The sequence below is a fragment of the Amblyomma maculatum genome, chromosome 11, assembly GCF_055883805.1.
Source record: "Amblyomma maculatum isolate TAMU_Amacu chromosome 11, ASM5588380v1, whole genome shotgun sequence".
NCBI lineage: Eukaryota > Metazoa > Arthropoda > Arachnida > Ixodida > Ixodidae > Amblyomma > Amblyomma maculatum.
Window position 1 is genome coordinate 150814794 of NC_139354.1, and position 72089 is coordinate 150886882.

Here is a 72089-nt window from a genome sequence, read left to right on the forward strand (position 1 = left end):
ACTTAAAACATATTTCAAACCTACGAATGCAGTCACTCGTCGTTCAGACAGCGGCCGGTCTTGGCGGTCGGGTAGAGGCAGGCACTTCTGCGGTACTCTTAAAATTTTTCAGTGACTCTTGTCTTTCTGGCTACGATGATATCCGGGCATGCGCATAACTGCTCATCCGTGTGGCGTCACGGGCTGCTGCGATGGTGGAGTGGGCGAGCGGCCAATGCTACGGCGAAGCGCACGTCGCACCTCCGGTTGTCATGGTAACGGCGGATGCGCACAACTGGCTTCTCCCGGCCACCAAGAAATTAGTGACTAGAATCTACTGGCTAGTATGCCGTCTGCGGCAGTTTCCCTAGAAAGGTTTGGCGCCGTTTGCAATGACTGCAACCAGTTGCCAATTGGGGATGCTGCGCATAGTAGGTGTGCCGAGGCATCATCGCCATCATTATAAATCAACGCATATTTGCAATAAAAGGTTTGATATTCGTTTTTATATTTTTTTCGGGCCTTAAACTTAGAACTCATGATTTGTTGATATAAAGAGGAACGACCATATCAGCCCCCGCTCTCAGCAGACGGTCTCGTTTACAGACAATTTCTCTTAGCGAACGGTATTGCTTGTGCTGCTAGTATTGCCGTGCTCATGAGTGCGTAACTTCGCTGGTGCATGTAATTTCTCTGGCGCGTGCCTTATGTAATATGCGTTCATTTTTGAAACCGGTAATTCATCAAAATGCCGCATGGCAAGTATGTCCAGGTAAAGTAGCCTTGCGAAGAATCGGCACGTTTAATATTAATGCACCGGAGCGGATCTCTGTCATGCAGTGGAAATGTGTTTGTTTACGGCCCAGGTTGACAGTACATGACTTGTATATTTGATAAAAGTAATAAGCGGGCAGATCTAAGACGCATAAATGCCGAAGGGGTCTCTTGCAATTCGATTGTGAGCATCTTGGCCGACTTCTTGGCGGAGACGCACACTCAAGCCTTTGTAAAGCCTTCAGCAAAGCTGATATCTGTGCGAGGGGGTATGCATTCAGACAAGGGAACAGCCCAGCAAAGGCGGGACAAGGACGAGACAAGTGCTATCACCTGGGTTTATTAATGGACACTAATGAAAATATATAGAGAGACCGAGCAATGAAATATAAAAATGCATTGAAATAAGTAGCCATAAAATCAAATCAATATCGCATGGGAGGTAATATATGCTATTTCCTTGTCATTTAGGATCAGAGGGATATTGCTTATGCATTGGTCACAATTATTGTGGTTGTAATGCGATTTCATTATTACGCGTGCCACGTTGTCTTTATGGCGTAAAAAAAACTTTCGTGTTCTTGTACTCACGTGCGCATTTTCATTTCTTGCAACGAAACTTTGTGGTCGGAAGCCCTGCATTTTTTGTAATTGCCTTTCATGCCCCCATTCATGCTTACATTTGCGTTTGGCACAAATAGCAGCAACATGGCAAAGAGGACATTTTTTTTTTCTTGCATGATTATGCTCCATTAGTCGCCTGTGCAGGCATCTCCCTGCCTGTCTGACGCTACTGGCATCGTATGTGAAGGGCATTTGGTGTACCATGTTTGTGCGGAGGAGGAAACATGGCGTACCTGGCAACTGTTCTTCTTTGCTCCCTGTGCCTGCTCAACCTGTCTGCACATGAAGCTGATTTCGCTGGGAGCATAAAATACAACGTCGACGTCATACTTGCCGGCAACCTTCTTGATGCCGTGTGACATGCCGTGTGTATAAGTAACCACAGCTGGTCTTTTTATCCTCTTGCCCCTATTGGTTTGGCCATTCTTCACAAATTAGACCAACTTTTTCGAAACCTTTGAAAAACATTTCATCCAGATAACCATTTGCACGTAACCTGCAGATTACCAGTGTAACGCAATCAGCAATCTTCTCAGGATCCTTTTTGAGAGTGGATTTCAGGCACGATAATTTTATGCCTTGTTTGATAAGCTTCGAATGATGCGGGGAAAATTTAACAACGGTTTCGCAGACCTCAGCAAATAGCACCAACAAACCAGCATTCATGAAAAAAAGCCAAATCTAAAAAGTGAAGCCCATTGCCGCTTGAACTTCGATTGTAAACTTGATGATATTTTAATTTATTGAAAATCTTCAAGACATCAACGAGCTTTCTTGGAAAACCACCTTCACATCCAGTAAAGCCAATGTGCAACTGCCTTCATGTCCGTACATAGAAATACAACTGACCATGCCTTCTGACGCTTTACTATTCAAAACTTATATTGCTAATCTAAATATATCCGCGAGGATAGGAGCAACCTTGCATCCCATGCAAGCATCCGCCGCTTACACAAACGACTGTCCTTGTCATTCAACCACGGTTAGCGACAAGTAAAACAAGGGAATTTTTAAACGTTTCCACAGGCACTCCGCATTTGTTCATAAAGGCACTTTCATCGATCCTTGGCAATGCATCTTTTCACAACAATCATCAAATCACGGTGTGGCAAGGAAAGAATACTCGTCTACCACATCAATACTAACCATCTTGCAAGACCATGGATTTTTGATCTTTAAATAGTTAACCAGTACTTCAGAGGTCCGCACTAAGGATGGGTCGTGCGCATTCAACGATGAAAGGTGATTTTTTAGGTATCCCGACGCAGCATGCTGTCATTATCTACGTTCAGAAATGATAGCACAGAAGGGAGTATCTGCCTTGTGCATTTTGGCGATAAAAATACTTCCAGGTGCAGCCCGTTTTACTTATTAATAGAATCAACCAAGTTCTTCAGGTTGGTAGTGAGTAAAAGGTTAACAGCCTGCTCCTTTACCTTGGCTTCTTTAAGTCCTTTTTCGATGCTTCGGACACATTCACCTCAAAAGAACTCTTCTGAAGGTCGACAAAGCAGCCGTCCTTATCCGCCGTGACTAACTTGAGACCACGTTTCACCAGGAACTGCAGTCTAATTTGGGTTGCCTCTGTTTCCTTGCGTCTTGTCAGTTCCCGTCAGGACATCGACGCATTCTGCGGTGCATCGCTGGCGCATTCCCTCGGGAATCAGGCGAGCAATGCTTCCCGAAAATACCACCTTCTCTGCCGGTTTTAAACGAGACTCAAGGGCGAACATAAGGCGAGGGTGTTGGTGGTGAAAACGCTTAATAAAATATGGAGTTACATGAAGGCTGCTCTGGGGTCAGGCTAAGTGCCCTTCCCCTCACACACACTAGGTGGAGTCCCTAGTACGGGACCCCAGTGGCTTCCGCTGACGCCATTGCTCTTTTGACCAAGGCCTTTCGGGCTTTCAGGTCGGAGCAGGCGAGTAGGGTCGCCTCCCAGTCCTCCCGGGTGGTGTTTTGGTTAGGTGCAAAAGCAGGGTTGGAGGGGCACGCCCACACCATGTGGAAAAGGTCCGAGGACATTTCTCCGCAGTGCGGGCACTGCCCGGAGAAGGCACTGTCAAAGTGTATAAGTGGCGCCGGGCACATCATGGTATTCGTAAGGAGGCGAAGAAACACGCGTTCCTCCGCTCTTGCTAACCCTTTACACGGGTGGGTGTAAACATTGTGTCTGTTTTGGTACAGCTGCGTAATTTCTCTGAAAGCGTAGGCTGGTGTAAATTCTTCTGAGAAGGGCGCTTTCTAACCGCCCGGTTAGAAAGCGCGCGGGCGGCGGCATCTGCTGCCTCATTTCCTTCTAGCCCAGAATGGGCGGAGCCCAGACTATGAAGCGGCGGGATGGACTTTCCACGTACAAGCTGTTTTTCAGTAGTCGGTAGGCCAGGTCCGAGCTGTTTTTTAGCAGCCGGCAGGCTAGGTACGGGACCCAGCCCTGTTGAAAGTTCCTACACGCCCCTCGCGAGTCCGTTATGATTGTTTTGGAATCATAGTGTGTTGCTGCTAACGCGATGGCGACCTCCTTTGCCTGTGTTACGCTTCGGGCTTTAAATGTGAGCCCGTTTGCCGTTTTGGACTCGTGGATCACTGCCGCCGTGTACCACCCGCCTTGGTGCGGGCCGGACGCGTCCACATAGTACGCTCCTGGTTTCCCTTCGTAGTGATGAACTGAGGCCTCTGCCGTGGCCATGCGCCTACCCTCGTGGTCGTCCTTGGACATATTAGTGGGGAGTGGTTTTACGTGCAGGGCGTATCTCCACTCCTGGGGAAGCCTTACTCTTTCCTCGGTTACAGTCGTGTGTTGTATGTGTGGACGGGTTAATAGGTGACGCCCCGACGGTGTCTGCGATAGTCGCGTGTATTGACTCGTGAGGTGGGCTTCTCTCAGCTCCTCGAACGAGTTCGTCATACCCAGACCTTGGAGTCTCAGGTTCGGCGTGGTTATAGGGAGGTCGAGGGCCTTCTTCGCTATTTTGCTCGTGATCACCTCGAGGATGTTCTCGTCGTGTTTCTTGAGGTGGAGATAGGGAGTCGAGTACAGGATTCTGCTTGTTACAAAGGCATTCGCCAGCCGTAGAGCATTTTGCTTCTCAGTCCCCCTTTTTTGTTTGAGACTCTGCGGACCATTCGGCCCACCTGGTCTCCCACCTCTTTTAGCTTATCGAGCGTGGTCGTCGCCAGCTTACGCTGGTGAATGAAAAGGCCCAGTACTCTAATTTCCTCTTTTTCGGGTATCGGTTCTGATCCAACTCGCAATTCTATCCTGTCTGTGCATTTTTTGGAGGGACGAATATGGACGCATTCGGATTTTTTTTTGGTGAGCACTGAAGGCTGCATTTTTTCGCGTACTCATATACAGCGGTGACTGCCTCCTGCAAGCCGGCCTCTATTTCTGCGAGAGAGCCCTCCGTGGCCCATATGGAGATGTCGTCCGCGTACAGCGCGTACTGCACACCCGAGACTTTCTCCAAATGGACCGGGAGATTTTTCATTGCCATGTTTAAAAGAAGCGGGAATAGCACCGCTCCCTGTGGTGTACCTCTCGTGCCTAATAGAAGGGGACCATGGTCTGCGTTCTGGATCCTCACGTAGGCTTGTCTGTCTGAGAGGAAGCGTTTTATACACTCGAACGCGTTCTTTCCACACCCAGTCTCCGAAAGGTGTGTCAGGATGGCCTCGTGCGTCACATTATCGAAGGCTCCCTTCAGATCTAGGGCCAGTACTATCTTATCCCGGTTCGGATGTTCTATTGGATTTAATATTTCTCTGCTGAGCTGTAGCAGGACGTCCTGAGCCGATTTACTTGGCCTGAAGCCATACATCGAGTCGGCGAAGACTCGCTTATTTTCAGGATACTCGGAAAGTCTGTCTCTGACCATTGTTTCCATCAATTTGCCTACGCACGACTTGAGAGAAATGGGCCTGAGGTTGTCCGTATCTATGGCTTTGCCTGCCTTTGGGATGAAAGTTGTGAGTGCCGTCTTCCATTCGGTGGGAAGAGGAACTTAGACCGTCCAGATCGAATTGAAGTGTTCTAGCAGGGATTGGTACGCGTGGTCTGGTAGGTTTTCTAGGAGTTTTACCGTGATCCCATCCCTTCCTGGCGCGGTCCCGCGTTTCATTCTCGCTAGGGCTGCCTTGAGCTCGTATGGTTTGAAAGGTTCATCTAGCTCAACATTTTCGTCTCCACTGTACCTGTAAGCTTCTCCCTTTGGGTCTTGGGTCGTGCTCAAGTACTGGAATCGGAGCTTCAGCGCTAACTGGGCCGTATTTCCTTGAAACACGTGTATTGGTTGGTTGGTTGGTTGGTTGGTTCATAGGAAGGGAAAGGCGCAGTATCTGTCACACTTGCTCTGTGGACACCTGAACCGCGCCGTAAGGGAAGGGATGAAGGTGGGAGTGAAAGTGGATAGAGAGAAAGGGGGGCCGTAGTGGAGGGCTACGGAGTAATTTCGACCCCCTGGGGATCTCTAACGTGCGCTGACATCGCACAGCACACGGACGCCACTTCGTTTCGCCTCCACCGAAACGCAGCCGCCGAGGCCGGGATTCGATCCCGGGAACTCCGGCACAGTAGTCGGGCGTCTTACCACTGCACCACCCCGGCGGGGCAATCTGCAGGTGTTTCTGCGACTCGGTGCGCGTCTGGTTTGGATCTATGAGAGCTCGGAAGAGATGCCATGTGTTTATGCCAGACATCTGCCTAGCTGCCGCGTTGCACCTCTCTACCCAGTTTGCGTCCGCCAGTTGCGCCGCGTATTCTGCCGCCTCTTTTTTTATCGCCGCGATCCGGGTTTTTAGCTTTCGGGTATGTTTCTGCCTGCGCCATCTTTAACCATGCTGCGTCTGGCTTCCCAGAGGTGGAGGAGGTGGGTGTCCACATCCGTCACCGCCTCAGAGAGCTTTACCCGCTTTTCCGTCGAACGGAGACTGGTCAGCAGCTGTTTGGTCCAGGCTTGGTGTCCCTGCTCCTGGATAGGACTAACATTATATTCTTTTCTAAATTTTGCCCAGTCCGGCATCCTAGTCTGCCCCGTCGGTCTGTAAGGGGTTTAGTGCGGATCGTTAGGTTGATCAGACAGTGGTCACTACCTAATGTTTCCTCCGTATTCGTCCACTCCACTCGCCTCGCGTTTTTTGAAAAAGTTAAGTCCGGACAAGTGTCCCTCTGCGCCGAGTTCCCAATTCGCGTGGGGTGAGCCGGGTCGGTGTGTAGGGTTAGGCCTAATGTGGACGCTGCCTCCGCTAGCTTCCGTCCTCGCATGTCCTCTCGGTTGTAGCCCCATGAGAGGCTCTGCGCATTGAAATCTCCTAACAGTAGTAACGGATCTTGTCCCGCTTCCCTGACAGCCCTACTCAGGAGTGTGGAGAAGCTTGCATTTTTTGCTTTAGGTGGGCAGTACACGTTCAGGATGTGGAGCGGCGGATCATCCTTTTTTATGGACAGGAGAGTCACCATCACGTATGAAAAGCTGGCTTGTAATTCCAGATCTATGAGATTTGCTATGAAATTTTTGTGCACGAAGATGCATGTGGGGGGGTCGAGTTGGAACGTTTTGTAGTTTGTGAGGCTCGCGTTCCCGCCTGGCTCCTGTACGGCCACCACTGCCGGAGTATGCTCGTACGTGGAAAGGTGCATCCTGAGGTCCGCTCTATTAGTCTTTGATTTAAAGCCTCGACTATTCCACTGTGTTAAAATTATAGGACTCTCCTTAGTTCGTCCCGCCATGTTTTCCCTGAAGATTGTTATTCTGGAGGGGGAGCTGCTGCAGCTTCTCACCCTTACTGATCACCCTACGCATCTTATGAGTTACGGGATTCGTGGGTCTTCTTGTGTTAGCATACTTGCGAATCGTCATCGCTTTCGCTATCTGTCGTGACACTATGGAGGGAATGGATTCCTGTATCTTTCTCATCATAGCTTCTAGTTTGTTTTCCATGCTAGGCTCTTTCCATCGCCTCCTCTTGCTGAGGCGGCTGAGATTTAACTAGTGCAGTTTCTAGTTTGCTGGCTAGTAGCTCTATTTGAGCTTTTAGGGCTGCTATCTGTTTTCTTAATTCAATTTCTACCAAATTTGGTGTAGGTGGAGAGGTAGTGTTGGGAGGAGGAGGGGAGACCCCACTCACCGGCTGCTTCCCGTTCTTGACCATGCTGGCCCAGTTCCTCTCTTGATTGCTTTGTTTAGAATTTGGCTCCATATTAATCGAAGGGGGCGGGAGGTTCTCGCTCCTTCTTGTCTTTTTCTTGTTCTTGTTACTGTATTGTTGCTGCTCGTTCCTTCGGAATTTCGCAGTGCAGTCTTTAGAATTCGTGGCGTGTTCGCCGCCACATACCGCACATTTTTGATTGCACTCGTGAGGGGCCCGCATCCCCTCCACAAACGGAGGTTGCGTTCCGCAGAGTCCGCAGCTTTCTTGCCTCGGTGTCGGGCAGGCGTCTGCCCTATGTCCCACCGTGCCACACAGGTTACACGCTGGTACGGTGCGACGGTAAGTGGCTACCGGTATAACTTCCGCGTTATACAGCACAGCTCTGGGCTTGTACTTCCCTTCGAAGGTGACCCTTGCTTTGTTCGAAGTGCCGAACTTTCTGTTTTCAAGGATTTTTCTCGCTCCGCGAAAGCTTCTAACCTTCCCTCGCAGGGATTCGGTGGTCTCCAGATTGGCCACAGTGATGACTCCGTGTACCACGTTGTCCTCACTTTGCTTTACGTGTCCATGCAGATAGAGGTCTTGCCCTTTCTTTCGGATTGCAAAGTCGCCGACCAGTCTGTCTGCCGCATGGATGCTTGACGTGCCCACAATGATCAGGTTTTGGTCCGGAGACACTGTGAAGTAAAAATTGTCTGCTTCGGCCTCCCCGACTCGCTGTCGTAGAGCTAGGCCCAACTCACCGTGTTGCAAGTTCTTCCAGTTTGTGGCCGTTAGTGGTTTGATGATTAGCACCACGTCGTCTGGTCTGAATCTGCACAGAAACTTGGGCTTCCATGCAGCTCTGACTTGCGTTGGGCCTCCGGTTGCGAGCTCACCGGGTTCTGATTCGGGTTGCGCGTGGCGGCCTCCGTGTGCTGACGTGGCCTTCCTTTGCGTGCTGGCTTGGAGTTTCTTGGCTCGCTTTTCAAAAGCCCGGATCACATTTTCACTGCAGGCTTGCTCTCGGCTGGTCTGTGGCAAGGTTGTCCACGTCATGCCTTCCGGGTCGTAGCCGCGTTGCTGGTTGGCGTTTGCCATGTTCGCCAGGAGCGGCCTTCCCGCCGTTTGACGCCGGCATTCAGCCGATAGGCTGAGCCACGCCTCCACAACGGATTTATTTATTTATTTTTTTATTTATTTATTGAACCCTCAGGGCCGGAGGCATTAAAGAGGGGAGTGGTTACAAACTATAACATAGAAAAAATACAGAAACAAGAACAATGAGTGTTACAAAATTATTCTGCTATTCATACAGTGTTAGCTAAAGCATTGCGGAAGTGTTGGTTATCAGTGATGTCGGTGATTTCAGCGGGAAGGTTGTTCCATCCGCGTGAAGTACGAGGCACGAAAGACTGAAATACAGACACAGTGTTAAATGTTTCAATTTCAACCTTGTAGCGATGATCGGTGCGGTGTGATATGTAGTGGGGAGGAGAAATGAGCGCGTTTCGTAGAGCGGAATGATGGTACAGTTTATGAAAAAGACTGAGACGAATAATTTTTTGGCGGCATGCTAAAGGTTGTAAAGAGAGGAACGATTTCATGCTGGTTACGCTTGCACCACGGTTAAAGTTAGACAAAATAAAACGAGCGGCATTATTTTGGACCAATTCAAGCGAAGTAATTAATTTATCGTGATGGGGATTCCATATAGCAGCTGCATATTCCAGTTTAGAACGAATTAGTGTTTTGTAAAGCAATAATTTAAGAGATGATGGAGTTTTCATGAAGTTTCGGCGTACGTAGCCCAACATGCGGTTAGCGTTGTTAATAACGTACTCGATATGGTGTGACCAGGTGAGGTCTGCTGAAATGTGGACACCCAAGTATTTGTATGTGGTAACAGACTCTAGGGGTACGTTATTTAGGTAGTATCTGAAGGGGGTGTTAGTGTGTCGGGATACTCTCATAACTTTACATTTGCCAATGTTTAGGTCCATGTGCCAAGCGTTGCACCAAGAAGAAATGTTAGAAAGATCGCTCTGAAGAAGGTTAGCATCGTCAGGGGATTTTATTTCACAAAAAACAACGCAATCGTCAGCGAACAGATGGATGTTAGATTGCACTTTGGAAGGAAGATCATTAATGTAGATGAGAAACAAAAGCGGTCCAATAACTGAGCCTTGAGGCACTCCCGAATAAACATCACTGAAAGGTGAATTATAATTGTTAGCGCAAACAAACTGAGATCTGTTAAGAAGGAAGTATTCAATCCATTTAAGAATATTAGGATCAATGTTCAACTGATTTGGTTTAAAAAGTAATAAGCGGTGACATACCTTGTCGAATGCTTTAGAGAAATCAAGGAAAATGCAATCAACCTGTGATGCTTTGTCTAAGATAACATGAAGTTTGTTAGTGAAGCAGGCAAGTTGCGTATCACATGAATATGATTTTCGGAAACCGTGTTGTGCGGGTGTGAAGAAGGAATTGGACTCGAGAAAATTAACAAGGTGTGTGAATATTATGTGTTCCAGTAAGTTGCAGGAGCATAGGAGCAAAAGTGCTCCAAAAAGTCGAAAACTCCGTCCACCGCGTTGAGAGTGGTCTCCCTGCGTTCCGGATGACTTGATGGCTCTTCAAGGTCCAATAGTTTTGGGATTCCAAGGCTAGGGAGAAACATAAGGCAGTGCAGATGGATAAACACAGAAACATAAGGCAGTGCAGTCTCATCACATGCGGTCATGACGTCACAACTTGTCATGGCGTCACCATGTTATGATGTCATAGTCACTGTCATCTTTGCTATTATAATCATCAATGCCACTATACCTATAGCTATCATTGTGGTCACTATATACCACAAACTGGGGGCAGCTGTCTCTATCGCAACCGCACTGACATGACTAGGCAAGGAGAACTAAGATAAGTTTCTCGCGTGCCCGACGGGGCTACCAGGAGGATTGACAGCTATAGTGGGACAGGACGCCAGACACCGTATGAGGCCTTAAAGGCTTTCGCCTTAAATCAGCAACCGCATTTTGGTTGTTACATTATTAAAAGCGCTTGAGAGCAGCCAACTTGTCTAACTCAGAACACGATGATGGCGGCTCTTTTTGAGCTTTTCATGTCACACTTGTTGCGTGTGACAGAGAAGAGGTGACAGAGAGAAAAAGGTGTCGTAGGGGAGGCCTGCGGGACAATCTTGACCACCTGGGGTCTTTAATGTGCACTCACATCGCACAGCAAACGAATCCTTCTCCGCTTCGCCTACACCCAAACGCAACCGTTGGCGGTTGGGATCGAGCATCGGAACTCTGGCACAGTAGTCGGACATCTTGACCACTGCACCACCGTGGCGGGGCAGGATACCTGAACCGCACAGTATACTTTAGGGCTGACAGAGCGGAATGGTGTACACCGAGACCTAATCAGGTGAAGGTCTGGTTTTTGTTGAAGCTGTAGGAAGAAGGAAAAGAAAATGGACGGCCCTGCTACCGGCTCTGCAGCTGAGCCAGGGAGGTGGTGAAGAGTGGCAGTTCCTGGCCTTACGGGGCTTGGACGGTAGGTCAACGCCGCTTGCTGCGGGGGCTAGCCAGCCACCAAATTTTATCTGTTGTAGGCCGTGATTGCACCCGCCACTGCTTCGGTGGTGGACGACGGCTGTTGTTGCGGCGTTCGTCTTTCTCATCCTATTCTTTTACTTTCTTGTCCCTTTTCTCTTCTGTCCGCACGAGGCAGCGGAGGTGGCTCAGCTATAGAGCCAGTAAGTAGCAGGCCCGTGCATTTTCCTTTCCTTTTTCCCACAGTCGCAACAACAACCCGCGCTGTCTACTGATTTATTTATAGGAAGGGAAAGGCGCGGTAATTGTCTCACTTGTTTTTTTGTGGACACCGCAACCGCGCCGTAATGGAAGGGAGGAAGGTGGGAGTGAAAGTGGAAAGAGAGAAAGAGGAGCCGTAGTGGAGGGCTACGGAGTAATTCGACCACCTAGGGATCTTTAACGTGCGCTGACATCGCACAGCACACGACGCCTCTTCGTTTCGCCTCCATCGAAACGCAGCCGCCGAGGTGGGGTTCGAACCCGGGTACTCCGGCACAGTAGTCGGGCGTCTTACCACTGCACCACCCCGGCGGGGCCCTCCGCTGTCTTTTGCGGACATAAGAGAAAATAGAGAAGAAAAAGAAGAGGGAGAAAACAACGCGCGCCTGAACAGCCATCGTCCACCACATGAGCGGTGCCGGGTGCAATGACGACATACAACAGATAAAAATTCGGTGGCTGGTTACCCACGCCGCAAGCGGCGGTGACCTACCTGTCCCAGCCCCATCAGGACCAGGAGCAGCCACCCTCCGTTCTCTCCTCTCGAAGGTCTGGTTTTCATTTTGTAGCTGTTAAGTTTTGGGGAAAGAAGGCGCAGTATACTTTGAGTGGAGATCACGCAGTGATGGACACCTAAACCTAACAGGTTAGGGTAGCACCTTTTGTTAGAGGTGAACACTTAATTAGGTAAAGGTCACATTTTGATATTGTTAGGAGGTTTATTTACACAGATGTTAGGATGCGCTGGAGATTGGTAGCACACCACAGCGGACAGACTCAGCTTCCTCGTCCTCTTCTGCTTATTCCGCCAAACCTCATCTTTCTTCAATAAGGACCGAAGTGCGTGACACTGCCCCCTTCGCAGACGATGCCCGCAGGGCGAGTCAAGGTTCGTCACGTTGATAGAAGGGCTTCATGCGGGCCACATGGACTACTTGAGTCTTCCGAGAACGACGCCCTTGGGTGGTCACTCGAGAGACTACAAAGTTTACTGCGCTGAGGCGTTCCAGTACAACGAAAGGGTCCGTATAGTTGTGGAACAGTTTCTGGGACAAGCCGAGCTTACGCAACGGCGTTCAAAGCCACACCAAGTCACCAGGGGCATAATTAACATCTTGATGACGCTTTTCGTAGCGTTACTTGTAGCGTTCCTGGGAGGCTAGAGTGCGAAGTCTAGCGAGTCGACGAGCTTCTTCAGCCAGAGAGTATGCGCTAGTGAAGTTTCAGCAGGCAGTGAGAAAGGCAGAAACGTGTCCAAAATGCTGCGTGGAGGTCGTGCATAAAGAAGAAAAACGTACTGTAGCCCGTCGTTTCGTGCTTAGCAGTGTTAAATGCATATATTATAAACAAAAGGACTTCATCCCAGTTTTTGTGGCGGGAGTCGACATACATTGCGAGCATATTGATAAGCGTCCGATTGGTGCGTTCGGTGAGACCGTTTGTTTGTGGGTGGTAAGGAGTTGAATGGCGAATATGGGATTGGTTGGTTGGTTGGTTCATAGGAAGGGAAAGGCGCAGTATCTGTCACACTTGCTCTGTGGACACCTGAACCGCGCCGTAAGGGAAGGGATGAAGGTGGGCGTGAAAGTGGATAGAGAGAAAGGGGAGCCGTAGTGGAGGGCTACGGAGTAATTTCGACCACCTGGGTATCTTTAACTTGCGCTGACATCGCACAGCACACGGACGCCACTTCGTTTCGCCTCCATCGAAACGCAGCCGCCGTGGTCGGGTTCGAACCCGGGAACTCCGGCACAGTAGTCGGGCGTCTTACCACTGCACCACCCCGGCGGGGCAACGAATATGGGATGAGCAGAGGCGAAGAAGTTCTTCTACAACTTCTGCCGTAAATCGTCGGCCACGATCGCTTATCAACACACGAGGAGGCCCATGTCGAAGAATGATGGACCGTAGGAGGAACGCCGAGACTTCAGAAGAAGTGGCTGACGGTATAGAAGCAGTTTCACAGTACCGCGTAAGGTAGTCTACGCACACTATGACCCAGCGGTTTCCGTTAGAGGAATGGGGAAATGATCCTAGGAGGTCAATTCCCGCCTGTTCGAATGGGGCTCGTAGTGGCGTTATAGGCTGAAGATGACCCGGCGGTGAGAAGGTTGGGTGCTTGAAACGCTGGCACTGGAGGCAGCTGGCCACATAACGTTGCGTAGTTTGACGCATCTTCGGTCAATAAAAACGTTCCTTAGTCCTGTGCAATGTCCTCGCGAAACCCAAGTGTCCAGCTGTAGCATCGTCGTGCATTACCCAAAGAACCTGACACCTAAGACTTGTAGGAACTACCAGAAGAAGCCGCGCACCTACTGATGAGTAGTTCTTCCTGTATAGTACACCGTCACGAATGCAGAATGAGGTCTTAGGGTTTCGGGAACTTGCTGCATCAAAAAGCAGCGCCAACTCGTTGTCGTTCCGCTGCGCAATCTTATTCACCAACATCGGGGAAACGTGTAGAGAAAGCAGCTCTATATTCATCCAATACCTCGTTGTCGCAATCAGTAGTTTCAAGTGGCAACCGTGACAGGCAGTCAGCATCACCGTGCTTACCACTACTCTTAAAGGCACAGTAAAATTGAATTCTTGAAGGTGCGAAGCCCACCGCATAAGGCTTCCACAGGGGTCACGAAGGGTTACAAGCCAACATAAGGAGTGATGGTCCACCACAATTTTAAATGCACATCCATAAAGATATGACCTAAACCGTTGTACACCGAATACAACGGCTAAGCATTCCTGTTCAGTTACTGTGTATTTACGCTCAGCCTTGCTCAAAGAACAGCTTGCATATGCAATAACATGTTCATCGCCATTGTGGTGCTGTATGAGCACAGCACCAACTACAACTGCGCTGGCGTCGATGTGAAGTTCTGTTGGAGCTGATGGACTGAAGTGGCGTAGTAGTGGTCACAATGTCAAAATAAATTTTAACTGACGAAAGGCGGAGTCACAATCGGCAGCCCACTTGAAAGGCGCATCTTTTTGCAGAAGACAAGTAAGGGGATATGCTAGGTTAGCAAACTTCGGAACAAAACGTCGAAAATAGGAGCAAAGCCCCAAAAAACGTCTGAGCTGTTTTAACGATTTCGGCGGTTTAAACAAGTGACAGCTTCGATCTTTTTCGGATCAGGCCTGATTCCATCCTTCTCTGTGAGATGTCCAAGTACCACAGTCTGGCGTTCTCCAAAACGACATTTCTTGGAATTAAGTACCAGACCAGCTTTCTCAATACACTCCAAGACAATCTCTAATCGATTGTTGTGTTCATGTAAAGTAGTCCCGAATATCACTACATCGTCCAAATAACCCATACAAATGTGCCACTTCAGTCCGCGCAAAACTGTATCCATGAATCTTTCGAACGTGGCTGGAGCGTTATATAATCCAAACGTCATCACTATAACTTCATACAGCCCGTCTGGGGTGATGAATGCCGTCTTTTCTTTATCTTCCGGGTGCATGGGGATCTGCCAATAGCCTGATCGCAGGTCGACTGAGGAAAAATAGGAGGCGGAATATAACAATCAATGGCGTCATCAATACATGGCAGGGGATACACGTCCTTCTTGGTAACAGTATTCAGCCGTCGGTAATCAACACAAAATCGCCATGTGCCATCTTTCTTTTTGAATAGAATCACAGGGGCACCCCACGGACTAGACGATTCCTGAATGATGCCCTTATGCAGCATATCACGAACTTGTTCTTCGATTGTTTGGCGCTCTGATGGGGATGCACGATAAGGCTTCTGGCGGATTGGATCAGCAGTCCCAGTATTGATTCGGTGCTGAGTAAGGGAAACGGGAATCAATGGTGGTGAGTCCCGAGAGAAATCGAAAGTCGCAGTATGTTTCGCCAGAACTTCCACTAAACTGTGACGGTCACTTGTTGGCAGGGGTTTGTTAATCATGGCGATAAATGTTGTCTCATCTACTTCTGAGCATGCGGTAGGCTGGGAATTGTCTGTGCTGAGCACGGCCACTGATTTAAAACTGTCGTCGTCAACATTGGCAAGTTTTAGACCACGTGGTAATACAACAGGTTCGTTAGAGCAATTATAGTAGTCGTCCACAAAGAATAGCCATTCATGACTGAGATGACGCAGCGGGGAATCAGAATACTTTTCTTCGCGCAGTTGAGGGTGAGTGGTTCAACCACAGCGTCGAACGCATCACTGACACAGCTTGAACTAACAACTTGTATAAACTCTGCTGACATTGCAGGAATGACTATGTCGTCCGAAACCGAAAGCGTGCTAGGATTGGTCGGCGAATTTTCACGCAAAGCAGATTCAATTCGAGTGCTCACAGAAAGGTCTCCGTTGCGAAAGTCAAGAGTGGCCCCACATTGTTTTAGGAAATCGAGTCCAAGAATTACGTCATGTGTTGATCGAGCAAGTACAGCCAATTCAGTTCGGAATGTGTGGCCGGCGATAACAAGATTCAAGCAACAGACTCCAAGTGGGTTAATCGGTTCGCCACCAACACCACACAATGTTGTCGCACTATCCCAAGCAAACATAATTTTACGACCAAGGCAGTTTTTAAAAGCGAGACTTATAATAGAAATGGTAGCACCTGTGTCCAACAACGCCATAGCACGTACACCGTCCAAAAACATTCAATTCGGTTCTTTAACATCGAAACGGGCAGAGGCATGGGTAAGCTAGAATCAATTGCGATCTCACCTCCATCGGCCGCGCTCACTAGTTCCCCGGAGGTGGCAACCGTCGTCGGAGAGAAGGGGAGCGTCGTAGGCGCCGAGATGGCGGTGTCAGGCTACTTTCAGAGGCCGGTGATTCGTTTCGGTTAAGCGCCATTCTGCGTTGTTGTCGGCTAGCTGTTGCTTTGTACTCATTCCGGCCAGGTGTTCTTCTATATGAATCATCACTATCAGCAGGAAACCTTGTACGGGAGTTCACCCACTGTCGGCGATACTGCTGGTATGGACGACGGTTGCGGCAAAAACGCGAAATGTGGCCGATCATTCCACAGGCATAACACACTGGCGGCTCACGTTCATTCGATGAATAAGGCTCATCGTCGCTTGAATTAAACGCTTCATGTTCTGGATGCAGTCGACGAGGATGACGAGAGTGCTCGCGGTTGTAGGCGTTGATGGTGAGAGGTTGGATGTTCGGGCGATGAGCAGCATAGCATCGGGTGTCCGAAGGAGACGTAACAGAGGGAGCATAACCGGTAGACGATGGGCTATTGTCTGCCGAAGAGGTGCTACTGTAGGGTCTGACGTCGCCCCCTATATCTTGATGCCTCCGAAGCTCCTCGCGGGCGATTTGTCGTATTGTATCTGCTATGCTTGTCGTTTCCGACACATCCACACTGGCGACAGTTGTTACATTAGGCAACTGACCGAACTTCGGAATGATACGGCGTCGCTTCAAACATTCAAACGTGCGGCAGTGTCGTGTTACATCAGCGGTGGTATTCAAATCGTCATTGCAGATAAGAAAGTTGTACACGTCTTGCGCGATTCTTTTGAGGAGGTGACCCATTCTGTCTTCCTCAGTCTTGCGAGATCAACTATTTTGCATAGCTTGATGACTTCTTCTATATAAGTTGTGCAGGTCTCCCCCGGTACTTGCGCTCGCTGAGCCAGAGTCTGTTCGGCGCTTTTTTTTCGAGCATCGGCATCGCCAAACCCCACTCGCATTTCTTCTATGAAGCGATCACAGGTGGTAAGAGATGCTTCATGATTGTCAAACCATGTTAGCACAGTTTCTTCAAGAAAAAATACCGCATTCGCCAACTTGGTATTCGCATCCCAGCGGTTGTATTTGCTCACCCGATTGTAGTGGGTGAGCCAGTCAGCCACGTCTTCCCCGGACTTGCCATAGAAGTGCCGGGGTTCCCGATAAGGCTGTCCGGTGGTCGGTTGAGCTGCTGGCGTGGGCTGTATTGAACCATCTGCTTGCGCCATCTCCGTCCGTAGGGGGGGTAGCCCAGCAGTTCTGCTTCGGTGAAGTAGGAGAGGTTCCGTGGTGATCTGTAGCCCGCAAACTCCACCACACTTGTTACGAGGTTTATATACACAGATGTTAGGATGCGCTGGAGATTGGTAGCACACCACAGCGGACATCATCTTCCTTCAATAGGACCGCGGGAAGTGCGTGACAATATACTTTCTTTAAGCCAGGGCTTGGGGAAGCAACGCGCTGTATACATTTTGGTGGACACCGAAGATTGATGGACAGCTATATAGTTACTTGGATGGTGTCACGAAATCGGCGCACATTTTTACTAAGCCGGCGCGGCCGATGCCCGCGCGTCACCGCATCGAAACTTCCACAAGGTTCTAGACAAACCTACTTTCCCGCGCAAGAGAGCGCGAAGCTTTGTACGCGTCGCCGTCACCCTCTTTCTCGTCACTCGGCGATGACGGTGATTCATCAGTCCGGAGCATGCCAGACGTCTCCAGAAAATTCTATGGGATCTAGCCAATGACGACGCGCCGCTCGACGGGAGGGAAAAGGAGCACTCTTAACTAGCGAAGCAAAGTGTGTGTGCGCGCTAGCCTTAGCGCGCCTTAACAGACAGAAGCGGCGCGCCCTATTTATGGAGGCCGCGCCGCTTGTGTAGTCAGTCAGTTAGTCGGGGATTGCGGCGTTTTCGCTAGTGCTTAGACTGGACTCCCGGGGATCACCCGCTGCTGGCAAGCCCACGGACTTGCGAGGGAGCGGCGCTCGTCTTGCATGGCGGCTACATCGTGACTCTTGGGGCGTCGGACTGCAAAAGTGCCAGTGAACAATTTGATGTTTATTTATGTGACTCTCCCGTGTTTGATCTGTGTTGTAAAGCCTCTGTGTTATTGAATACCTGTGTAGTTGCATGCTTAACGTTTGCTATTCTGTGAACCTCTCGTCTGTGCAATTTTAGTGTTTGTGTGTTCCTCTGTATCGTCTCTTGATGTGTATAAAGTTTGTTTTGCTTGTTACTTGTGACTCCGACCCTTCATCTGGCATTAACCGGCGAAAGCTGGGCATCAAACGGCCAACCCCTTCTGTCAATACAAGGTAGTTGAATTCCGGCTGAGCTTGCCACGCTGGTCGAGGGCATTTAATTTGCGACTGGAACAGCTACTCCCACTCACTCTAAGGGTGTCTGGGAGTGTGCGCACCATTAAGGGCGCATTGTTAATAATCGTCATAATTATTAACGGGTGACAGGTGGTCACAGTGCACTTCCAGACGTAATTATGAATTGGTTCACATTAAAGAAAAGACTATTTATCTGTCCTCCCAAGTGTGCTGTGCACACAAGATCTGCGACATAAGGACATAATATGGGGGAGCGCCGCCGGCGCCAGCCGCCATACTTACGAAGAAGGCCTGCGTCACGTGGTTATATAACACGCCTCATAAGCTACGGAAGGGAGTGGTAAAACTTTCGATTCAAAAACAGGATTTAATCCCATGGCTCCTGTAACTTCACATTTAAGCCACGCTACATATTCTACGTCGTTAAAGTGGAGCTAGCTAATGGGGAGCTAGCTGGTGGATGGTGTAATAAAAAACGATGGGCAAAGAAGATATCATAGAAGGATCTTTAAAAGAGACGCGCAAAACAGACATCACATAAATGTAACATGTAACGATGGAGCCTCCTGTTCGCCCCTGGGTACCGTCACGTTGCATGGTGGCTCTTTGTCGTGCTGACGCGACCCAAGTAATCCGTTAATGTCATTCTACATTCACATAACGCCTGGGTAGCACTAGCGATGCATATAAGCTCACCAGGCCCTGCCTCGGCTATGTTCAAAGCAGCTTTCTCCAGATTGCGGTTACGAGGAGCGGCACTTTGAGCTACTCTAGCCACTTCACCGTGGTGTATTTTCTGGTTATTCCATGCTTGCGACTAAGGCCATAGTTCGTCGTAACGCTATATAGCGTGAAGCTCTCAGCCGAAGCTTTGACGTTTACGGATACCTACCTTCTTGCCAGCGGCACTTTCTGTGGCGTTCAGCCTCTTACCATACCGAGCCTCTTACCAGCCTCTTACCAATCGGAACCGCAATACACGTATAATCTAGCCTGCTGTGCATTACAGAGTCTGGCTCGATCAGTCACCGACTACAGTGCTCATTGCACTTCAGTGGCGCAGCAGCCCTTTTTGCCTGGCGTCCAGAAAGCTAGGATATAAAATCAAGCAGCGTAGTTTGTTGGTTTTATGGAGCTTATTATAGGATTCCAAGGGAAGGAAAGCGTAGCAGGGGGCGGCAGAAAGTTAGTTGGGCGAATGAGGTTAAGAAGTTCGCAGGGGTCAAGTGGATGCAGCTAGCACAGAACCGGGTTAAGTGGAGAAATATGGGAGAGGCCTTCGCCCTGCAGTGGGTATAGTCAGGCTGATGATGATGATGAGCTTGTTGGTGCAAGGTTGAAGGTGAAAACCAGCGAAAAGAGGACGCGTTAACAAGGAAGGAGTGCACAAGGACGACGCTGGAACACAACTGAATTTTACTACCTAGAAATGGTCAAACAGAGCAGGGCGCACACCTGCGTTTTATGAATGGGACATAGTTTTGCCAAGTGCAAGATAGCAGCAGCTGCACTATCATTGAATTGTGTTTTATTTTTCCTTTGTTGCGTTGGTGCTGACGAACGTGTTTGCCCTGCTCTGTTTGACCACTTCCATGCAGTAAAAGTTAGTTGCGTTCCAGTGTCGTCCTTGTGCAATACTTCTTTGCTAACGCGTCCTCTTTTCGCTGCTTTTCACCTTCAGCTAGGAAACGAATATTGATTTTCACAGAAGAGGCTAAAATGTTTTCGACCCGCAAAGCTCTTATCAATATCTCGCTGCGCACTCAACATCCGTGCCGACAGCGGCTCAAGCGCCACGACGGTGAAGTGGGGCGAGTTGAGTGGTGACAAGTTTCTAATCGTACGAAGGTAAGCTTTCGAGAAAGCTACTCATTGCTTATCGCAGGAACACCGATGCCTGTGTAGGCTTTCAAGAAGACGTTCGGCGTTTATTTGGCCCCGTGAGTTTGTTACAGCTTCATATTTCTCACCGCCATGCATCGGATGCACATATTTCTGCTGGCTACCCTTCTCAGCCTTGCTCTGCTGTGCGTGGAGGTGGGCGTCGCTGACGGTAAGATTCTCGTGTTTTTTCCCTGGAATTGCTCAACAGAGGACTCACTAGAGCGGATGATTTGTTAAATACTCAGGACTATTTCTAGACTGGGAGAAAATGTCCGAGAAAGTTTCTCCATGACTGCATAAGCTACCAGCAAAATTTGACCGTGTAATTCTTGAGGTTGGATTTGAAATAGCAGTCACTTCGTCAATTACTGCTATAGGTGACATAGTCTAGACCTTTCAACGTCTTTCGTAGACAGCCTTTGACAGGTTAATGTTCAAACGATACATGATATAACGTCGCTAGCTTCTTCAAGCAAGGTTGTTTATTAAAAATATAATGTTCAATTCATGTGTAAAAACGACAGCACTCGAAACATGAATGGAGCTGGGTGAAGCACAAATACTATCGGAGACAAAAGCATCTGGACTGCACGTCTGGCCAAACTGGACTGAATCCATGGTGTAAACAATTTATCGCCTTATTTCTTTAGTACGAATGAAAGAACCTAGGTCCAACTGTCACACCAACAAATATGGTCTGAGACTACTGGCCGATTCGAAGGTTATGTACTTTTGGTCGGAGTTTGCGTTGTCCACATAGTGTTGTCACCAATAGTACATATGGGTCAGCCTGTCTTTGAATGCGCTTTTGTAGCGCACTACAGCAGTTCCAGCTCCTTACTTTGCGTCGAAAGCCGGCAACCTAAATCCGGTGCTAGTTGACACTAGCAAGTGGTGTAATATAAAAGTTTATGAACGTATAATACGCTCTCTCAATTGGAGCTTAATAGAGGTTGTTAAGAAGCCAAAATATTGTGCCTTCTGACTGGCAGCAGCAGCTGTTTCTCAATGCTGTTCAAAAACGAACACGAGAAAGAAATTAGTCTTTTTTGTCGTTTGTCCTCAATTTTTCAACAACGTCGTGTGTGCCTTTTGTGCATCGGTTTAGACTCTGTCGTTAATGCGGCGAGGTTCGTCTTAGCAGGGCTAAAAGTAAAAGAAATAAGACAAAACTGCTGTTTGTTGAAGTAGCACCGGCTGCCTTTATCAGACTGTCTGCGCTATGTGCCACCGCGTTCTCTATAAACGAGGAAACGCAGTAGGCAACGTGAAGGACCGGCTTGTCCTTTGTCGATGAAAGCGTTTTGGTGCAGAGATAGCGGTGTTACGGTGCTCCTCAAGTAGGCCCCCTCAACGTGTAGAAAATTGTTCGCCTATTTTGTTCACTAAGAATTTCGTTATTTGTAGAAAAGAACACTCCGGGATGGTTTCAGACCGTACTCTAAAGTGAACGATTTGTTGCGTCACCAATCCGCACTGCAAGTAAGCTAGGTTGCGATGAAACTCAAGTACCATTGTATGTAAATATTCGTTCAGCATTGTATACTGGCGCTGAGGGATAGCAATAATACTAAACTGACCTGATTCGATAAGAGCAACAAGGTAGGTTGCCGTCACTCACCGTGAGAGCCTTTTTTGCTTCCCCCAGCGTTAAGTACAGGCCTACAGGTTGATACCTCTGGCCGAAGCCTCTGTCAATCACAGGAACCCATTTGTCACTTTAAGCAAGAGGCGTTCTAATATCTTTATGACACTAGTTTCAGACTTATATTAAGAACAACTTCTCTGTTTCATTAGTTCTTCCAAATTATGGAGACTCCTGAATGGTGAGGCATGTTAGGTGCCGTTGATCTCGAGAAAAATGCAACGGCGGCCACGTGTTTACTTTGGCCCGTGGCGTTAGTGGCAAAATAGAAGAGTTTGTGGGTTTATTTTTGGAGGTGTCCTAAACATTCTTGCTAGAATATAAATGGACTGGATTATATTTCACATGATTTAGCGACACAGTTACACAGTCGTTTTAAGCTCTTCGGTGCCTTTAATTTGAATAAGGGGTTTAGAATATGTGTTTAAATTAAATTGCGCCTCGCATCGCGTAGGAGTGTTTTCTGTTAGATGGTATGTAAACATTCTTTGTACATAGCAGACGAAAAAAATTTGTTGCGGTTTAACTCTGGTGTACTTTGGTTGAATTGCGATAACAAAGACGGAAGTTTTTTTTGCCTGCTACATTATTCCCTTATCACGCTCTATCAGTGTTAGGTGCTCCATTATTGGGGACACACAAGCTCGTCCTTTCTTTTAGAGCGCAGTTATTCGGCACCCGTTCCTGAAAATAATAATTGGCTCACAGGAAGGGAAAGGCGCAGTATCTGTCACACGTTCTCTGTGGACACCTGGACCGCGCCGTAAGGGAAGAGATGAAGGTGGGAGTGAAGGTGGAAAGAGAGAAAGGGGAGCCGTAGTGTAGGGCTACGGAGTAATTTCGACCACCTGGGGATCTTTTAACGTGGGGTTTCGCGGCGTCGATGTTGTCCCTCGTAACAAGCTCCACTTCCCCTCCCACCTTCATTCCTTCCCTTATTGCGCGATTCAGGTGTCCACAGAAAGAAGTGTGACAGATACGGCGCCTTTTCATACATGTGAACCAATTATGAAAGGCATGCTTCAGAGCTCGAGTGGACTTTCACACCCACCTTCCTTTGTGGCTGAATGAATGAATGAATGAAAAACTTTATTTACACAAAGGGAATTATCCCGGCGTTGGTGGGGCCCTCAGTCCGGGGCCCCAGTGGCCTTTGCCGTCTTGCACGCTCTGTCAATCAGCTTGAGCTGGTCGTCAGGTGTCGAGCAGGACAGCGCAGCTTCCCACTGCTCCGGTGTTGGTGTGGTGTTTATTGGTGCTACCTGTGTTTCTTGACAGGCCCATGTAACATGGTAGAGTGTAGGGGGTTCTCCGCATAGTGGGCATTTATTTTCATATGTAGTGGGGTGGATTTTACTGAGTAGACTCAGATTGGGGTATGTGTTAGTCTGTAGCTGTCTCCAGGCAACCGACTGCTCTCTATTGAGGTCTTCGTGGGGAGGTGGATAGATCCTCCTTAAGGCTCTTTGATGTTCAAGGATGGCTCCATAGCGTCTAGTGACTGCGTCCGGTTCCCCGTCGTTGTGCGCCCCCCGGTTGGCGTATGCTCGGGCATTGGCGTCGGCACGTTGGTTACCATTGACAGTCTCATGGCCTGGTTTCCACGTTATGAAGTATCTCGAAAAGCTGATTTTTCGTGCCTTGAGTATGCGGATGGCCACAGTGGACATGCGTCCGCTGCTATACCTTCTCCATGCTTCTTGCGAGTCCGTAATTATTTTTGTGGTAGCCTCCTCATCCTGGTGGGTGATAGCGAGAGCGATTGCCGCTTCCTCAGCCTCGAGAATGTTGTTGCTCTTGATCGAGGCGCAGTTGACTTCTTTAAGCTGGTGATCAACCACACTGGCTACCGCTCCGCGTTGTTCTTTGTATGTGGTCTCGTCGACGTACAATATGTCTTTTTCCCTGCGAGGCTTCTTTCGTGTGCCTCGGATCTTGCCTCTCTTCTGGCCTTGTGTATTTTCGGATGCATGTTTTTCGGAATCGGGTTTTTTTTTTCAAGGAACTTTATTGACAAAACCAAGTAAAAAGCACAAACACTGTTTGGACCGATAGCTCAGTAGGCTAATGGCCGGTCCAAATGCAAATATTACTCTCAGGTTCAGCCATAAAGGATCAATGATTGAAAGGAACAATAATGATATAAACGCAACATTACTGCTAGAGTTGCGTACATAGGCAAGAATACAGCAAACTGCAAGTAAAATAAAATACCCACATAATTATGAGTACCAAATAAAATCGATAAGCATAATAGTACTACAATGAAAAAAAGGAAAATTCGAAAGAATATAGTTACAAAGTACAATAAAGTGCAAGCGAAGTACACGATACACTCACAAAAATTATTGACCTTAATGATCTCTCTTATTTCTTTCGGTATGCTGCCCGTGCTGTTTATTTCTCTGCAAGCATCTCTCATGCCCAGTATATCTAGCGTGTTCCTTCCCGTTTGCGTCTGCATGAGTCATTTTCTGCGCGAGAAGGTGGGCCTCTATGTGCTTTTGCACTGTGTTGTTTATGCCCAGTTTATTGAATTTTTCAGTCGAGGTGTTGACCGGTAGTCCAAGAGCGCATTGTAGGCTTTCCTCAGGATTGCCTCCAGTTGTTCTTTTTCCTGTTCGAGCAGAATTTGGTAGGGGACGCCATGTACAATTCGGCTTACAACGAGGGCCTGTGCTAGCCTACATGTGTCCTCCTCGGACATGCCTCGTCTAATGTTGGAGATTCTTGCTATCATTCGCGTGATCTGCGCGGTGGTACTTGCTAGCTGCCTGATTGTTTGATCTAAACGACAGTTGCTTTGTATCCGCATGCCTAGGATTTTTATTTGCGACACTTCCGGGATCTTCTTTTCCCCTATGTAGATGTCTATGGAGTTGTGCAGATCGTACCCTCTTCTGTGGACTCTGAACACCTCAGATTTCTCCGGAGAACATTCAAGGCCGCAATGTCGAGCGTATGCGTTGACAGCGTCTGCTGCTATCTGCAGACAGTTTTGCTTTTCTCTTAAGGATCCCCTGGTCACCCAGATCGTGATGTCATTAGCATAGATAGCATGTCTGGCTCCTTCAATTTCTTCGAGTTTGTTTGCTAAGCCGATCATAACAATGTTAAAGAGCATAGGGGATATCACTGAGCCTTGCGGCGTTCCCTTTTTGTGGGTCGGGAAGGTGTCTGTCCTGATGCCGCCTATTCTAATGGTGGCGGTTCTGTTACTCAAGAAGGCTTTCACGTAGCTGTGTATTCTCTGCCCGCAATCTAAGTTGCAGAGCCCGTCTAGCACTGCCCTGTGACTGACATTGTCGAATGCCGCTTTGAGGTCGAGCGCGAGCAAGATGTTTTCTCCGTATTTCGGGACCGTGTTAAGCACCTCCTCCTTGATCTGCAGGAGGATGTCCTGTGTTGATAGATGTCTTCGGAATCCGAACATAGTGTGCGGCATGAGGTCATTGTCCTCCAGGTGGGTCTGCAACCTCTGAAGTACAATTCTTTCGTATACCTTTCCCAAACATGACGTCAATGAAATGGGTCGTAGATTTTTCAGGCTGGAAGTTTTTCCGGATTTAGGAATCATTACTATTTCCGCATGAGACCAATCTTTCGGGATGGTCCCCTGCTCCCAGTGTGTGTTGATGAATTCAGTAAATCTGTGGATTGAATTCTCCTCTACGTTCCTAATCATGGCGTTGGTAATGCCATCCTTGCCTGGGCTGGTGTTTTTTGTGGCAGACAAAACAGCGTGTCTGACTTCTTCTATAGTAATGGGTTCGTCAAGAGTGGGATTTGCTTCTCCCATGTATGGCAAGCTGTAGTCGGCGCCCGCTTCGTCACCGATGTATCGCTGCTTGATGTTCTCTAGCAGTTCCCGGTCTGTACCTTGGAATTGGTGCGCGATCCTCTGGATTGTCTTACGGTTTTCACATTTGGTCTTAGTTGGGTCTATGAGAGCCGTTAGCAATGCCCACGTCTTGGCCAAACCTAGAGTCCCCTGTAGATCGTTGCATTTCTTGTCCCAGTCCCGTTTTGAGAGCTCCATCGCATATACTTCGGCTTGTTTTGTGACCTCGGCGATCTTTAGCTTGAGCTTTCTGCCTTTTTCGTCTCTTTAGCAACCCCCGTCTAGCATCCCAGAGGTGTAACAGATGTTTATCCACGTTGGGCGTTTTGTTGGTGAGAGTGACCTTCTTAGTGACTTTTTCCCAGTCGGATTTGATACCCTCTACCCAATCCTTAATGTCTTTGATCTCTGTATCCTCGGACTCCGCCCTGGTCTTTATATAGGTTTCCTACTGTGCGAGTCTAGCTTGGCCATAATTTTTCCTGATTGGAAGAGTTTCTATCTGGATGCGCAAGATGCAGTGGTCACTGCCTAGCGTCTCCCCGTCGTTTTCCCATCTTGCCTGCCTTATTCCTTTGACGAACGCTAAGTCTGGGCACGAATCGCGGTTGATGCTATTTCCCACTCGCGTTGGCTGAATGTGATCTGTGATTAGGCTGAGGCTTCTGCGATCAGCTTCTCTGGCTAGATCCTTACCTTTCGGAGTTTCTCTGACATAGCCTGAGCTTTTATGTCAGGCATTAAAGTCCCCAAGGATGAGAAGACCCCTCGTGCCTGCTGCTTTTTCTGCCTTGCCCAGCAGGTAGCTGAAGCTAGCGTTCTTTTGGCTGGGCGGGCTGTATACGTTAAGCAGGAAGATGCTTTCCTGGCTTCTCTTTTGGGTAATGACTTCGATAAGAACTTGGTCAATGTCCGTTCCGTCGATGTCGTGTCTGATTGCGGTGATACTTTTGGCAACCAGCGTGGCGACCTTGCTTTCCCCCTGCCCCTCATATGCTGAGTAACCCGGGAGAGTTGGTGAGCAGCCGGTTTTCTGTAGGGCGATTATGTCTGGCGGTACTGTACAATTTGTGATATGTTGTTTAAGAAGACCCCGCTTTGCTGATCCCGCGGCAGTTCCATTGCCATATTTCAAGGGTTTCCAACTTGACCGAGCTCTTACGGTGCCTCGCCATGCTCGGTCAATGGCCTATTATAGGGTTTGCCTCTGGATTTCATGCTCGTGAATTGTACTAGGCGTTCTCTATATCTTTGCGCCTCTGCTTGTATGTTAGATATGAGATTACTAAGATTAGTTAGGGAGTTGTTCATGGCTGCCATGGCAGTTGCGAATTCTTGCCGCCCTATGGTGGCTGGCTGAGTTTCATCCGTTCGCGCGTTCGTGTCGGTCTGCCCTGTTCTCTGGGCTTTGAGCTCTTCATAAGGTCGTTAAGTTTCTGTCTCAGTTCAGCATTTTCCGCCCTGAGTGTCTGAATGGTTTGTCTTAGTTCTTGCACTTCGTTACGTTGTCCACTAGTGTTTTTACTGAATTGCGCCTGCGCGTTCGTGTTCTTTGGAACAGTGGGAGAAGTAGAGAAAAGCTGCGCTGCCCAGCTCAACTTACTCTGTTACTCCTTTTTTATCTTCTTCTGCTGCTGCCCCTTTTTTGTTTCTTGTGGCTCCCTGGTCCTTGATCTCGAGCGCGACGCCGACCTGGACCTGGATGGCGAAGTAGCATCTGAGCTGAACCAGCGTTTCCGAGCCCGCCCGTGCCGCCATCGCCCTTTGCTGCGCTGTCGGTTTCCTCTTTCGTTCCGGTCCGTGGACTCCTCGGTTTTCTTAGGCGTTGCTTGCACTCCTTTGCCCCTGTGGGATGCGCTTCCTTGCACAGCGCACACCTGGGCTCACACGAATGACCGTCCTCGATGACTGGTTCACCGCAGTTCGAGCACACAACGGCGTCAGGTGTCGGGCATACGTCCGCCCTATGCCCAGGCTTGAAGCATATATAGCAAACTTGGCGCGATTATCGGTAGAGGTAGCAACGCGTCTCGCCACCGTAGTAATAAACGTAGCGGGGAACGATCTTGGCTTCGAATGTTATGACGGCGCTTTGAGATTTTCCAAGCATTCGTGCATAAAGGATTTTCACTCCTTGGGTGCGTACCCTAAGATGGGACAGCAATTCGGTAGGTGTTGTACCGACATCCAGTCCGTGGATCACTCCTTTGCATGAATTGTCCGGGGCGGCAACGTAAGCCGTCACAGCGTAGTCTTTTGCATCGAAGCGTAGACTCGGAATGTTCTGTACAACGTTGGCAGTCTCCTTGCTTGGCATGCTGATTATGGCGATGTTAGATCCGTTGTGCAGCCGTATAAGTAGGCTGCCTTCGTTGCAGATGTCTGGGAGTCCACATGCTTTAGTTATAGCCCGGGCCATCTGATGCGTGCTCAGCTGGCTGATGTCGAGCCCATTCTTTGGTCTAATAATGATTTTGAAGTCTGCTTTCGGCAGTGGAGGTAGTTTGCCTTTGCGAATAAGATTTTCCGTTTGTTTGGGCTGGCTCGGTGGTGGTTTGCCTGTCGCTTCGGTCGAGGTCTCCGGAACGGCAGTCAGTCTCGATTTGTGGTATTTTGCGAAGAACCCTCCTCCGCTGTCGAGTGTCTTCTGTGAGTCGTTGGTAGCGTTCTCTTCGTGTTTTGTCTCTTGAGTCAGTGTCGTGGCTCCAGTCGATGCCGCTGCGTTGTCAGCAGCCATCCTCGGAGGCTCCCGCGTGAGCTTGAGCAGCGTTTCGTCGGGCCGATGGCCCGAAGCTGCTAGGCTTAGCGCGGCGTTCTCCGCTTCGGATCTGCGAACGGCCAGAAGATGGTGAAATCTGGACTTACAGATGAAAATCTGTTATCAGCAGATTCAGCTTGATTAGTGGAAGCCGATGGAGTATCCCACTTTGTGTAGCGTTGATGTTTTCCGGGTAAAATACGGCGTCGAAAGGAGGTCATGTGGAGCGCGTCCGCTCCATCTGACCGCCTAGCGGTGTCTCCTTTGTGGCTGGTCGTGGCCCTGATGGGGTTGGGATAGGTAGGTCAGCGCGGCTTGCAGCGGCTGGCTGACACCTACCACATGGTACGGGCCTGCCAACAAAACCCTTCCCTTCCCCCCATCCCTATTCCTTCCCGGGAGGACTGGAAGGCGACCCTGCTCGGCTGCTGCGACCTACAAGCCCAAAGGGCCTTAACGCGGCGTGAGCGGGCGGCGGCAACCGCCAATGGGGTGGGGTCCCTGACTAGGAAAGGATCTCCACACAGTATTGTAAGGCCGAAGCCCTTAATGCTCCGCGTCAACCCTCCCAGTATGCAATAAACGTTTTCACCACCACCACCTGCCACCGAATGTTTATCTGTTGTAGGCCGTCATTGCGCCCGCCGCCGCTTCGGTGGCGGAAGGTGGCTGTTGCGGCGCGTGTCTTTATCTCCCTCTTTTTTTGCTTTCTTCTCTTTTTTTTCTGTCCGCGAGAGGAAGCAGAGGTGGCTCGGCTGCGTAGCCAGTGGCAGGCCCGTGCATTTGCTTTTCCTGTGCGATCTCAGTGCACGTTAAAGAACCCCAGGTGGTCGACATTTCCGGAGTCCTCCACTACGGCGTCTCTCATAGCCTGAGTTGCTTTGGGACGTTAAACCCCACAAACCAAACCAACCATTTGCTTTTCCTTCTTCCTACAGCCACAACAACAGCCTTCCTTACCTTACGGCGCGATTCAGGTGCCCACAAAAAGAAGTGCGAGAAATACTGCGTCTTTCTATTTATGTGAACCAGTTATGAAAGGCACGCTTCACAGCTCGTGGAAGACGTGAACACATATGGTATACACTGTGTTACGTTTCCCCACCGACAAGTGGGACAGCTGACGCGGCCACCGCATAGCAACAGGCAGAACCGAGAGAGGATCGGTGATTCCGGCGCCGTTCATCGGCCGCGCAACGCTTCCTCCCTCGTGCGAGTCTCAGCGTGATCCTGCCACGCGCCAAATGTGTGTTCGTGCGTGTGTGTGCAAACGCCGGCCAAGCCTGTAGCTCGTGAGAGAGTGCGCCGCCCTCGCCCGTCTGCAGGAGGTGGAGGAGATGAGGTCGGACCACCTGCGATTGAGTCATCTCGTCGTGAACCAACATGTTTGGCTCTCCCTTTCCTGTGAGGGTTTACCCTTTCCCTGTGAACTGGAAAAACTATAAAAAGCAGCAGCCGACTCCGCTGAGAGAGAGACTACTTTGACGCGCCGTTGAGACGACGCTAGACACCAGCTGTGTGAGAGTGTCTGTATTCTCTCCGGGTCAGCTTCTCTGCCCGTATCTTCACGATGTTGTAGTAAAGGTTGCTTCGTTAGAAGACGCCTCGTCTTTGCTGGCACCTTTGATGCCGTCCGCCGTCCACGGAGCCGCCAGGCCAACGCTACCGAGGGGCCGCGCGCCGCACGTAACAACTGGCGTCAGCGGTGGGCTGATCACGCGAGCCGCACGTAATAACTGCTGGCAGTGGTACGCTACCCAGGCGCACGCGACCCCAAACCTAACAACTGCCAAGACGAATCAGGTGTCCACACAAATACGTGTGACAGATTGTGCGCCTTTCCATTTCTGTGAAGCAATTGTGAAAAGCACGCTTCAGAGCTCAAGTGGAAGACGTGACCACATGTGGTACACACTGCAAAGATAATTCATGAATAATGCGAGCGCCCACACCAAACTGCAGGGTAATATGTGCAGTAACCGAAAATTCACACACAGAGAAAGGCATCATATTTTGATGTAGCTTGCGTACATACTCCTAGTTCACCACTATAAAAAAACAACTTCGCTTAAAACAATGTCTCGATTGGCATCGTTTCAGCATTAAGCTCTTTGGCGCCCGTTCTTGGGTTTCGCGTCGCCGTCGCCATTGTCCCTCGTAACTAGCTGTCAGTAATTGTACGTACATGTCTTGCTCGAATTCTTCGCCTCAATCTATCAAGAAGCTGAAACAGCTGACGAGCGGCGCTCAAATTTCGCATCACGAAGTATCCTGATCGTCGCCAATTTTTCCCTCTTCTTTTTATTGATTTTTTTCTTCTTCTTCTTCTTCTGCTCCTCCTCCGCCTCCTCTTCCTCCTCGGCTGTTCAAGGGCAAGCGTGGCCTCCGCCAGGACTACGCGACTGCTCGAAACCTGGCGCAGTATTTCTATCGCAATAAAGTATCGCTGAATTATGTTGATTAACTTGCAGTCATCTGACTCCACATATAAATACTCCACGCCGACCATGAGTCACGTTCATCTGCCGAAGGGTACTGCGTTTACTGCGTTAGAGACAATTTGTTTTTTTCTGCACTGCTCTTGTTTTCGCCTTGCCGTTCTGTTAGGCTGCTTTTTTTTTTTTTTTTTTGAACGCCTCCTTGGCTACAAACGCGGACGGCCGATGGCTTGCTGGCATAGGTCTTTTCTGCCATTGTGAGCGTTTTTTTTTTCGTTTTCTGCGAGCCTTTACGTCACATTGATTGTGACTACGTCATGAAGCACTCTCGTAACATGCAATATTTCTGCTTCGGAGAACGCACCAGTTCATCCGATATTTCTCTCACAGCGAGTGTTCTCGCTTCAGCTGGTACACGCCCTATGGGTACTCACATTTAGAGCTTGCGAGTGTCCTTCTATATATATTCCATGCCCCTAGTTTGCTCTTGTCTGGGCAGCTCAGAACACGTGTGATGTGTGGTGATAGGAACGTGAAGAGACAGGAAACGTGCAGAGTAGGTCAGAGAAATAACTCAGGTTACCGACATTCTAGTGGAAACTAAGAAGAAGAAATAAACATGGGCAGGACATGTAGTGCGAAGAGAGGATAACCGATGGTCGCTTAGGGTAACAAACTGGATTCCAAGGGAAGGAAAGCGTAGCGGGGGGCGGCAGAAAGTTAGGTGGGCGGATGAGGTTAAGAAGTTCGCGGGGGTCAAGTGAATGCAGCTAACACAGAACCGGGTTAAGTGGAGAAATATGGGAGAGGCCTTCGCCCTGCAGTGGGTATAGTCAGGCTGATGATGATGATAGAAACTATTGAAAGGTGTTTTATTCCCCACAGATCGCAAACACAGTCGGTACACAACTTTAGCTTCAAGGTGACCAAAAGTAATCGGAATGTATATATGAAGTTGCATTTAAGGGGATTCTTACTTCGGGATTCGTATTAACATCATCGCACCTTTGCTTAACAACAAACAGCAGATTAGGTGCATTCTACGTTACAGGGTTTGAAATTGTATAAATGGAAGTCAAGAAGTGATACACACTTCTCTACTTCTTGTCAAAAATTAAATAATAATAAGGGCACCAAGTGGCTTACTTGGAATTAATGTGAAAGGAATTTGTTTTGAGGGTTACGAATGGTTGTGATTTTATGTAAAGTTAACATTAATTAGCATTAGTGAAAATTTGAATCATATTATTTAGCATTATATACTAGTGATTGACATTAGAATTTGAGGTAACATGCTAGGTGCTTGCTAAAAGTTTGGTATTTCGTATTGAGTTTGTTTAGCTTCTATCAGTAGTTAGGGAAGAACATTTGTATCTCTCACGAACAATTACTAGCTATCTGGTATTGTTATACTGTCGCGTCCTAGCCTAAGGATGGGACGATGATATCAACCGCAGGTCAGCAGGGTGGCAGCAGAACCAGCGCGACGGCTGCGACGGCGGGAATACCCATAAAACCGAAAGAATAGCCCGCATCAGCGTCTTTCCTTTACCGAACGTTCGCACTTCCTCTTCTTCGGCTACACTGCCTCCCTCCGAAGAGAAGCATCGTCCCGATGCTAAACATAAAATGAATTAATCGCCGCGCAGCAGAATACACATTTGCTAGTAGAAGGAAGGGTTCTCGGGAATCACTGGTAATACGGCTTAAGCAGCACTACGTGCCCTATGTCAAGACGCGAGGAACGGCGTGCCGATGGTTGCGTTACACACGGCAGCACCTCATAAGTTCACCGACTCTACGAACAACTGCGTACGGCCCGAAATACAGCTTCATGAGTGTTTCTGAAACCCCTCGACGGCGAACCGGTGTCCACACCCACACCTTGTCTCCTGGGCGGAAATTGACGTCACGTCTCCGGAGGTTGTAGTGACGAGCATCGGTACGCTGTTGCTGTCGTATGTGGAGTCTAGTCAGTTGTCGGGCCTCCTCCGCGCGTTGGCATCCTAGCCGGGTATCATCAGCTACGTCATCTGGCGGTGCGTGAGGCAGCATAGCGTCAAGCATGGTGGTGACTTGCCTTCCATGCATCAGCTGGAAGGGGGACATACGGGTGGTCTCCTGGACTGCGGCTACAATATAACACACGCATACACACACAATATGTATGTGTGCATGTGTACGCTTTCCTTGGTATCTATATAATAATAATAATAATAATAATAATAATAATAATAATAATAATAATAATAATAATAATAATAATAATAATAATAATAATAATAATAATAATAATAATAATAATAATAATAATAATAATAATAATAATCAATCAGTCAATCTTTATTTAATGTGCGCAGGAACAACCATGTGGCCTTCGTGCTGCAGCACAAATAAAAAAAGAAACAAAAATGAAAATGCACAAACATGTTTACATACACAGAGAGATCACAAAAAAAGAAACAAATAATACATGAAAGGAATCTGAGACGAAAAGTATCACGAAAAGTAAGCAATCAATGAGTAGCATCACTTATATACACAGTGAGAGAATTTTTTAGCACACCAGGAAATAAAGAAAAAAAAAAATAGAACGGTAGATAGAAGAGAAAGAAACAACAACAACAAATAACTGACATTGATTATAGTAATATAGAAATATACATAAAATAAACAACCATTCCAGGCGCAACAAGTGCATGGTACTTAAAACACAGGCTAGAAATACAGAATAATACAATAAAGAAGTAAAATTAAACAAGGGACAGTAAGATTCGAATATAAAGTTTAAAGTTGAAATATAAGTAAGAAACGGATAAAAAGTAGTTCACGATACAGACAGCGTTGAACAGGAGAGAAAGCAAAAAGTGAAGTAAATACAATTTAAAGGGCCCCCTGAAACGCCATTTACGGCCGTATTTTGATGCTACATGTGTTTAGAGGTGGTCTTAGTGAGCATCGAGATCACATTCAAAAAGCTCTGCGTGTTAGCTGTAATTTACAAATAATTTTGGAAAATTGCCGCTCGCAGCCGATTTGGGCGACTCACCAGCGTGCGTTTTCAGCCGCCCAGCCCATGCGACGTCATTGGGGTTAGCGTTATCATTGGCCATGGCCATATGACGTCACGTGTAATTTTTGCAATTATAGATTTAAAATTAGCACTATTCTTCTTGAAAGTAGTATTTTATTCGTTAGTTATTACTGTACATTAAAGAAAGGTAAGATTCTGCGCGCATCTTGATAGAAGCGGAACACTTCCGGCCGAGAGAGATCCGTCTGCTCGCAAAAGCGCGTGTTGCCCGGTTGTCAATCTTGAAATCTCGCGATCCCAACTGCTGCTGCTTTTTTTTTTGGTCTGCAATGGACCACCATTGCTGTGTAGTTGGCTGTAAAGCCGAGGACAGCAAAGATGTTATAATGCGACATCGTGTCCCTACAAAGCAAGGTGTCACGCGGGAAAGTTGGCTCCAACGCGTCGGGCTGTCATCGTCGGACAAGCGCCAGGAGCTCAGAGTTTGTGGCCGCCACTTTTCCCGTGACGCATACCAGTATAATCCCAGTTTGGCGCAGCAAACTGACCTCAACGTGAGACGTCAACGCCTCAAGTCCGACGCTTTGCCGACGCAGTTTCTCCCTGGAATGGTAAGTTTTCTGGGTTGCGAGTTATTGTGGAAACACGCGTAGCATGGCTCGGAGTCTCGCATGGAAGTACAAGAAGCCTAGCGCAAGTTTTGCAGCGCAGATTCCTTGCGCGCCAACCGCTCTTGCGAGAGGACCACAACAAGTTAAGGCTCTGAAAATGTATGAAAGGGAGCTCTCGCCCTGCGGCGCGCGGATAAGGAAAAAAAAAAGCGACCTGCGCACATGAAACCATGAATTAACATACACTAACGTGTACGCGATCACAACAATCGCAGTATAATTTGCCTGGGTGGTGCAGTGGGTTAGGGTGGTCGACTGCTGTGTCCAAGGCACAGCGGCCGCTTTTCAACGGAAGCGCAAGCAAGGTGCCCGGGTACCGGTGCGGACAAAAATAAGCGGAGCACGATTTTTCATCATTTTTCACTCGGTGCATATTTGAAACTGGTAGTCGTGGTATGCGTGGACCGGTAGTAGACGCAAGTGCCCTTTCACGGACAAATATTTCCTGATCTCCAGTGAGGAAGGCGCTATTTTATTTGACTGAAAAAGCCTAGCTGCTCCGTTTACTTACGTCCGCACCTGTACATGTGCTGTGCGATGTCACAGTGCTGTGCGGCGCCTCGTCTGAGTCGAATTTGGGGCGTTGAACCCCATAAACCAAGCCTGACTTGTAGTAAAAAAATACCAGCACACTAATAACAATACAGACCAACTGCATCCCCCCCCCACTCCCCATCCACCTAAAGATATGCTTATTTTACAGTGCGTTTAGTCTACTCTTGATCTTTGCCTTTTAACACCTGTATATGCATGTCTTTTTTATTCATGAAGCGGAAAATTGAAGGGGAAATTGGCTCGTTATGATACAATTAATGAAAGGAGCCAACAGTCGAGTCCAAGGTAAATGTAGTTTTTTTTTAAAATACTTTTGTGGTTGAGATTGATCAGAATTAGTCATGTAACGATTTTAGGCAAAAAGATAATTAAATACCAAGTGGAAGGAAAAATAACATGTGGTATATAGATAAAAAAAAAAAGAAGGTATCCCCTATGACCTTGCACTTGCAGACTGTTGTCTCCTTTCATTCTCATTCATGTGCAGAATAATAAAACTGCCATTAACACAATGTTGATTACGCACAAATTTCCTTTCTTTTCCTAGCATGGCAAACCATCATCGCCAGGAAGCTCGAAAGACCTCAGCACTACACAGGTTTCCTCTGGACAGGTTAGTACTGTTATCATGGTATTAATAACAATGTATATATACTTTTATATTTATATTTATGTATATTTAGGCCACATATATAACTTTGGAATATGTTGCATACATATATGATGGCTCTATTGCTAGAAGCTATATAAACTAGAACAACTGTTGCTATGTCATTATGCTTTCATGCAGTTAGTTACGTGTTCAACCATTGCTTCAGGCAGCTACCGGAGGTGATCCAAATACCACAGCTCTTCCTGTAGAGGTGAGAATATTTTGGATAGTTCATTTTGTCCAGTGGATGATGCAAGTCTTTTGACATACGTACATGCTTAATTTTCAACTGTATTATATAGCTTTGTATTATATTGCATACGATGGCTCTATTGCCCGAGTAAGTAAGCTATGCAAATTAGTGCAAATGTTATGTCTGCTTCCATGCACAAGCTCGATCATCGCTCGAGGCACCTTCTGGAAGCAATTAAAATGTAGCTCTTCCTGTATAGATGAGATCATTTTGGAGTTCAAATAGTTAATTTTGTTTAGTGGATGATGCAAGGCTTTGGTGTGCACTGGCGCACCAAAAAAAGAAACTCTGAGCATATATTAACTGGATTAACATGGGAGACCCGACGTTCCAAAAATAATGAGCTGCTGGATTGGTTCATGGAACAGTGCATTAGTCGACTGTCCTGCACTGTGTCTTTTGTTTGTGCTGCTAACATGCCTCCAAATTTTTCAGGGCTCTTGAAACTCCACAAACTACAGCTTGTCTGTGCAAATTTTTTAGTCATATCAGTTCTCCACTTTCAGAATATTTGTGTATGTGTAGCAAGTTGACAATGTTTGCATTTTGTTGCGGGCAGTTCACTCTATACAGCACCTGAAAATAAAAGCATGAAAAATTTCAAATCTGCAACCATCATTATAATTATGAATATCTGTCTGCAGGAAGCATCACCAGCGGGGCCTTCAACTACTCGCACGCATACTGTGGCAACACAATGTGGGAGTGCCATTCTGTTGGTAAGTCATTATTGATAAAGATGTTGTAGTGTTGTGAAAATGTATTAAAGAGCTATATGATTGATTACATTAAACGTAGATGGGGTGCTTGCGAATAATTTTAAATATATGAAATTTTTCCAGGCACACAGGTGTCTATTGGACATAAATCTCTAGTCAGCACCAAGGTTCAAACAGAGAAGCCTGCCACCAGAGAAGTCGGTGGCAGGCTGCTATCACTGGCCAGTTACTGCTATCACTGGCCGCTCGTTAGAACAGAACTTCTTTCATCCACTTTTGTGCATTTGCTGGCTATGGCAGGCAAGAAAATTTGTCATTTAAGCACTGTTCATTAGGCAAAAAAAAAGAAAACTTGACGAAATAAGTCACCTATGTGTCACATATTCACTCATTCAAACCTGCAAATATACCCTCCCTGTGACACAGTCCATTGGAATGATAGCGTTCATAACTCTCATGCATGGCTTGACATGATTAAGGATGTGGTAATACTCACAATGGGTCAACAAATATTGCCTTGATGAGTCTATAGAGACCATGCCTCATACATACCTTGCACACCACTAATCTCGGACGTGGTGTTAGGATATTCACAGTTGCGTCACGTAGCAAAAGGGCAATTTTTTCTTACATAATATGGTCATGCTGTGTCTGCCTAGTGTACATTAGTACTGTCTTTAGAGCTACTACGGAGCCATCACATGCACTTTGAAGTTTAATTTTGCACAGATATTTGAACAAGTCACTAAGATGCACAAGGATATTTGATTCTGTTGTGAAAAAAATATAAGTTGCGTAGCCCTAAAGTGTACTTAATTTGCCATGGCATTTTTCTGTTCCATGTTGATAGAATGAAAAAAAAATGCATACCTACTGTAAACTTTGACAGCGGCTTTATTTAGCACATTTTACAGCCAAGACATTCCGAGATGAACACCCACGGCTGCTACGTATTAGTTCATAATATTAACAATCACATGGCACCAATCGCTGACATCACTGCACTTCTTTTTCAGCGACCATCAGGATGAAGCGGCCCAGACAGCGATTGAGGAACCCCTCTACAAAGAGCGAAAATTCCTTGTGTTCGAGGGTTGCCTGCGGCAGCTTCTTGAGACCTGAACAATGTGCGGACAAACAAGAACCCTTTACTTTAGCATAGCGGGAAGCCTTGTTACTGTGAAGGGGACATGCTCACTGCAGCATTCTTTCCTCTGGAAAAGCCAACCACTGGTAGAAGGAAAGGCAGCAAGAAATGTCCTCCTGGCTGCAGGCATCTTGTTCTCTGGCTGCGGTATAGCTTCAGTTCCTCGGTTCCTGCAATCCATTGGGGTGCAAGGCATCACAGAGAGGACCTACTACAACTACCAACGGGCATACTTGCTACCTGCCAGAAATGAGGTTTGACAATAAGGATCTCTCTCATACAACATTCAAGTCAAAGTATATGTCATTAACTCGATAACTAGATGTCGCATCCTTTCATGACAACTTGAAGCTACAATGCAACATATAAAATGCAGCATATATGCAACAGCGGAGGCATTGCAGTGCAATGCACCTGCTACTGCACATCTCTGTTGCCTTTGGCTACATGTTTAATAGACCAGATGCATGCTCTAGTACTGAAGGCATAATTTTTGCAATATTTTTTTTTAGTAAATGTGCTGTGAGAAAAGTGAAAAGCAATGCAGCATTTGAAACCTGCCCCCCTCATCCTAATATGCATTAAGGCAACCACATAACTGCAAGTTTGTAGCCTCTAAATTGAACATCTCCTTCTTTGCAGCTTCTTCAGCAAAGGCAAGCAGAACTTGCTAGTGAGCTTGTAGGGACAACAGACCTGGCAGGGGATGATCGCTGTGACTCGCCAGGCTACAGCGCAAAGTACATGACTTGCAGTGTACTAGCTGTGCAGAATGGAGCCATTTTGCACACTGCACAAGTTCAAGTCGGTGAGGTAATGCGACTCATCCTTTCCGACAACTGAGGTTCCTCCTAACATCACATCCTATCTTACGGCATTTCAACCCTTCTGCTCCAACTTCAGTGCACACGGACGCAAGTGGCATAGGCCTCAGTGCTGTCCTCGTTTAGCGCTACGACGACTGTGAACATGTGATTGCTTACGCCAGTCGGACTCTAAGCAAGACTGAGCACAACTACACCATCACCAAGCAGGAATGTCTCGCGGTTGTTTTCGCCGTGCAGCGGTTTCGCTGCTGCCTGTACGGAGAGCCTTTCGTAGTAGTAACCGATCACCATTCCCTATGCTGGCTACTCAATCTCTGTGATCCGTCTAGTCGCCTAGCCCGCTGGGCACTTCGCTTGCAAGAATACGACTACAGCATTTCATACAAAAGTGGCCGACAGCACGCAGATGGAGACTGCCTCTCCTGGTTGCCACCTGCCACGACGGAATGCGACGCGGACAACTTTGATCATTACGTCACTGCTTTATCTCAGAGATTTCCAAATACTCATACCTTTTGAACCGAGGAACACACCGATCAGCATCTGGAGTCGTTCTTAGCTGCTGCTCAAGACCCAACCTCGAACAGCCAGTTTTGCCTATGCCTATGTGATGGCCTGCTATGCAAAAAAGTTTACTCTCGTGGCTGCTTGCTCCAGGAAAGTGTCTTGTTTTTTTCACCGAGCCCACGACCAACTTGTCGTCCCCACTCCATGTACGGCCGCCGCTACCGACCAACTCTGCGATTACGATACCTCATTAGATAAGAAGGCTGTGGGAATCCGTTTTGCTACAGACTGTCGGTTAATTGAATATTCTTTTTGCCTTTGTCTATACCTTGACCTGGCTTAGTATTTTACGCTGTGTTTTTGTGCAACTCTCGCCCTTACTTACTATCCCTAGAATACTTGCTTTGTTATTTTATAGTCTTCTTTATCGCAGCGTTTGTTATTTGTCGGTTTTTTCTCTTGTCATTTATTGAGTCGTTTTTTATTACTATCATGTCCTGGTGTTTTATTAATTTTTTTATGCAGTGTAATTTCGACTACTACCTATATATGTTCCCATTGTGTGTTAAAAAAGTGACGCATAAATTTATTCCTTGATCACACACCAACACACGCACTTCACTGGTTGACCGGCCTAACTTTTAACTGTGTTCTCAAACCTCATAGAGGGACGACGGGTAACCGTAAAGGGGATCCCGCGCCTCTGTTAATCGTTAAGGCGGGGTTTGTGACAATATAGAACAGACCAAAACTGCAGGAAAGGTATTACATATACTAAAAAATTACAAAAAGGTCAATGAGCTGCAAGGATTCATGGGATTTGCCAACTTTGAGAAAAATTTGTGGCACAACCTGCATACTCTAGTGCAGTGAAAAGAACTGCTCCCTCCCCCCCCCCCCCTCCAAAAGAAATTGCACGAGTACACTCAATTCTGCTTAGGTGCAGTAATGTGAAAGCACTGCGAATTATGTCACACTGCTTAAATTGGTCCTACATTACGCTAGCAAACCTCGGCCGCACTCGTCCAGATGGCGTACGTGTATGCCATATTTACCCAGGTTAAATGAAGGAGTGGTGCAGATGGTACTTCATGAAGATCACAATGTTTGCCGCACAGCTGAACAGTATGTTGTAGTTTGAACTTGATGAAGAGAATGATGCTTACTGCACAGCATGAGAGTGTGTTGCAAAGTGCATTGCTTGTACCGTAGACGGGGAATGCCTCAGCCCACATAACCAAAGCAGAAGCCTGTGGAGGCCGCTTGGAACCGTCAAAGCCGACAGCCCACCATCACACACCCACGTAACTGGTCGGAATGCTCTGACCCAAGGCAGGTGACCGTTTCCCCTTGGATAAGTGCTCCTTTCTTCTCTCCTTGCAAATTTCATCATGGTCTTTTTCTGCAAAGCTGTAAATTCTTCAGTTCTGTTCCTTCTATCTGGTGCTCTGTTCTATACTGCCTTTCGTTTTCCTTTGACTATTCTGAACAGATGAATAAAATGTAAACACCAACACTGGAAAAAGCGACCATGAAAAGAAGCCACAGAAGAGGAGATATGCGGATAGAAAAGCGACAGTAAAAACTAGAAACATATTCACAGATCTCAAGGAAGCAAGATAACAAGCCAAGCTGTCGACAAAGTTCAGGCCCCAGAAATTGCAAGAGAACAAGTTAAAAAGATCCTTATCAACAGTGCCAAATGAATGAATTATGAAAGAAGCTCCTCGCTCTATAAAATGCCAGAGGGATAAATATTAGAACAGGCAATGACAAGGTCTCCCAGCCCAACTGAGTGATTCCTGCGGTACAGGCCACAAAATGAGAAGCAGTGGCTACCTTAGCTGGCAGAATTTGTGTACACATATTCACTGTGAAAGGAGAGCGATGTAATGCACAGTTAGATACAGCTGATAATCAAGAAATAGGGGATTATGTCCAGGCATGACAGCTGGTGATAGCCGAGACAGCTAAAATAAGGCTTTTAGAGCATTCGCTCTACTTCTCCCGTGCACAAACCTCAAAGTGAATGCAATGTTGACTTTGAACTCTCACGCTGTGCAACAAACAATGTCATCTTTATAGCTTAGACATGAGAGCACTATGCTATTGCCACAACCTATCACACCTCGTAGTAAAACTACAACACACTCTCGCACTGTACCGTAAACATCGCCTCCATCAATTTCTAATTGCAAGACATTTTCGTGCGCTACAATGATCATCGTCTTAATGTTTCATCTACTCCTTATCTTTCATTAAACTTACGGAAATACACCATGCACATACGCCACCTCACTATAGACGGAGGTTGCAACCGTGCCAGACAGCCTGCCGAGACCATTGAACAAAGAGAAGCCAGACTAGCCCATTGCCAAAAAGATGAGCAAGAGTGCAAGGGAGCTAACATCGAAGTGGCAGCAGCAACTGTGACTGCGGCCAATGGCTAACGCTCATGAAATTTGGTTCAAGGACGGTTGAACCTGCACAACGTTTTGAAAATATGCAGTGCTGCCCCTACACTTTGGCAAACACACCTGAAAGGGACCAGCTATTATTGCAGCTTGGAGATAAGAAATGTAACACTCTGCAAGCGTATTAGACTGTAAATAAATTCAAATTAATAATTCAGATCAGCAAATGCAGGAACAAGAGTTGTGGTTTGATCTGTGCTTCACCTGCATTACTCCACTGCTGGAATGGATGTATTCTGCGATCTGTTGTCATGTATTCACGGCTAGGAGTATCAATAAACAAACCTTCAAGCACTCATTTCATTGTGTCAGTATTGAGCACTCACACACTCGGTATCAATCAAAACACAGAATGCTTGTGCTGCCTCGGCACAAGCATTCTGTGCTTCGATTTTAATTTTTTTTCTATAAAATTCCATTCCAAATAAATGAATGTTTATGGTAGATGCTTGGAAGCATGTGCTCAAGCAGACTTGGCGATGCTCAGCATTGTCCTCCATTCTGGATTGTTTTTGGATGTGTATCTTTTTTTTTACTAGGATTTGAATTTTCTTCCCAGGCTTTATTTTTCACTAACTAACAGTTCTACACCTTTCTTGCTTAGATATCTACAAGTTCTGGCACTTTAGAGGAATGAGATGTCTGTTCTTAAACAGTGCCACAAAACAGACACTTGACGCAGTGCATAACTTGGCGTTCATAAAATAGCATTCTCTATTTTTCCACCTTAAAAATAAACGCACTTCCATGCACCACTCGAAGCAGTGCGCCTGGCACACGTGATAAAGTTTAGAAACAGCATGTAGTGAAGCGACAATCACCTGAGATTAAAGGGGAGGGTGCCTGAATCCCACGTAGATCGCCGACGGAAATTCACGCCGAACCCGGCAAACGACGCAGGCTGGCAGGACCACCCTGTTGCCTTCGCCCAGCCTGCCCCAAATCCACATGGTAAACAAGCGGTAGGCTATGAAGCAGTGCTGCCTGAAAATACCACGCTTTACAGTAAACGGATCATACACACACAAAAAATAATAATAATGCGAATCTGTCACCTGGCGCTTCCGCACTACCTACTTGTTTACATCTCCGTCTCCATCGATGTTCGCTCCCTCCTCCTCTAGTGCAATGTGCACAGCCCGAAGGACTTCGGGCGTTAGGCACACGCTTTGGAACGCTGGGTGGATCGTAATGCAGCCGCCGTCCTGCTGGCACACCACCAGCACCTCCGGCATGCTGCGGCAGCACACATCTTCAGGTGTGGGCATGCTTTCGCAGCGGCCGCAGCGGCACCTGCGCATAAGTAAAATGTGGAAAGGCCGCGAAGCAAACACGAAACGGCATTTTTTGAAATAAGAAAGTTTTAATAACTTATGTGCAGTGGCGCGTGCGCCACGGAACGCACCATGGTAGGCCGTCGTCTCCGTTGCCAGCGTGTGGTTCAGAAGGGCCAGTCGATCGCGTGCTGCTGTCGTCGCTGTCTAGCGGATAATCATATGGATCAAAGTCCAGCTCGGCAGCGGCTTCACGCAGCCTCGCTTCGAGCTCGGGATCCATGCGATCCATGGCGACCGACACGCGAACCGCCGCAAACACGAAGGGGAAGAAATCGGAGCACTACCGGAAGTAAACAAACCGAGAGTCGGTGGCGTCACTTCGTGACGCATTATGGGCGGGGCGTCGGCCCGGACATTTTCTCTTTTTTGGACGGCGCATCGGCGTGTATGAGTTGAGGGCTACAGTGACGGGAGAGGAGGAGCGTCATTTTTAATATGGAATATCTGCGCTATTAAAGATGTTAGCCTAAAATTTTTTTGCGCTTTGCTGACTAGTGAAGGCACGCCGACCGCTCGTGCGCCTTTCTTAAGCACGGCTTCAAGCTTTTCATGGGCCCTTTAAGGCTAGAAAGTGGGAGTTATATGTGATAAAGTAGTATTTAGAATACAACGCTACGAACATCCAATGTAAATGAACAGAGCGAGTTTTGGAAGATGTCAAGGTGAGGACAAAAAGAGTTAAATAACCACTGCATCCTGTCCAGAGGGGAGTGGGAATGAAGAGGAGAAACCTGAAATGGTCTGAATTCCCTCATGCTCTTTCGGGGAACGCGCAGTAGGATGTACTCTAAGAGCTGAGGGCACATAATGTGGCCATGAAGGAGTTTGTACAGAAATATGATATCAAGTCTGATACGACGGCAGTGAAGGGAAGGAAGATTCAGTTGGGCGCTCCTGGTGGAGCGAGAGGGGGAAGTTGCGCAAGGAAAGCGATAATGAAATATCCGTAAAATTTTTTTTTGTACTCTGTCAACCTTGTCCAAGTTCGATTTGCAAGTGCCATTCCAAACAACCGACGCATACTCCAAGACCGGCAGGCATATGGACAGGTACAGTTTTAGGAACGGAAGTGGAGTATGGAACTCTCTCGAAAGTCTGCAAACGAATCCGAGTGTGCGCATAGCCCGCTGAGCAATGCGTTTAGTGTGAGAGGAGAAGCTGAGGGTGCGGTCAAAAAGTACACCAAGGTCATTAATTTCATCAACCCTATTCAACAGCACAGAATTCACAGAATAATGGTAGAGAAAGCTGTGTGTTTTACAAGTAAAGGACACAACCCTAGTTTTGGAAGAATTGAGGGTAAGTCGATTCTTCGCACACCAATCAGAAAAAGCAGATATGTCCGATTGCAACAACAAGCAATCTTGAAAAGAATGTATTACCTTAAACATTTTTATATCATCAGCATAAAGAAGCAACGAGGAGTTCTTTATCGCCGAGGAAACATCATTAATAAAAACGGAGAAGAGAAGCGGGCCTAGTACTGAACCTTGAGGAACACCACTCGTTGCAGGGTAAACGAAAGAAGTCTGTCCATTGACACTGACAAAGCAGAAGCAATCAAGGAGATAGTTGCGTAAGAGGGCTACGCGTGAGACTTCAACGCCAGAGAGTAGAAGTTTTTCAAGAAGTAGTGAGTGAGTAACAACGTCGAAAGCTTTGCTCATATCACAGTACACAGTGTCAACCTGACCCCTCTGAAGGACTGCTGCAGAGGCATACGTCATAAACGTGACTAGGTTGGTAGAAGTAGAGCGACCCGACATGAAGCCATGTTGATTCGGTACTATGATACGTTTGAGATTGAAGGAAAGTACGTTGTGCAAAGCTAATTCGAAAAGCTTAGAGGTTGCACATAGAAGAGAAATCGGACGATAATTGGAAACATCAGATTTGTTTCCAGACTTGAAGACAGGAAACACGCGTGCCATTTTCCACACGCGAGGAAAGGCAGCATTTTTTAAACAGTTATTAAATATGGCAGTCAGTACTGGTACGAAGATATAACTGAAGGCTTTTATTATGGCAGCTGGAATGCCATCAGGTCCAGGAGACAAAGATGGTCTCAGACGCTTAAGACTCTCAGTTATCAACTCCTCGTCAAAGAGAATAGAATTAGATAGTACACCAGATGGGAGGCAAACTGAATCACAATGTGGATGTTTGTAAACGGAGGAAAAATGTTGTGCAAAACTGTCGGCAACATCCCGAATTTCCGAACCCTGAGAGTCAACTAAGCTGATACTTAAATCTGATTTAATGGAACGCTTGCGAACGTAACGCCAGAACTGACTAGGACGATTTGAGGCATTCCTCTCTAAAGACTCAAGATAGGAGTCGTAGTCCCGCTTGTATAAGCGTTTGCAAAGAGAACGCACACGGCGAAACTCATCTGCCCAATTGTGAAACCCAGGGCGTTTCGCTTTACGATGGGCCCGTTCCTTGAGCTTTAACGCCGTTATTAGTTCCCTTGAAAACCAGCAAGGGAACTTCCTACGCGTAGGAGTATGCAAAGGTATGTACCGACGCATACCATCAAGAACTATTTCTGTAAAGCGACTGACTTGTCCATCTGAATCATTAATGTCATTTAAAAGGGACCAGTCGACGGAAGAGAAGAAATTGAAAAGACCGACATAATCACCACGTGCATACGCGAAACGGGGCGAATTCCCTACCCGATCTGAATTAGTAGAAGGTGAGGCAGAGACAGCAGTAGTAACTAGAAGCGGAGGGTGAAATTTGTCACAGCGAGTCAGCGGTATGTCTGAACTCGAGACTCGAACACTTTCAAAATTCGATAGACAGATGTCAAGAATATTACCGCAACAGTTTTCAATGAAATTGTGTTGCTGCAAAGAGTTAAAGGCTATAAAATCAAGTAGAGCGTTACACTTACTTTATATGTAATGATTGTTGTGAGAAGAAATAAGTGAGTTCCAGTTGATACCAGGAGTATTAAAATCACCTAAAATAAGAAGTTTGTGTTTGCTATGACGGGTTATAACATGTTCGATTGAGAGCAGAACATCATCATAGGCTGAAGGAGGTAGATTCGGAGGAATGTAGAAAGCTGCAAGTAAAAGTTTTTCATGTCGATTTAAAGTGAGCTCGAGCCACACACATTCTTCAACAGTTTCCAGATCGGAACGTCGAACACACTTCACAAAACTGTCAATAGCAATGAGCACTCCACCTCCTCTTGATTTGGGACCTGTTTCTGGGCGGTCGCTACGAAAAACAGAGTAATTATATGGAAAGAAATCATTGGAAGGAATATCTATTGACAGCCAGGTTTCGGTAACCACAACAGCGGTATAACAAGAGGACAAGACGCTAGAAAAAAATTCTGATCCCTTAGTCCGAAGACCTCGGGCGTTTTGATAATAGATATCCAAATTAGGGGCCACTGCAATTTTGCGTCAGTTCAGAGGGATGAAGCATATCGTCGTAAAGCTTCCCACGAAAGTCCTTGTAAATGCAACCCATCGGCCACATCGAAGGCTCAACAAGCTTACTGTAGGATTCTTCATCAACTTCAATATGGAAGGACGAGTAGGAGTCGTTCTTGTTTTCAGCTGCCGGCAGGAAATGGGAGTAATATTCACTGATCTGAGATGGTTGGTAAAGTCTACCGATGTAGTATCGGGACTGAGTTTAGAGACGAAAATAGTCTTCGGACGCTTCTTTTGGTAAATGGCAACGTTCAGGACAGATGAGCTCGATGCGCCAGTAATGGCTCGACTTCGGTGCTTCTTCATCGCACTGGGTAAGTCAACCGCACGGCGAGGAGCAGAGGCAGAAGATGAACAGGTAATATCTCCAGGAGTCATCCCTCGATGAAGAGCGGCGGAGTAGTCCACAGATGGCTGCTCCTCACGGGTAGGATTGCCCACGGAGACAACAAGAGGACGCTCGACGAGAGGACGCTCACACTGCGAAGCAGCGCACCGCACAAGCTCCTGGCGTAGGCCGTGAACATCGGCACGTAGAGAGGCGATAACCTCGGCATGTTGTACGAAAGCCCGCGAGTTCTCTACACGAAGGCGCTCGTTCTCTTCCCGTAGCTGGGCAACCTCATCGCTCAGAGAAGAGATTCCCTCAAGCGCGTCGAGGAGGAGAGCCCGTAGCGAGGCAAACTCACCGCCATGTTCGCCGGTCGCGGCTGAAGGGGGAAAACCGGTCGGGTGGCTGGGCAGGAGCGGGGCACCAGGGACTCTAGCACCACCGTCGCTAAGCTTAACACCGTCAGACGACGACGACGCACACAAATTACACAAGAATGGCCGAGAGCCGGACTTCAGAAGTTGCAGCTCGTCATCCGCCCAGGTGACGCACTTCGTGTGGACACGTTTCGCACAGTCGGCACATCGTAAAAACTGCTGCTTGCCAAAAAACGGGCGGGAGCACAGCGCACATGCGTCCTTACTGGGCACCATCTTGGGAAAAAGAAAAATAATAATAATAATATTAATAATGTTTATTGCCATTTTGTAGATGATACAATATGATTCAGGCCCGTTAAAGCCAACAAGAGGCTTGAGGGACTGGGCCCGGCAGTTACGGCCAAGACTACAAAAAAGGCAGTAGATATTCAACGCTTCTCGTTACACCCAAGCGAGAGCAAAAAAACAAAAAAAAGGTGAAAGAAAACAAGTAAACAGAATGAGTATTGAGAAATTAAACTCTAAACACAGAGTAGACGTCAATATAAAAATAAATGAATTAACCAATATATTTTTAAGCATGACTTCACTCTGACAAAAGAATAAAAAATATCAACAGAGGGCTTTCAGATGCATCTTTAGGCTACGCATAGAAGTTAGCTCAAAAATTTCATCCGGTAACTCATTAAAGATTTCAGGTACATAAGCACAGCGCCTTGCTTTCCCGTATCTAGTTACACTCCGTGGTATATAATAACGTAATGTTTTCCTTAACCTCCGTTCAGGAGTATCAATAATTAAAAAGTCAGAATTCCAAAAATGCCGGTGAACAACTGTCTGCACAAAAAGAGAATGAAATGACGGAAGGCCTAGGAACTGAAAGACGTCCGTGCCGGATGGTATGTGACAATTGTACGCAACGCTCTTCAACATGTTTTTTAATATACTATCAATGCGGCAATGCCAGCGTGAAGGACATGGCCCAAATGTAGTTATGCCGTATCTGAGAACACTGTACGCGAGTGCATGAATTAGTTTTTTTTACTGACATCGGCGCCAAAGACTTAATATTGAAGAGTAACCACGTAACTTTCCGTAGCTTAGCACACAGATATGCCAAGTGGTCATGCCAAGATAAGCTGCTGTCAAAAACAACACCGAGATATTTGATCGAGTTAACATATTTTATTGGCTTGCAACAACAGGGGAGGGAATCATGATCATGCAAGAATACTTGTCTATCTATAAGTAGTGTCTTTAAAGGATTTCTGAAACATATCATTTTCGTTTTGTTTATTTTGACCGAGATTCCATTATCGAAAAACCATTTCATGACATAATTAATGTTTTCCTGCAACACATTCACTGCCGTCTCGTAGTTTATATGCTTCGTGAGCAGAACTGTGTCGTCAGCGTACTGAAAAATCAAGCACTTGGATGTTACTGAGCTCAGATCATTTATAAATATATTAAAGAGCAATGGAGATAGAATGGATCCCTGTGGTACACCCGCTTTTACACGGAGCTTTCCACTGTGTTCCATTTGGCTGTTAATTCTGACTACTTGTGAACGTCCGCATAAGAAATTCTTTAAAACAGCATAAAAAGGACCTCGAAAGCCCAGAAGGTACAGTTTTTCTAATAAAATAGTATGATTAACCGTATCAAAGGCTTTCTTAACGTCTAGGAAAAGAGCACAGCTAAACGTATTTTCATCGAAAGCAGCGTACAACTCATCAGCAAATTCCTCGAGCAATAATATACTACCTCTTCCCTTAATGAACCCATATTGACGGGTTGAAATGGCACCGAATTTGTCTAAGAAGGAAGTCATACATTCAAATAGGAATTTCTCTAGTATCTGTGATAAAATCGGCAGGATAGAAATCGGTCTGTAGTTGTCGATAGCATTCTTTTGTCCTCCCTTGAACAGTGGTTTTACGATAGCAGTTTTTAAATATTCAGGTATTACAGCGTTTTCCAAAAACCCATTAATTAAGAAAAGCAGTATGTCCGAGAGAGCGGGAAAATTCCGCTGTATCAGTGCAGCCGATATACCATCTATTCCGGCGGGCTTGTTTTGTCGGAAGCTAAACACTAGCCTGGCAAGATCCTCCTTTGATAGCCTTGGAAGATACGCGGAAGCTGATGAAGAATGTTTTAGAGTACATTTAAAGCTTTGCCGTGTTGCTGCCATTTCGGCCGCTAGCGTAAAATACTTATTGAAATCGTCACCTTTCGACAAAAGTTCGTCTACCAAAACGTCCGAACAAGACAGGTTCCCATCGTTTCCCCGAAGGTGTTTAATCAGAGACCACATTTTTGCAGGATTTTTATAAGATCGTTGGATCTGCTGCTGAAAGTACTGCCGTCGTGGGGATCGAATAAGTGCTACAACCCTGTTTGTGGCGGTTCTGTATTCAGAACGAAGGTCATTATTATTAGGAGCACGTTTAGAGCGTTTCCAAAGCCAATCTCGATTTGCGATTGCCCGCATGATTTCAGAGTTTAACCAGTTGTGATTCCGCCTTTTCTTACGCACTAATTTCCGAGTACACGTTTCTTTCAACTGGTGAAGTTTATTACACAACTTTGTGTAAACTAACTCCACCGGTTCGCCTTCAATTAAGAGTGCCCAGCTAAAGGACCCTATCAACTTATTCAATCTTCTTTCATCTGTAATTGTGACAGTTAGCATATTAGCATCCCTGCTACTTGATGCAGTGGTTCCAGGCAGCTTATATTTCGGCGAAAAACGACAGGCAGTGAAATAATGATCTGCTAACCGCTGTGAAATAAGACATGCGGACAAGGTGTGATGCAGTGCACGAACAGCGATGTGATCAAGGCAAGACCTCACCAGTCGACCGTTCATGAGATCTTCACGCGTAGGGGCATTGATCATGTTTTCTATTCCAAATGCCGAAAGAGACGACAGGTAATCAGAAACAGGAATCCTAGTTGGGCATAAGATGTCAAGGTTCAGGTCCCCTGCCACGCAGAACAAGTCATCTGCTTTGTGTTTCAGAAGTGTCTCTTCGAGTTCAATGACAAATCGTGTTATGCTAGCACATGGTGGTCTATACACAGCCAATAATGTAAGGGACGCATGCAATAGATCTATCTTTAAGGCTAAACATTCCGCATGTGAAAACGAGATGTCGACAACAGAAACATCGTACTTTTGGTTCACAAAGACAGCAATGCCTCCACCACGGCGCACTGCGCGTGTGGCAAACCTAGCACGATAACCATTCACGGTGAACAGATGTAAACAGGATTCCGGTGAATTAATCTCGGTGATAACAAATATGTCCACAAAACCTACCAATTCCTCTGCCAACATCTTGAATTGTTCCCAATACTTGCGAAGACTACGAATATTGAAGTTAACCAACGTGAATTCCTGACCTGTATTTCGGCCAAGGTTTGCCCTAAAAGCAGCAAAGTCTGTAAACTCAAGTGGATTTGTGAAGGATCCGTGATTCATTTTATCTTATCGATATCGGAGCCACAAGTAACTCGAATGAGAGCTGCGGTTTTGGTATATGGCTTACCAAGACACAGTACAGCGCATGTACTGTGGCTTTCTTGTTTCTTGTCCCTTGTTCTCGGCCAGCTCGTCAAGGAACTTAATCAGATTTTCACCTCTCTCCATTTCCAAGCCATGAATTTCCATGTTAGCGTTCCTGCTATGCTGCTCGGAGTCGTTAAGCCCTTTCTGCAGTCGCTGAATCAAAGATTCCTGAGCGAGCACCTTTTCCTGCAGTTGGCATATTTCTTCATTACGAGCAGAGGCTTCTTCCTTATCAGCTTTAAGTTGTTCGGCTACTGCGTCATACTTGGCAGAAAGGAAGCTTAGCGATTCTTCCACATCATGAACCGTTGTACAAAGCTTAGTGAATTCTGCTTTTAGAAAGTTAAGTGGGCGGATGAGATTAAGAAGTTCGCAAGGGTCAAGTGGATGCAGCTAGCACAGAACCGGGTTAAGTGGAGAAATATGGGAGAGGCCTTCGCCCTGCAGTGGGTATAATCAGGCTGATGATGATGATGATGATGTGAAAGAATCAACTTTTGCATGAAGATCTGGCATGCATTCGACATTTCGTTTAATGTCTTTAATCTCTGTCATAAGCGCTGCAAGTTCGTCAGAGTTGTCCGCTGATTCTGTCAGCTGCTGCGAATTTGAGCCACTGCGTTTTCTGCTAGTACGGCAGGTTTTGCACACCCAAACGTCTCTTTTTTGCGGGCCCATCGTACTGAACGTATTTGGAGCGATACCTGAGCAGTTCTGTCCCAAATGATACGGCTCTTTACAGTCCATGCCTCTCATAAAACGGCCGTCTTCCGGCAATGTATTCTGACAGACAGTACACTCCTCGCCCTTATCCATATCAATGCAGCAAAGTTCAGAAATAACACTCAGCAGTCGGTGGCATGAAAAAAAATTAACAAAGGAACCTCTTAAAAACACATGGATATCAGCGTTCGTTAGGCGGTGGGCGCGCTCACCGGACGAAGCAGTTGCAGTTCCCGAAGACCCGCCGCAGCACCAATACCGCTGCCGACTTGTGCAAAAGGACGAGCAGGGGCGGAGCAGGCAACTTTTCCGTTGGGAGATAGCTAGCAGCGCACTGCTCTCACGAGCACCAGCGTAAACCAGGGTGACCGGCGTGCAGGACAACTCTCAAAGAATGAAGCGGTGGGCGCGCTCAACGGACGAAGCAGTTGCAGTTCCCGAAGTCCCGCCGCAGCACCGATACCGCTGCCGACTTGTGCAAAAGGACGAGCAGGGGCGGAGCAGGCAACTTTTCCGTGGGAGATAGCTAGCAGCGCACTGCTCTCACGCGCACCAGCGTAAACCAGGGTGACCGGCGTGCAGGACAACTCTCAAAGAATGAAGCGGTGGGCGCGCTCACCGGACGAAGCAGTTGCAGTTCCCGAAGTCCCGCCGCAGCACCGATACCGCTGCCGACTTGTACAAAAGGACGAGCAGGGGCGGAGCAGGCAACTTTTCCGTTGGGAGATAGCTAGCAGCGCACTGCTCTCACGCGCACCAGCGTAAACCAGGGTGACCGGCGTGCAGGACAACTCTCAAAGAATGAAGCGGTGGGCGCGCTCACCGGACGAAGCTGTTGCAGTTCCCGAAGTCCCGCTGGAGCACCGATACCGCTGCCGACTTGTGCAAAAGGACGAGCAGGGGCGGAGCAGGCAACTTTTCCGTTGGGAGATAGCTAGCAGCGCACTGCTCTCACGCGCACCAGCGTAAACCAGGGTGACCGGCGTGCAGGACAACTCTCAAAGAATGAAGCGGTGGGCGCGCTCAACGGACGAAGCAGTTGCAGTTCCCGAAGTCCCGCCGCAGCACCGATACCGCTGCCGACTTGTGCAAAAGGACGAGCAGGGGCGGAGCAGGCAACTTTTCCGTTGGGAGATAGCTAGCAGCGCACTGCTCTCACGCGCACCAGCGTAAACCAGGGTGACCGGCGTGCAGGACAACTCTCAAAGAATGAAGCGGTGGGCGCGCTCACCGGACGAAGCTGTTGCAGTTCCCGAAGTCCCGCTGCAGCACCGATACCGCTGCCGACTTGTGCAAAAGGACGAGCAGGGGCGGAGCAGGCAACTTTTCCGTTGGGAGATAGCTAGCAGCGCACTGCTCTCACGCGCACCAGCGTAAACCAGGGTGACCGGCGTGCAGGACAACTCTCAAAGAATGAAGCGGTGGGCGCGCTCAACGGACGAAGCAGTTGCAGTTCCCGAAGTCCCGCCGCAGCACCGATACCGCTGCCGACTTGTGCAAAAGGACGAGCAGGGGCGGAGCAGGCAACTTTTCCGTGGGGAGATAGCTAGCAGCGCACTGCTCTCACGCGCACCAGCGTAAACCAGGGTGACCGGCGTGCAGGACAACTCTCAAAGAATGAAGCGGTGGGCGCGCTCACCGGACGAAGCTGTTGCAGTTCCCGAAGTCCCGCCGCAGCACCGATACCGCTGCCGACTTGTACAAAAGGACGAGCAGGCGCGGAGCAGGCAACTTTTCCGTTGGGAGATAGCTAGCAGCGCACTGCTCTCACGCGCACCAGCGTAAACCAGGGTGACCGGCGTGCAGGACAACTCTCAAAGAATGAAGCGGTGGGCGCGCTCACCGGACGAAGCAGTTGTAGTTCCCGAAGTCCCGCTGCAGCACCGATACCGCTGCCGACTTGTGCAAAAGGACGAGCAGGGGCGGAGCAGGCAACTTTTCCGTTGGGAGATAGCTAGCAGCGCACTGCTCTCACGCGCACCAGCGTAAACCAGGGTGACCGGCGTGCAGGACAACTCTCAAAGAATGAAGCGGTGGGCGCGCTCACCGGACGAAGCAGTTGCAGTTCCCGAAGTCCCGCCGCAGCACCGATACCGCTGCCGAATTGTGCAAAAGGACGAGCAGGGGCGGAGCAGGCAACTTTTCCGTTGGGAGATAGCTAGCAGCGCACTGCTCTCACGCGCACCAACGTAAACCAGGGTGACCAGCGTGCAGGATAACTCTCGAAGAATGAAGCGGTGGGCGCGCTCACCGGACGAAGCAGTTGCAGTTCCCGAAGTCCCGCCGCAGCACCGATACCGCTGCCGACTTGTGCAAAAGGACGAGCAGGGGCGGAGCAGGCAACTTTTCCGTTGGGAGATAGCTAGCAGCGCACTGCTCTCACGCGCACCAGCGTAAACCAGGGTGACCGGCGTGCAGGACAACTCTCAAAGAATGAAGCGGTGGGCGCGCTCACCGGACGAAGCAGTTGTAGTTCCCGAAGTCCCGCTGCAGCACCGATACCGCTGCCGACTTGTGCAAAAGGACGAGCAGGGGCGGACAGGCAACTTTTCCGTTGGGAGATAGCTAGCAGCGCACTGCTCTCACGCGCACCAGCGTAAACCAGGGTGACCGGCGTGCAGGACAACTCTCAAAGAATGAAGCGGTGGGCGCGCTCACCGGACGAAGCAGTTGCAGTTCCCGAAGTCCCGCCGCAGCACCGATACCGCTGCCGACTTGTGCAAAAGGACGAGCAGGGGCGGAGCAGGCAACTTTTCCGTTGGGAGATAGCTAGCAGCGCACTGCTCTCACGCGCACCAACGTAAACCAGGGTGACCGGCGTGCAGGATAACTCTCGAAGAATGAAGCGGTGGGCGCGCTCACCGGACGAAGCAATTGCAGTTCCCGAAGTCCCGCCGCAGCACCGATACCGCTGCCGACTTGTGCAAAAGGACGAGCAAGGGCGGGGCAGGCAACTTTTCCCTTGGGAGATAGCTAGCAGCGCACTGCTCTCACGCGCACCAACGTAAACCAGGGTGACCGGCGTGCAGGATAACTCTCGAAGAATGAAGCGGTGGGCGCGCTCACCGGACGAAGCAGTTGAAGTTCCCGAAGTCCCGCCGCAGCACCGATACCGCTGCCGACTTGTGCAAAAGGACGAGCAGGGGCGGAGCAGGCAACTTTTCCGTTGGGAGATAGCCAGCAGCGCACTGCTCTCACGCGCACCAACGTAAACCAGGGTGACCAGCGTGCAGGATAACTCTCGAAGAATGAAGCGGTGGGCGCGCTCACCGGACGAAGCAGTTGCAGTTCCCGAAGTCCCGCCGCAGCACCGATACCGCTGCCGACTTGTGCAAAAGGACGAGCAGGGGCGGAGCAGGCAACTTTTCCGTTGGGAGATAGCTAGCAGCGCACTGCTCTCACGCGCACCAGCGTAAACCAGGGTGACCGGCGTGCAGGACAACTCTCAAAGAATGAAGCGGTGGGCGCGCTCACCGGACGAAGCAGTTGTAGTTCCCGATGTCCCGCTGCAGCACCATTACCGCTGCCGACTTGTGCAAAAGGACGAGCAGGGGCGGAGCAGGCAACTTTTCCGTTGGGAGATAGCTAGCAGCGCACTGCTCTCACGCGCACCAGCGTAAACCAGGGTGACCGGCGTGCAGGACAACTCTCAAAGAATGAAGCGGTGGGCGCGCTCACCGGACGAAGCAGTTGCAGTTCCCGAAGTCCCGCCGCAGCACCGATACCGCTGCCGACTTGTGCAAAAGGACGATTAGGGGCGGAGCAGGCAACTTTTCCGTTGGGAGATAGCTAGCAGCGCACTGCTCTTACGCGCACCAACGTAAACCAGGGTGACCGGCGTGCAGGATAACTCTCGAAGAATGAAGCGGTGGGCGCGCTCACCGGACGAAGCAGTTGCAGTTCCCGAAGTCCCGCCGCAGCACCGATACCGCTGCCGACTTGTGCAAAAGGACGAGCAAGGGCGGAGCAGGCAACTTTTCCCTTGGGAGATAGCTAGCAACGCACTGCTCTCACGCGCACCAACGTAAACCAGGGTGACCGGCGTGCAGGATAACTCTCGAAGAATGAAGCGGTGGGCGCGCTCACCGGACGAAGCAGTTGCAGTTCCCGAAGTCCCGCCGCAGCACCGATACCGCTGCCGACTTGTGCAAAAGGACGAGCAGGGGCGGAGCAGGCAACTTTTCCGTTGGGAGATAGCTAGCAGCGCACTGCTCTCACGCGCACCAACGTAAACCAGGGTGACCAGCGTGCAGGATAACTCTCGAAGAATGAAGCGGTGGGCGCGCTCACCGGACGAAGCAGTTGCAGTTCCCGAAGTCCCGCCGCAGCACCGATACCGCTGCCGACTTGTGCAAAAGGACGAGCAGGGGCGGAGCAGGCAACTTTTCCGTTGGGAGATAGCTAGCAGCGCACTGCTCTCACGCGCACCAACGTAAACCAGGGTGACCGGCGTGCAGGATAACTCTCGAAGAATGAAGCGGTGGGCGCGCTCCCCGGACGAAGCAGTTGCAGTTCCCGAAGTCCCGCCGCAGCACCGATACCACTGCCAACTTGTGCAAAAAAAAGAATAATAATAATAATAATAATAATATTCAATCAATCAATCAATATTTAATGCGCGCAGGAACAACCATGGGGTCTTCGTGCTGCAGCACAAATAAAAAAAAAAGAAACAAAAATGAAAATGCACAAACATGTTTACACACACAGAGAGAACACAAAAGAAGAAATAAATAATACAGGAAATGAAACTGAGACGAAAAGGATTACAGAAAGTAAGCAATCAATGAGTAGCATCAGTTATATACATAGTGAGAGAATTTTTGAGCACATCTGGAAAGGAAAAAAAGAACGGTAGATAGAGGAGAAAAAAACAACAAATAACTGACATTGATTATAGTAATATAGAAATATACATAAAATAATAATAATAATAATAATAATAATAATAATAATAATAATAATAATAATAATAATAATAATAATAATAATAATAATAATAATAATAATAATAATAATAATAATAATAATAATAATCAATCAATCAATCTTTATTTAATGTGCGCAGGAACAACCATGTGGTCTTTGTGCTGCAGCACAAATAAAAAAAAAAGAAACAAAAATGAAAAAGCACAAACATGTTTACACACACAGAGAGAACACAAAAAAAGAAATAAATAATACATGAAATGACAGACGAAAAGTATCACGGAAAGTAAGCAAACAATGAGTAGCATCACTTATATACACAGTGAGAGAATTTTTTAGCACACCAGGAAATAAAGAAAAAAAAAAAAGAACGGTAGATAGAAGAAAAAAAAAAATAACTGATATTGATTACAGTAATATAGAAATATACATAAAATAAACAACCCTTCCAGGCGCAACAAGTGCATGGTACTTAAAACACAGGCTAGGAATACAGAATAATACAATAAAGAAGTAAAATTGAACAAGGGGCAGTAAGATTCGAATATAAAGTTTAAAGTTGAAATATAAGTAAGAAGCGGATAAAAAGTAGTTCACGATACAGACAGCATTGAACAGGAGAAAAAGCAAAAAGTGAAGTAAATACAATTTAAGGCTAGAAAGTGGGAGTTTTAAGTGATAAAGTACTATTTAGAATACAACGCTACGAACATCCAATGTAAATGAACAGAGCGAGTTTTGGAAGATGTCAAGGTGAGGGCAAAAAGAGTTAAATAACCACTGCATCCTGTCCAGAGGGGAGTGGGAATGAAGAGGAGAAACCTGAAATGGTCTGAATTCCCTCATGCTCTTTCGCGGAACGCGCAGTAGGATGTACTCTAAGAGCTGAGGGCACATAATGTGGCCATGAAGGAGTTTGTACAGAAATATGATATCAAGTCTGATACGACGGCAGTGAAGAGAAGGAAGATTCAGTTGGGTGCTCCTGGTGGAGCGAGAGGGGGAAGTTGCGCAAGGAAAGCGATAATGAAATATCCGTAAAAATTTTTTTTGTACTCTGTCAACCTTGTCCAAGTTCGATTTGCAAGTGCCATTCCAAACAACCGACGCATACTCCAAGACCGGCAGGCATATGGACAGGTACAGTTTTAGGAACGGAAGTGGAGTATGGAACTCTCTCGAAAGTCTGCAAACGAATCCGAGTGTGCGCATAGCCCGCTGAGCAATGCGGTTAGTGTGAGAGGAGAAGCTGAGGGTGCGGTCAAAAAGTACACCAAGGTCATTAATTTCATCAACCCTATCCAACAGCACAGAATTCACAGAATAATGGTAGAGAAAGCTATGTGTTTTACGAGTAAAGGACACAACCCTAGTTTTGGAAGAATTGAGGGTAAGTCGATTCATCGCACACCAATCAGAAAAAGCAGATATGTCCGATTGCAACAACACGCAATCTTGAAAAGAATGTATTACCTTGAATATTTTTATATCATCAGCATAAAGAAGAAACGAGGAGTTCTTTATCGCCGAGGAAACATCATTAATAAAAACGGAGAAGAGAAGCGGGCCTAGTACTGAACCTTGAGGAACTCCACTCGTTGCAGGGTAAACGAAAGAAGTCTGTCCATTGACACTGACAAAGCAGAAGCGATCAAGGAGATAGTTGCGTAGGAGGGCTACGAGTGAGACTTCAACGCCAGAGAGTAGAAGTTTTTCAAGAAGTAGTGAGTGAGTAACAACGTCGAAAGCTTTGCTCATATCACAGTACACAGTGTCAACCTGACCCCTCTGAAGGACTGCTGCAGAGGCATACGTCATAAACGTGACTAGGTTGGTAGAAGTAGAGCGACCCGACATGAAGCCATGTTGATTCGGTACTATGATATGTTTGAGATGGAAGGAAAGTACGCTGTGCAAAGCTAATTCGAAAAGCTTAGAGGTTGCACATAGAAGAGAAATCGGACGATAATTGGAAACATCAGATTTGTTTCCAGACTTGAAGACAGGAAACACGCGTGCCATTTTCCACACGCGAGGAAAGGCAGCATTTTTTAAACAGTTATTAAATATGGCAGTCAGTACTGGTACGAAGATATAACTGAAGGCTTTTATTATGGCAGCTGGAATGCCATCAGGTCCAGGAGACAAAGAAGGTCTCAGACGCTTAAGACTCTCACTTATCAACTCCTCGTCAAAGAGAATGGAATTAAATAGTGCACCAGATGGGAGGCAAACGGAATCACAATGTGGATGTTTGTAAACGGAGGAAAAATGTTGTGCAAAACTGTCGGCAACATCCCGAATTTCCGAACCCTGAGAGTCAACTAAGCTGATACTTAAATCTGATTTAATGGAACGCTTGCGAACGTAACGCCAGAACTGACTAGGACGATTTGAGGCATTCCTCTCTAAAGACTCAAGATAGGAGTCGTAGTCCCGCTTGTATAAGCGTTTGCAAAGAGAACGCACACGGCGAAACTCATCTGCCCAATTGTGAAACCCAGGGCGTTTCGTCTTACGATGGGCCCGTTCCTTGAGCTTTAACGCCGTTATTAGTTCCCTTGAAAACCAGGAAGGGAACTTCCTACGCGTAGGAGTATGCAAAGGGATGTACCGACGCATACCATCAAGAACTATTTCTGTAAAGCGACTGACTTGTCCATCTGAATCATTAATGTCATTTAAAAGGGACCAGTCGACGGAAGAGAAGAAATTGAAAAGACCGACATAATCACCACGTGCATACGCGAAACGGGGCGAATTCCACACCCGATCTGAATTAGTAGAAGGTGAGGCAGAGAGAGCAGTAGTAACTAGAAGCGGAGGGTGAAATTTGTCACAGCGAGTCAGCGGTATGTCTGAACTCGAGACTCGAACACTTTCAAAATTCGATAGACAGATGTCAAGAATATTACCGCAACAGTTTGCAATGAAATTGTGTTGCTGCAAAGAGTTAAAGGCTATAAAATCAAGTAGAGCGTTACACTTACTTAATATGTAATGATTGTTGTGAGAAGAAATAAGTGAGTTCCAGTTGATACCAGGACTATTAAAATCACCTAAAATAAGAAGTTTGTGTTTGCTATGACGGGTTATAACATGTTCGATTGAGAGCAGAACATCATCATAGGCTGAAGGAGGTAGATTCGGAGGAATGTAGAAAGCTGCAAGTAAAAGTTTTTCATATCGATTTAAAGTGAGCTCGAGCCACACACATTCTTCAACAGTTTCCAGATCGGAACGTCGAACACACTTCACAAAACTGTCAATAGCAATGAGCACTCCACCTCCTCTTGATTTGGGACCTGTTTCAGGGCGGTCGCTACGAAAAACAGAGTAATTATTTGGAAAGAAATCATTGGAAGGAATATCACTTGACAGCCAGGTTTCGGTAACCACAACAGCGGTATAACAAGAGGACAAGACGCTAGAAAAAAATTCTGATCCCTTAGTCCGAAGACCTCGGGCGTTTTGATAATAGATATCCAAATTAGGGGCCACTGCAATTTTGCGTCAGTTCAGAGGGATGAAGCATATCGTCGTAAAGCTTCCCACGAAAGTCCTTGTATATGCAGCCCATCGGCCACATCGAAGGCTCAACAAACTTACTGTAGGATTCTTCATCAATTTCAATATGGAAGGACGAGTAGGAGTCGTACCTTGTTTTCAGCTGCCGGCAGGAAATGGGAGTAATATTCACTGATTTTAGATGGTTGGTAAGGTCTACCGATGTAGTATCGGGACTGAGTTTAGAGACGAAAATAGTCTTCGGACGCTTCTTTTGGTAAATGGCAACGTTCAGGACAGATGTGCTCGATGCGCCAGTAATGGCTCGACTTCGGTGCTTCTTCATCGCACTGGGTAAGTCAACCGCACGGCGAGGAGCAGAGGCAGAAGATGAACAGGTAATATCTCCAGGAGTCATCCCTCGATGAAGAGCGGCGGAGTAGTCCACAGATGGCTGCTCCTCACGGGTAGGATTGCCCACGGAGACAACGAGAGGACGCTCGACGAGAGGACGCTCACACTGCGAAGCAGCGCACCGCACAAGCTCCTGGCGTAGGCCGTGAACATCGGAACGTAGAGAGGCGATAACCTCGGCTTGTTGTACGAAAGCCCGCGAGTTCTCTACACGAAGGCGCTCGTTCTCTTCCCGTAGCTGGGCAACCTCATCGCTCAGAAAAGAGATTCCCTCAAGCGCGTCGAGGAGGAGAGCCCGTAGCGAGGCAAACTCACCGCCATGTTCGCCGGTCGCGGCTGAAGGGGGAAAACCGGTCGGGTGGCTGGGCAGGAGCGGGTCACCAGGGACTCTAGCACCACCGTCGCTAAGCCTAACACCGTCAGGCGACGACGACGCACACAAATTACACAAGAATGGCCGAGAGCCGGACTTCAGAAGTTGCAGCTCGTCATCCGCCCAGGTGACGCACTTCGTGTGAACACGTTTCGCACAGTCGGCACATCGTAAAAACTGCTGCTTGCCAAAAAACGGGCGGGAGCACAGCGCACATGCGTCCTTACTGGGCGCCATCTTGGAAAAAAATAATAATAATAATAATAATAATAATAATAATAATAATAAAAATTTGGAGGACGCTTAACCTTCGCCTTCAAGAGTGGAACGCGATAGCGTTATTGCACCTTGTTCGCACCGCCCACTCATTCGCTCGGTATGCTCTTGAGTCACACAAAGACATAGTTTTCATACTCAACACTTCTAAGTGCACCGCGCTGTGAGCGGAAAGAGGAGCCGCGTCGCCTAAACACCACTGTTCGAGTGACGCACGCTGGATGTTGGAAGGGGAGAGAGCGAGAAAACTTATTAAACGCGAGGGTATTGGGGCATCCTCGCACCGGTACCAGCGCGGCCCGAAGGGGAGAAGCGGGTGAGCGAAGATAGTGATCTAAAGAAAGGAAAGACGCTTGATTCTACAACCCGTGAGGGTGCACGGCGAAACGTCAGGGGCGAGTGGCGCGCCACGTGTCGGGCAGCGCCGCACATTGCGAGGAGGGGTTCTTCTGTGTTTGCCGCAAGATGGCTCTGCATGTGCGCAGAGCGCAGAAGAAATGTAGCGGAAACGTACTTCGCTACTCGTGTAACTGCGACTTCTGTAAGTAACATGCTCATTATTACCGATATACACCGCAGTATAACGTTCTACGGCACGTTTCTAAGGCAACACCGCATTCACTAGAAGCGCTTTTGTACCGCTTTCAAGCATCGAACTCGTGGCTGAGACATACATCGCTACACAACAAAAGTGAAAGAACACTTGAGAAGAATTTACATAGCGTCGGTATGGGCTAAAACTTCCAGCCAAACCTTGACTGATGTAAAGGGGCTAAAAACTCTTCATGTGCATAAGGGGCTCAACTCTCGATACCCATTCGGGCACCGGGTACACATCATTGTGGGTTGCCACGAACGCCGCAACGGATTCGCAGAAGTACTGGCCTTGCATCAATGTTGGCGTGTCGCGCTGCCATGTAGGCTTTCCATATACAATGCAATCCCATCAGCATTACTGCGTCGAAAGGGACGCCTTCATCATTTTCCACAGCTTGGAAACGAATTCCTTGGGGGTCTAGTGGCAGGTCTTTTTTCAGTGTTCTTTGCAGTATGTCCCAAAAGAACACGCCACACAAACACTCCAAGAAGATGTGCTCGACGGTTTCGGGCTTTCTGCATAAAAAAACAATGCACACCCCAGGGAACGTACAGTCCCCTTTCCTCCATCCAGGTTTTTACCTCTAAGGTTCCGGTGTGGAGCCTAAAGGAAAAGGACTTTGCGCCTGGAGCCACATGCATTCTCTTTACGCGCTTTAAAACGTCGCTACCGGGATTGGCACTGTACATGGTGCGATACAGTGGTACAGAAAAAACTAAGTCTGCAAGGTCCTTGTACAACTTTTTGCGCTTACTACAGCTAAATAATCGCGTGAGAATCGCGCACTTAAGAAATTACAGGCCGCTACGACCTCCTTGAGAAAACCAACAACACGTGCTGTTACGTATTCGGTAGAAACAACAAAATCGGGTAGGAGTTTGCTTAATCTGATCTGTAACACAGTGCGTAAAAAAGGGTCCTTCACGTCTCGAAGGAAGCAGAAACTCTTAACTATCTGCCGCAGGTATAAATGCGACAACCCAAGGCCTCCATTACCAACACTACGGAAGAGGTTTGTACGGCTTGTCCTCTCCCATACCGACCCCCGCACAAAGACAGCGAATATGCGGTGAAACTTTTGCATATTAGCGCGCGAGCAGTGCAGAACACTTAGCACATACCACAATTTACTAACAAAAAACACATTGCACACAGTGCTGCGTGCGACCATGGACAAGTCCCAACCTTTCACCCTCTCCGTCCTATCACGCATTTCCCCAACTTGATTCCGCCAGTAGGGCTCACTGTCGCGGTAAAACTCTAACGGAGCGCCTAGGTACTTCGCGGGTGTACTAAGCCATTGCATGTTGGCGAAAGTACCAGGGGTCTCTGGCCAAGTACCATGCCAAAATCCAAGGCACTTAGCCCAATTGACAGCACTTCCGCTGGCAGCACAGAAACGCTTCACAATATCCACAGTTTTCAAAATGCTCTCATAGTCAACGCAGAAAACCGCAACGTCGTCGGCATATGCAAGGAGTTTGACCTCGGCTTGCTGTAGTTTGAAGCCTTTGATATAGCAAGTCCCGATGATACTGAGGCAAAGGGGTTCTAAGTACATATCAAAGAGTAGAGGCGAGAGGGGGCAACCCTGGCGCACAGATTGTTGCACCTCGATGCGCGCTCCCACCGACTTGTTGATTATTAGCCGCGTCGTGCAACCACTGTACGCCATTTTGACACCCTCTGTGATGACTGTTCCGACGTTTACATGTTGCAAAATGGTAAACAGAATTTCATGTGGCACTCGGTCGAACGCTTTCTCCAAATCGAGCTGGAGCATTGCGACGCGCATGTGTAAAGCATCGCAGCAATCCAGCACGCATCTCGCCGTGTGGATGTCTGTGAATATTGATCGGTCTCTGATACCGCACGTCTGATGTGGTCCAGCTATATCCTTCATAACCGTTTAAAGTCTTTTAGCGAGTACTTTCATGTATATCTTATAATCAACATTGGTTAAGCTAATAGGACGATAGGCAGTTACTTGCCTTAATGCGGCTCGATCATCTGTTTTGGGGATCAGAACTGTATGAGTGGACAGGAATGAAGGCGGTAGACGCTTTCGTTCGTAAGCATCATCTAAAACTCGAACCAATATAGGCGCTAGTTCCTGCTTAAAAGCTTTGTAAAAATCGGCGCTTAATCCATCTGGCCCCGGGGATTTCCCTCGTGTTGAGTCGTCAATTGCCAACTCTATTTCATCGGCTGTAATCGGGCGCTCTAACCTCTCTTTTGAGTTGTCATCAATTCTTGGCATCAAATTCAGGAATCCTGCCTTGAAGCTGATTGAGTCGACCCCTCTACGCATGAATAAGGCTGTATAGAAAAGTGTGAAAGCGTGCTCGATGTCGTTTTTTCCTTTTACGATAACTCCGTCCTGTATGTCTAAGCAGGCAATAAAAAAAAAAACTCGTGGCTGAGTGGTAGCGTCTCCGTCTCACACTCCGGTGACCCTGGTTCGATTCCCACCCAGCCCATCTTGGAAGTTGCTTTTTATTTATGAAGTGCATGCCGGGATTAATCGCTCACGGCCAACGCCGCCGACGCCGACGACACGGGCTTTTCTGCGACATGAGTTCCTTAACGCTACCGCATTAATAATCATATTATTAACAGGAAAGGAAAAACGCCGTATCTGTCACACTTGTTTCTCTGGACTGATTGATTTATTTATAGGAAGGGAAAGGCGCGATAATTGTCTCAGTTGTTTTCTGTGGATGGGAGGAAGGTGGGAGTGAAAGTGGAAAGCGAGAAAGAGGAGCCATAGTGGAGGGCTACGGAATAATTTGGGGATCTTTAACGTGCGCTGACACCGCACAGCACACGGACGCCTCTTCGTTTCGCCTCCATCGAAACGCAGCCGCCGAGGTCGGATTCGAACCCGTGTACCGGCACAGTAGTCGGGCGTCTTACCACTGCACCACCCCGGCGGGGCCCTGAACCGCGCCGTAAGGGATGGGAGGAAGGTGGGAGTTAAAGTGGAAAGAGAGAAAGAGGAGCCATAGTGGAGGGCTACGGAGTACTTTCGACCACCTGGGGATCTTTAACGTGCGCTGACATCGCACAGCACACGGACGCCTCAGTTGCGCCTCCATCGAAACAAAGCCGCAGCGGTCGGGTTCGAGCCCGAGTAAATCGGCACAGTAGTCGGGCGTCTTGCCACTGCACTACCCTGGCGGGGCAATTTGAAATGGTACTGTATTCATTTTAGGGAGAAAGGTAATTCAAACACAGAAGGATAAACAACGCGCGAATGGTGGGGACCGAACCCACGACCTCTGAATGTCGCGTCCGATGCTCTTTACAACTGAGCTACACCGACTGCTGTCCAAATTTTAAGTTTTTGTTTTGGTATTTATGTTGCCTGCAACCAAGCCTTAAGAGTTTTCACCATGGCAATCCTCATCCATAGCGGATAAATGAGGCCTTACTCCATTTCGACGTTTCTCGGCCTGTACTCTCGGCCTAGCTGTCGAGCAGTTGTTTCTTCCTATAGCTTGGGGTTAAGGGATGTGGTTGGTGAAGGGTGGCTGTTCCTGGTCCTAGGGGACACCGCTAGGGGGCCAGATGAAGCGGACGCGCTCCACATGACCTCCTGCTTCGACGCCGTATTTTACCCGGAAAATATCAACGCTACAGAAAGTGGGATACTCTATCGGCTTCCACTAATCAAGCTGAATCTGCTGATAACAGATTTTCATCTGTAAGTCCAGATTTCACCATCTTCTGGCCGTTCGCAGATCCGAAGCGGAGAACGCCGCGCTAAGCCTAGCAGCTTCGGGCCATCGGCCCGACGAAACGCTGCTCAAGCTCACGCGGGAGCCTCCAAGGATGGCTGCTGAAAACGCAGCGGCATCGACCGGAGCCACGACACCGACTCAAGAGACAAAACACGAAGAGAACGCTACCAACGACTCACAAAAGACACTCGACAGCGGAGGATGGTTCGTCGCAAAATACCACAAATCGAGGCTGACTGCCGTTCCGGAGACCTCGACCGAAGCGGCAGGCAAACCACCACCCAGCCAGCCCAAACACACGGAAAATCTTATTCGCAAAGGCAAACTACCTCCACTGGCGAAAGCAGACTTCAAAATCATTATTAGACCAAATAATGGGCTCGACATCAGCCAGCTGAGCACGCATCAGATGGCCTGGGCTATAACTAAAGCATGTGGATACCCAGACATCTGCAACCAAGGCAGCCTACTTATACGGCTGCACAATGGATCTAACATCGCCATAATCAGCACGCCAAGCAAGGAGACTGCCAACGTTGTACAGAACATTCCGAGTCTACGCTTCGATGCAAAAGACTACGCTGTGACGGCTTACGTTGCCGCGCCGGACAATTCATGCAAAGGAGTGATCCACGGACTGAATGTCGGTACAATGCCTACCGAATTGCTGTCCCATCTTAGGGTACGCACCCAAGGAGTGCAAATCCTTTATGCATGAATGCTTGGAAAATCTCAAAGCGCCGTCATAACATTCGAAGCCAAGATCGTTCCCCGCTACGTTTATTACTACGGCGGTGAGACGCGTTGCTACAGATCATCGCGCCAAGTTTGCTATATATGCTTCAAGCCTGGGCATAGGGCGCACATATGCCCGACACCTGACGCCGTTGTGTGCTCGAACTGCGGTGAACCAGTCATCGAGGACGGTCATTCGTGTGAGCCCAGGTGTGCGCTATGCAAGGAAGCGCATCCCACAGGGGCAAAGGAGTGCAAGCAACGCCTAAGAAAACCGAGGAGTCCACAGACCGGTACGAAAGAGGAAACCGACAGCGCAGCAGAGGGCGATGGCGGCACGGGCGGACGCGGCCGGGCTCGGAAACGCTGGTTCAGCTCAGATGCTACTTCGCCATCCAGGTCCAGGTCGGCGTCGCGCTCGAGATCAAGGACCAGGGAGCCACAAGAAACAAAAAAGGGGCAGCAGCAGAAGAAGATAAAAAAGGAGTAACAGAGTAAGTTGAGCTGGGCAGCGCAGCTTTTCTCTACTTCTCCCACTGTTCCAAAGAACACGAACGCGCAGGCGCAATTCAGTAAAAACACTAGTGGACAACGTAACGAAGTGCAAGAACTAAGACAAACCATTCAGACACTCAGGGCGGAAAATGCTGAACTGAGACAGAAACTTAACGACCTTATGAAGAGCTCAAAGCCCAGAGAACAGGGCAGACCGACACGAACGCGCGAACAGATGAAACTCAGCCAGCCACCATAGGGCGGCAAGAATTCGCAACTGCCATGGCAGCCATGAACAACTCCCTAACTAATCTTAGTAATCTCATATCTAACATACAAGCAGAGGCGCAAAGATATAGAGAACGCCTAGTACAATTCACGAGCATGAAATCCAGAGGCAAACCCTATAATAGGCCATTGACCGAGCATGGCGAGGCACCGTAAGAGCTCGGTCAAGTTGGAAACCCTTGAAATATGGCAATGGAACTGCCGCGGGATCAGCAAAGCGGGGTCTTCTTAAACAACATATCACAAATTGTACATTACCGGCAGCCATAATCGCCCTACAGGAAACCGGCTGCTCACCCACTCTCCCGGGTTACTCAGCACTTGAGGGGCAGGGGGAAAGCAAGGTCGCCACGCTGGTTGCCAAAACTATCACCGCAATCAGACACGACATCGACGGAACGGACATTGACCACGTTCTTATCGAAGTCATTACCCAAAAGAGAAGCCAAGAAAGCATCTTCCTGCTTAACGTATACAGCCCGCCCAGCCAAAAGAACGCTAGCTTCAGCTACCTGCTGGGCAAGGCAGAAAAAGCAGCAGGCACGAGGGGTCTTCTCATCCTTGGGGACTTTAATGCCTGGCATAAAAGCTGGGACTATATCAGAGAAACTCCGAAAGGCAAGAATCTAGCCAGAGAAGCTGATCGCAGAAGCCTCAGCCCAATCACAGATCACACCCAGTCAACGCGAGTGGGAAACAGCATCAACCGCGATTCGTGCCCAGGCTTAGCGTTCGTCAAAGGAATAAGGCAGGCAAGATGGGAAAACGACGGGGAGACGCTAGGCAGTGACCACTGCATCTTCCGCATCCAGATAGAAACTCTTCCGATCAGGAACAATTATGGCCAAGCTAGACTCACACAGTGGAAAGCCTATAGAAAGACCAGGGCGGAGTCCTAGGATACAGAGATCAAGGACATTAAGGATTGGGTAAAGGGTATCAATCCGGCTAGGAAAAAGTCACTAAGAAGGTCACTCTCACCAACAAAACGCCCAACGTGGATAAACATCTCTTACACCTCTGGGATGCTAGACGGGGGTTGCTAAAGAGATGGAAAAGGCAGAAGCACAACAGAAAGCTCAAGCTAAAGATCGCCGAGGTCACAAAACAAGCCGAAGAATATGCGATGGAGCTCTCAAAACGGTACTGGGACCAGAAATGCAACAATCTACAGGGGACTCTAGGTTTGGCCAAGACGTGGGCATTGCTAAGGGCTCTCATAGACCCAACTAAGACCAAATGTGAAAACCATTAGACAATCCAAAGAACCGCGCACCAATTCCAAGGTACAGACTGAGAACTGCTAGAGAACATCAAGCAGCGATACATCGGTGACGAAACGGGCGCCGACTACAGCTCGCCATACACGGGAGGAGCAAATCCCACTCTTGACGAACCCATTACTATAGAAGTCAGACACGCTGTAATGTCTGCACAAAAAAACGCCACCCCAGGCAAGGATGGCATTACCAACGCCATGATTAGGAACTTGGACGAGAATTCAATCCGCAGATTTACTGAATTCGTCAACACACACTGGGAGCAGGGGACCATCCCGAAAGACTGGTCTCATGCGGAAATAGTAATGATTCCTAAATCCGGAAAAACTCCCAGCCTGGAATATCTACGACCCATTTCATTGACGTCATGTTTGGGAAAGGTATACGAAAGAATTGTGCTTAAGAGGTTGCAGACCCACCTGGAGGACAATGACCTCATGCCGCAGACTATGTTCGGATTCCGAAAACATCTATCAACACAGGACATCCTCCTGCAGATCAAGGAGGAGGTGCTTAACACGGTCCCGAAATACGGAGAAAACATCTTGCTCGCGCTCGACCTCAAAGCGGCATTCGACAATGTCAGTCACAGGGCAGTGCTAGACGGGCTCTGCAACTTAGATTGCGGGCAGAGAATACACAGCTACGTGAAAGCCTTCTTGAGTAACAGAACCGCCACCATTAGAATAGGCGGCATCAGGACAGACACCTTCCCGACCCCCAAAAAGGGAACGCCGCAAGGCTCAGTGATATCCCCTGTGCTCTTTAACATTGTTATGATCGGCTTAGCAAAAAAACTCGAAGAAATTGAAGGAGCCAGACATGCTATCTATGCTGATGACATCACGATGTGGGTGACCAGGGGATCCTTAGGAGAAAAGCAAGACTGTCTGCAGAGAGCAGCAGACGCTGTCAACGCGTACGCTCGACATTGCGGCCTTGAATGTTCTCCGGAGAAATCTGAGGTGCTCAGATCTACAGAAGAGGGTACGATCTGCACAACTCCATAGACATCTACATAGGGGAAAAGAAGATCCCGGAAGTGTCGCAAATAAAAATCCTAGGCATGCGGATACAAAGCAACTGCCGTTTAGATCAAACAATCAGGCAGCTAGCAAGTACCACCACGCAGAGCAAGCGAATGATAGCAAGAATCTCCAACAGAAGACGAGGCATGTCCGAGGAGGACACATGTAGGCTAGTACAGGCCCTCGTTGTAAGCCGAATTGTATATGGCGTCCCCTACCAAATTCCGCTCGAACAGGAAAAAGAACAACTGGAGGCAATCCTAAGGAAAGCCTACAAATGCGCTCTTGGACTACCGGTCAACACCTCGACCGAAAAATTCAATAAACTGGGCATAAACAACACAGTGCAAGAGCACATCGAGGCCCACCTTCTCGCGCAGAAAATAAGACTCATGCAGACGCAAACGGGAAGGAACACGCTAAATATACTGGGCATGAGAGATGGTTGCAGAGAAATAAACAGCACGGGCAGCATACCGAAAGAAATAAGAGAGATCATTAAGGTCAACCCGATTCCGAAAAACATGCATCCGAAAATACACAAGGCCAGAAGAGAGGCAAGATCCGAGGCACACGAAAGAAGCCTCGCAGGGAAAAAAAGAACATATTGTACGTCGACGCGACCACATACAAAGAACAACGCGGAGCGGTAGCCAGTGTGGTTGATCACCAGCTTAAAGAAGTCAACTGCGCCTCGATCAAGAGCAACAACATTCTCGAGGCTGAGGAAGCGGCAATCGCTCTCGCTATCACCCACCAGGATGAGGAGGCTTCTACAAAAATAATTACGGACTCGCAAGAAGCATGCAGAAGGTATAGCAGCGGACGCATATCCACTTTGGCCATCCGTATACTCAAGGCAAGAAAAATCAGCTTTTCGAGATGCTTCATAACGTGGACACCAGGCCATGAGACTATCAAAGGTAACCAACGTGCCGACGCCAATGTCCCTTGCTAAAGCTATAACTCTACCAAGTAGAGTTACCGTTGATAGAAATTCTCTTGTGGATGTTTGTGTCACAAATAGGTCTTCTCAAGCGACGGTTGGCCTGGTATTTTCTGAAATTAAGTCATCATCATCATCAGCCTGATTATACCCACTGCAGGGCGAAAGCCTCTCCCATATTTCTCCACTTAACCCGGTTCTGTGCTAGCTGCATCCACTTGACCCCTGCGAACTTCTTAATCTCATCCGCCCACCTAACTTTCTGCTGCCCCCTGCTACGCTTTCCTTCCCTTGAAATCCAGTTTGTTACCCTCAGCGACCATCGGTTATCCTCTCTTCGCACTACATGTCCTGCCCATGTCCATTTCTTCTTCTTAATTTCTACTAGAATGTCGGTAACTTGAGGTATTTCTCTGACCCACTCTGCACGCTTTCTATCTCTTAATGTTACCCCTACAATTTTTCGTTCCATAGCCCTCTGGGTTGTCCTCAACTTAAGTAGACCTCTCTTGGTTAGCCTCCACGTTTCAGCCCCATAGGTGAGTACAGGCAAGATGCAACTGTTGTATACTTTCCTCTTGAGCGATACCGGTAAGCTGCTAGTCATAATCTGCGAGTGCTTGCCAAATGCGCTCCATCCCAATCGTATTCTTCTTGTTATTTCCTTTTCGTGGTCCGGGTCTGCGGTTACTACCTGTCCTAAGTAGACATATTCGCCTACTACTTCCAGTATTTCGCTACCTAATGTAAACTGCTGTCCCTTCCCGAGGCTGTTGAACATTACCTTAGTCTTCTGCATATTGATTTTCAAGCCTACCTTTCTACTTTTCCTGTCTAGGTCATCAATCATTATTTGCAGTTCATCCCCCGAGTTTCTTAGCAAGGCAATGTCATCAGCAAATCGCAGATTACTGAGGTATTCTCCATCTACCCTTATCCCTAACTGCTCCCATTCCAAGTCTAAACAAGTTGTGAATAGCACTGGGGAGATTGTGTCTCCTTGCCTAACACCTCTCTTTATGGGAATTTTGTTACTTTCTTTATGCAGAACTATTGTTGCTGTGCAGCCGCTATATATATCTTCCAGCACTTTCACGTATGGCTCGTCTACCCCCTGATTTCGCAATGCCTGCATCACCGCCGACGTTTCAACTGAGTCAAATGCTTTTTCGTAATCAATGAATGCTATGTATAAGGGCTGGTTATATTCCGAGCATTTTTCTATCACCTGATTGATGGTATGGATATGATCGATAGTAGAGTACCGTTTCCAAAACCCTGGTTGGTCCTTTGCTTGATTGCAGTCTAAGGTTGTCCTGATTCTATTAGCGATTACCTTAGTAAATACCTTATACGTAACAGACAGTAAGCTGATTGGTCTGTAATTTTTTAAGGTCCTTAGAGTCCCCTTTCTTGTGAATGAGGATAATGTTTGCATTCTTCCATGGTTCCGGTACCGTCGATGACACCAGGCACTGCGTATACAGGGTGGCCAGGTTTTCTAGCACGATATCCCCCCCGTCCTTCAGCAAATCTGTAGTTATCTGATCCTCTCCAGCTGATTTCCCCCTTTTCATAGTTTCTAGTGCTTTCTTGACCTCGTCCTTCGTCACTGGTGGAACGTCTGACTGTTTTTCCCTACCGCCAATCTCATTACAGTCCTGACTACTTTGGCTACTGTAGAGATCTGTGTAGAACTCCTCGGCTACTTTGACTATCTTGTCCATATTAGTGATGACGTTGCCCGCCTTGTCCCTTATCGCATACATCTGGTTTTTGCCTATGCCCAATTTCTTCTTTACCGCTTTAAGGCTTCCCCCGTTCTTTACAGCATGCTCAATTTTCTCCATGTTATACTTCCTTATATCGGCCACCT